Below are 71,635 nucleotides of genomic sequence, written 5' to 3' on the forward strand. Positions count from 1 at the left end.
AGGGAACAAAAAAGATGTTTCCAATTAGAGGTCCATTGCGTTGCTGTCAGCCATTCATCAGATAATGGAAAGATTTATTTTAAAAACTATGGCCTCGTTCTGCGACAAATTCTCGTTAATAGATAACTGTCAGTATGGGTTCCGGAAAAATGAAAAAATACATCACTCTTGCTCGAAGACGTAGCGGATTTTATTAATGAGAAGGTAGGCAAGAATCAAATTGTACTTGCCTTGTTTTTAGACTTGACTAAAGCGTTTGATACAATAGATCATGATATTTTACTAGATAAACTAGAAAGTCTGGGATTCAGAGGACCGTTCCTCAGATTTTTCAAAAATTACTTTACCAGCCGAACACAAAATGTAAGAATTAGCAATAGTAAGTGAAACCATTGCCCTCACATGTGGTGTACCCCAAGGATCGGCATTGGGTCCAATGCTATTTAATATATGCATGAATGAGCTCACTTCTTTGCCTATAATATCAGATAGATTTCAATATTCAGACGATACCACTTTAGTTCTAGCAAAAAAAAATTATGGTACTGCGGCGTCCGCTTTACGAGAGGACATCAAACAAATATTGAGCTGGTCTGTAAAGAACTTAATTTTTGTTAATGAAAATGAGACTAGTTTGTGCTTCAGTACCCATCAAAAGTGTATTGACCTCACAGAACCCATCTTTTTACATTCAGCGGAATGCAGGAATTGTTGCTTTTCACCACTAGCATACGCAACAGCAACTCAATACCTAGAAATTTACTTTGACGAACATTTATCCTGGAGTTTGCATACAGATAACCTAACAAAGAAGCTGAGGATGATTTCATCTTACCTATACAAACTTCGTAGTCACGCGGACATCGTATTAAGGAAAACAGTTTACCAAATGTTAGGTGAATCAAAATTGAGGTATAGAATAACGATCTACGTATTCTGTTATAACGCCAAAAAGCACAAAAATCGATAACATGATGAAAAGAATGGTAAAGAATTCACTTACGGAACCCGGATCGAGCACATACCATTAGAAGAGCAGCTTACCGAACTTAATTGCGATAGGTAAAATGAGGAACTATACAATTATCACGTCGAACTACTCCACAACTGATTACGAGACAAAGTCAACCAGACCAAAACAGCTTAGGAAGACCGAGAAATATAATATTCCGAGAGTATATACGAATTATGGAACACGATCAAAAAACTTGTATGTTCCAATTCTCTTTAATCAACTTCCTGGTAATTTGCAGGAAATCCAGTCGTAACATACAGTAAAAAAAAGAAAAACAAAAGAAATTTTGAAATGGTGTCAAAGCAGGTCGGTTTGAATTGGGAAGTGTGCCCTTATATTTTATCCACGATCTCGCCTTGTCACTCATGTCAAGCAGTTTTTGTCGCTTCTTTGCTTATTACTGATTCATGGCCGCTGCTTGTGTTGGTTTTTGTTGTAACGACTTTGCTGTTGAACATTTAGTTTCAAATATTTTCTTATTGCTTTTACGTTTCATTATCGGCTTAGTAAATGACTGATTCACGAGCAATGTCTACGGTATCTTTGTTACATATCTATATCTTTTTCATGATTATTTTTGTTCGGATAGAAATTTTCCGTGTTGAGCGTTACTTGTTGTTTTTGGTTTTCTACCTACTGCTGCATGCGGTATTTCTTAGTTTTACGCGGGATGAATGCACCGAATACAATTGCACGACGCAAAGTTCAATCCTGAAGGTGTTGATAATTGTTAGGCCACAGCATGACACACCACGGGTTCTTGCAATTTAATTTTTGTTTTATTCTTGTTGTTTCTCTTTTCTTTTTCTGTAGCAAAGCAATTGTGTGTGTGTGGGGGGGGGGGGGGGGGGAGCGCTTGTACAATTGGACTGCCCGTTCTCACACACAAGCACATATGCATAAGTGAGACGGTTTTGGAAAGTATATTGGAAGAAAACCTGAAATAAAACAATTCTATTCTATTCTAAGTGTTCTTGTACTTTCACTTTACGTCCAGCCGCAGCGGCGACAGTCCGGTACGGAGCCAACGAAGCGGCGGCGGCAAAAAAATGCGTGCTCGCGCGCTAGAAAATCATTCACTGCGCGTGACTGCTTAAGTCGGTGCTATAGCAAACGCACAAAGGCAATGAGCCTCTGTTGTGACGACGCACTTTTGGCGCTGCATGATTGAATGGATTCATCGGACCGTCGGCCGCGGTGGTGTTAATAAAGTGGGTGACCGCAAGCGGGGACGACATGGTCATTCCGTTGTCCGCCGCTAGCGTCCCCCTCACGGTCGGCGGTGTAACTCTTTTCGGCGAGAACGACAAACGCGAAATCCCAATGTAGCGGACTGTCCGACGCGACGGGCTTGTCCAGAGAACTCCAGCGTTTCGTCTGGAGCCCCGCTCCGCTCAATGCATCCTCCACCATGGCTTTGGTCAAGCTGACCTTGGGAAACTTGATGCCCGCGACGGTGTACTCCCGAGATCCGACAACGCCGCAAAATATCAGGTGCCCTCCGTCGCGAATCAGACCCGAGACGTTCCGAGTGACTCTCCGAAAGGTTTCTTCGTCGCGACTTGCGGCCGCCAGGCAGAGGCTCGACAAGACTACGTCGAAAAGTTGATCGTGCTCTTCGGGGAGGACGTTCTGGTCCAGGACGTTGCACGGGATGACCTTCTTGACGGCCGCGCGTGTCCTTTCTTCGATGTCTTTGGCTCCACTTTTCGCGTCCCTGCGTGGTCAGTTTCTCGGGTTAGAAAAACAATATTGTATGAACTCAAAATTTTACGAAAACGAAGGAGGGGCATAGAAGACAACACGCTTGACTATCCACAAAATGCTGGTTCACAGAGATGCTTTTTACTACGATCGACTACAGCTTAGCTCCGAGCACAGAACAAGGCTGGGGACGGTTCACCGCTTGTAAAAGAGGGTACGTACGCATCACGAAGTAGTTCGCAAAAGTAAAAATTTAGAAATACTTTGTGTGCAAACATTGCGCAATTTTTATGCTAAGAACTAATTATCAATAAAATAAATGAAATAAATGGCGTTCCACGTTCTTCACATTGTACTAATAAATATGCTTCAACGAAAAACGCCTACCTGGCAACACTGATGTGACTGCTACCGTTTTTCCCCCGTTTTTAGCGTGGGATTTTCTGTTCTCAGCGGCCGAATCGTGGGCTTCAAGACTAACGCTTTTCTCGTTAAGTTGCTGGACATCCTTTAGTTTTCTATTTTTCTAAATTCCACCGACAAGGCAATATAAGCAGAAAGGCACGTTTGGGAGTCAGACGCGAGATCGGGATGAATGTGTACTTTACTTCGTCAGGAATCTCAAACCACGTCGTACCGCGAAGTTGTTCAACGAACATCGGAGCTAACAGGCGCTGGGAAATCGACGAAACGTTGTTTCGCCGACGACGGAAAACGCTCTCCGATGAAAAAACATGTCAAAATCGGGAGTCAAGGCGGCGGTTAGAGGCAAAACCACGCGGTGTCGATGCGGCGCCGAGAAAATGCGTACTCCAGTGCGACCGTGTCGGCCAGCATGGCCGACACGGTCGCACTGTCTCTTGTCGGCCAGCATGGCCGACAAGAAACACCTCTCGCCCCTCTGCTCGCAACTGGCAAAGTTCGTCTTCGCAAAAGACGGTCCCGGCCGGCTGCTACGCCTGCGAATAAGCAGGAGAAATGACACCAGCGGCGACGACGACACCGTCGATGAACGCGGCCGGCAACCGCATGAACGACTTAAGAAATATCGCCTGCTGGCAACACCGTAACAACTGGGTTGACGGGATCAAGCAATGATAAGCCTGCACATTTTGCCTTTGACCTCACTCTTGCCTTCGGGCAAGAGTGAGGTGCAAAGGTAAAATAAAGACGGTTCTATAAATCAATCAGGGACGCGGTATGCGTTTGTTGGTGTTATGCGTTTGCGGAGAGAGCGCGCTGCTGTGTTCGAAATCGGAGTTGACCCAGTGAGCTCATTCAGCCCACTTTTTCCGTGGGCTCCGGTCGGCACCGCGGCAGAAAGGAAGACACGTCTGGGCACCGAATGTTACCAACTTCCGTGTTCCAAACCCGGCCTTCCTCTGCCGGCAGTGCGACAGCCCTTCGGGAAGCCCAGCATCCACCGCACCGAACCGGAGTCTTATTCTAGGACACGCAACGGCATTTTTAGTTATGCAGCAGTCGAAATGTCTCTCTTCGACTTCTCTGCTCCTCTGTGCAGATTTCGAGCGGAGTGATATACGAAGTGCGGGCGAAGTGGCGTCCTATCGCCGGCGTTTGATTAAGAGGAAAAGAAAAACAAGATAGCTTCATAAGGTCCCTTTATCTGGAGGGGCCGCGAGATGGGAGTTTGGATAGGCGTTGTGTTGTGTCAACTTTGTTGACCTTGCGTAGTCAAGGAGCGTGTCCATGACCTGCTTTCTGTGTTGTAGTTCTTGACTGTAGGTTCCCCAATTTTTATTGCCGTAGGGGTGGCAAATCTCGTGAGTTTCAAAGGGGCCCTGCAGTCATATTTAAGCGTCTACCTTTTTTTTTTGTGGTTTCCACAACTCTTGAGGTTCGGGCAAGCCAGCGGGCACGGAGAGAATAACTAAATATCAGTGCGTTATTTTAACCGGACGACGCGGAAACCTCCTCTACCTACGGGGGCGACCCACGGTGCCGAAAGTGCGCGATATGTGACGCCTTTGGTCCTGGGCTTACTACTGGTCAGAGCCGCTAATAGCTTCTTTTTAGTCGAAATAAAAAATATAAGTGGCGCGAACCATTTCAATTATTTATGAAAGTAGTTTTTGTTTAGTATTTTAGATCACAAAAGAAACAAATGCAGTCTACAAAGTACGGAAACAAGAAATGACCCGTCGACATACCCGCCACCAAGCGGAGGAAAAGGCGGGGCATACTAGAAAGGGGTAGTGGGATCAGGCACCGACGAGCGGCAAGCGTAGAAAGGTCCCGGATGTACGCGGCTGCGGTGCGGTCGAGGATCCGACCGGTTCCGAGCGTTGCGAAGGCCTTCGGAGCAGGTTGGCTTGCGCTTTGGCGGTATGGCAGCGCGAAGTGGCTCCCGTTCTGAAGTGAGGCCAGATTCACGAAACGATCTTACGCCAAAAATGTGCGTAAGACAAAACTTAAGGACAAATCCGTATTCACGAAACGAAATTTTCGTAAGTTTTGCGCAGGTTACGACGAAATCCTACGACAGCTCCGAAGCTGTCTTACGCACTTCTTACGATCAAATCAGCATGGCCGACAGCGTCGCTCAGTTGGTCGCGACAACCAACGGATGTTTATTTTTCTACGTGCGCTTCTCACGCGTCCCGACTTCAAGCAGCAAGAAACAAGTAAAACGTACTTGAAACAGACCACGACGAACGAACAAGAACGCTGGATCCACAGACACCCGGGAAAAACTCCAAGGGCCACGAGTACGGACTCCGACCGATCGGCAGATAGGCCTAGCAGGCACTCCGACTCGGCGCAGCGATGATCTGACGGTCCTTGGCGAAGACCGTCTGCCCACGACCGGCTGGCGTGCTGAATGGAATATGCCCGCGCGACCCTTGTGAACCCTTCCCGTATTATAGTTTGATCGCTGACATCTCTTCCTCTTGCCATCCCCTTGTTTTCCGAGGCAACGGTGACGAACGCTATCGTCGAAAAGGGGCTCTCATCGATTCTATCTCTGTTTTGTGTGATATCAAGCTCAAATAAACGCCGTATGGATTACCTTCGCAACATGGTATGTACACTTTGTTATTAGTATTCCATTTTATTCTGACACGACTGCACCTCACTGTCGATCGCTGTAACAGTTCGTGGGTCGCAATGCCGGTCCAACCTTTCTTCGCCGGTTGTCACGTCAGCATCGAGTTGCAATTGTAAAGGATCGGTCCCGAAGCGGTTATCAATTCGCGGTCCAACAGAGCAAATCCAGCACTTCGATCAAACGCGCGCGTCCGCTCCGTAGTGTGAACAGGCATTTACGTGGCTCTTGCTGACACTGTCGTAGTTCAAACGTATCTTTTTTAACGTCGGCTCGCTCCTGCATCTCCGAGGCCGCAAAAAACGCCGCGGCAATTTGTTCCCATCCACGTCGCTCTGCAAACGACTGCGGGCCGTCTTTTACCAACGATGACAGTTGTGTTGACTCGGTAGCGATCGAGTTTGTAGCAGTGGTTACGCATCCCGGCCTCGGCATTCGGGCAAGTTTAAATCGTGTTAGCGTCGACATATCACTGCACGGATACGAACCCCAGACAAGCGGTGGCAGAAAGGCCGCCTCTGTTTGTTATGAAAAATCCACGTGCTCCGAACGGCTCCGAACAAATGCCGAGCTCTCCGATTGGTTGTTCGTGCTGCCGAGGACGCCGTCGCCATAGCAACAGCACCGGTCAGTTTTAGTTTTTCCGTACGACAACGTTGCTTTCCTCCTCTCACTTAAGAACGCGTTCGTGAATACTGATTTCTCCTCTTCTTACGATGTTCTTAACTTACGAACTTCTTAGCTAAGTTGTCGTAAACTAAGAAGCTCTTCGTGAATCTGGCCTCTGGTCTTTACCCCTTGTTTGCTGTCGTTTGTGGCCAATGAAGTGTCATGCCGAATTAGTGTTCAATCACGCAGAAAATGCAATGCGAGCCGCCCTGGCTGCCTGCTTTATACAGCCTATTCAGAACATGCTTTAGTGGCGCCCTCTCGAGCCGTCGACACGGAGTGCGGCAGCCGTGATCGCTCGCTGAGCTCACTACTTCTTTTCTACTTCACGGCCACTCAAGCGACAAAGGACGTCATGAAGGAGGTTTTTTTTTTTGCTTGTTTTTGTAATTTTAATTGCCCTATAACTTAAAGAACAAAGCGAAATTCGATAAAAAAAAAGTTTCATTAAGTTACTACGTTCAGTGCGCTCAGGTTCGGTGCAAGTTCAAAACAAGTAAAAAAGTCCTTGCAGGGCCCCTTCGTTCTTTAGCTTGTGGCCACGCGACCCCAGATGCGATGTCTACAAGTGACCGGGGGCTCGATTTTGATGGCTAGCGACAAGCCGAGCCGTATATTGGGAGAGTTTGGCCAGTGGGTGTGGCGACGAAGGCGCCGGAGAGGAGAAAAGTAAATGAAAGGGAGGAGAGCACCGAAGGAGCGAGAAAGGAAGAAGGGAGCAGAGAAGAAACGACCGCCATTCTTTAGCAACGCTGTCGGAGACTGGTCGGAGAAGAGCACTGCTGAGGCTACGCGTCGTCTGCTACGGGCCGACTTCTTTTTCGCCTGAATAAAAGTTTGTGGCCATACGCCGAAAATTTTTAATTTATTAGCTTCTTAACCCACCGAGGAATAAAATAATGTCATTTTCTTGCCAGAGCCGGCTATATAAAAGGCAATAATCGAGATTTAGGTGCCGACCCCGCGCATTCCGCCGGGAGAATGATCGAAGATGGCGGCCCTCCCCACTCAGCTGGGAGCAGCCGGGAGTTCACGCGCATGCGCTCATGCCTCTCGCTCTGCGCCGCGTGCTGATTGGCTCACTCGGGAGGAGCGCGTTACGGCGGCGAGATCATAGACTGACCAAACTCTCCCCATATACGGCTCTGGCGACAAGGTAACACTGGTGCCATCTACCGGGCTACGCTGGAACACTTCACATCGGCGTACTTTTTACGCATGATTATTTCACAAGGAGCTCAAAATCATTCTGACAGTATTATAAGAAACCATTTATCATAGATAGCGCCTAGTTTCGCTCATGCAAATGCTGCAAAACCCCTGATCTAGTGAGACGCAAATCAAAAGGTTTTCAGGCCTATCTGAGCGATGGCGCCACCTGCCAGAATGTTTTGTCGTCGTAAGCCGCCCATCAAATGCTGTCGTAGCGCGGTCATACACAGTCAAACGCAGAGGTTTGAGCCAGCCTTAACTATACTCGGAAACAACGTTCTGTCGCATTTCAGAAGAGGGAGAAGGGGGACGAGGACTTCACCTGCGTAGCTTCGATCAGCTCTCAAGTGCGCCTTTGATTGCATCGCCACGGAAACTTTGTAACCGAGTATAATGTAATGCGGGGCATAAAACACCCGCTCCAGATAAAACTTTTTAGCAGCAGATTTTCCTCGAAATCGCTTCAATACATCAATAGATACGGTTTAAAGGCCGACGTACCCCCTCGGATTTCTGCATGGATGATAATCTTCTTAGCACTCCCCTCTCCTGAGCTGCGAGGGGAGCTAAGTTGGGCGAGGCAATAAGTGGAGAGGATATGGGAAAGGAGGAGGCGGCCAAAAGTGGAAAGCGCGAAGTGTACGTCGATCTTTAAAAAGTAATCCAAATAACATGTCGAAACTATTTTTTTTCGAAAGTTCTTGACTTTTTTTTTAATTTGGCCCTTAGCACGTTTTGTACCCAAGAGACTCAGCTGGCAACACAAAGAAATATTGACAGATGCTGATATTTGGGTTGCACACCTCGTTCCCAGCGGGTTACGTGTTTGATAGTGTGAAATAAATAGTATAGAACTCTAGCGGAACTAAAAATACAAGAAAAACATGGGGGACATAAAAGCCAAACCGGATTTGACTTAAAATTAACTGTTGGGCTAGTTGGTTAAACATCTTAATTACAAAAGCGCAAAGGACAAGGTCAGGACAAAGATGAACAGGACAAGCTGCGGCGTCAAATCCTTGATTTGACGCCGCAACTTTACGCTACGGAGAAGAAATTTAGCCGGAGCGGTGCCGCTGCTAGCCCGTTGTCTTTAGCTTGTATCACACCCTAGTAATAAACGACCGCACGCCTGTACGATGCCCATTAAGATCTAAACGGGCAGGAACGGGAATTGAAGCCAGGGTCCTCCCTGCTTTCTGTGGCGCAAGCTTTGGTTTCACGTGCTCTAAGCTGTGGAGACTTGAAACATTTGGTCATCGATCGCCCCCTTTCCAGCAAGCAAAGCCATCAAAAGCAGCGAGCGGCACGTTAACGGTTAATTTCCAGTTCCGTGAAAGATCCTTCTTACTTGTACCCTTCCAATATGGCCAATGGTTCGCTCATGAAGGACCAGTTTATGGCATCATCTGCTTTCTGGATCCACTTCTCTACCTCCTGTCGACTTCTGGGAAGCAGGTCACTTAAAACAATGCTTCGGATCTTCCGTGTCGCCGGGAAGACGTTGGCGACAGTGGGTCCACATCCAATATCCAGAAGTGTGCGCCAGGAGTCAGACACCGCTGTAGAAAGAGGAAGGTATTTCACCTAACGAGGAATGGGCTGCATGCCCGTAATGATTTTAAGTCACAGTACCCATTGTCAGCCTGCGAACTGTTATCGGATGATGGATGATCGTGCTGGAGTCGGGACAACTTAAACAATTCTCCCTGCTGATCTCATCCTGACAGTGACTAGAGTGTTAAAATGAGCCGGAAACGTCGGCAACTCCTAGTATGGGGCTTAGGATTTCACCAAATGAAGCTTTTACTTTAGAAGATTTTCGTAAAACATTAGTACTTTAGAGATCTCTATCAGCGGGCGCCGACACAGAAGACCGATTCGCCCGAGAATCGTGCTTGTGGCGCCATCCGTGATGTGTGAGGATCAACACAGAGGTTCGGGCGAGTTGGTTGCTCATGATGTACAGGGGGAACAGCGCACCCGCAGAACAGTCATTCAAATCAACATAAACACAAAAGAAAGAAACACTTACTCAGCGCTGACTGACAACTCTCTATATTTACACTCTTTCTTCTTCTATTTGTGCTATATGCAAGGGCCAGGGAGAATAACTGGTCTTTTTTTTTTTCTTTTCTTTCGATATGATGCTAAATAGTGAACTAAATTGAAATTAATGTAAAGCTAGGTAGTCTAAATCTTTTTGTGACAAGGTTAAAGACGGAGTACTAACGCATGTGCCGTTATGTTTCGCAATGTTCTCTACCTCGATAATTTCTCTTGTGAGTTTGTTATGATGCTTGCCAAGCACGCCGCAGTTACTCAGCTGCACTGAGCACCCACAGTCACGGCAGTGAATCCCTAGATGACCGGAGCTTTTGTTGGTGAATGTGTTGTTATGCTCTCGAAGGCGATCGTTCAGACACCTTCCGGTTTGACCTATGTACAGCTTTCCACAAGAGAGCGGAAAGGGGTAGACCACCTTTTCTGCACAAGGGACAAAGGTGTTCTTGTGCTTCTTTTTGCAGCCAACTGCTGTTATTGGTGGAGTATTTACCTTCTTGCATAAGCTGTGAAGTTTGTTAGGAGCTGAGAAGATGACTTCCAAATTTACTCGGTTAGCTATTTTCTTCAGTCCGTGAGAAAAATTATGAATATATGGCACAATGATGGGCTTCTTTGTTTTGTCTCTTTGCTTTTGTTGTGTGCATAGGTCTTGCCTGCTTTCGTTGATGAGCTTTTCGGCCACTGATGTTAATAACGAGTTTGGGTATCCTGCGCGCTTTAGTCTTGAGTCTTGCCCGTCAAAGCTCGCTGGAATGGAATGCAGGCAGGATTTTTTGAGTGAGTTTTTGAGGCATAACCGCACGATGCTTCTTTTAACGAGTTTTGAATGGGCCGAATTGAATGGTAAGAGCGGTTTTTTCCCCCTGGGCTCATACGACCAGCATAAATGGTAGGGTAACATGAAGAGTCTGAGATCTAGGAATCTTAAAGAGCGCTCGTTTGGAAGTTCATGGGTAATTTCCAAAGGACTCATGCAGATTTTAAAACTGTCAAGGACGTCAGCAACCATGCTGGTGAAGTTGCGATCGTCTGAAGCTAGAACAATTAAATAATCGTAGACGTACCGGAACACTCTTATAACTTTGGAGCTGTCTAATGATTCTTTTTATCTTCCTGTCGTTGTGCGCTAGATAGAGATCGCTAAAGATAGGGGCAATGCAGGACCCGATGCAGACACCTCTCTTCTGTAGGTATGGTTGGTAATCCCAGGTAGCAAAGGTCGACCTGAGGTAGATGTTAATCAAGGTCAAAAACTTGCTTTCGGATAAGCCCGACTCATTTTGAAAGGCAATAGCACCGGAGGTGTCTATGCTGTCCTCTATGTACCTTAGGAGGCGGTCGTGGGGCAAGGAATAGTACAGATCCTTAATGTCGATGGAGAACACCTTTAGGTCTTGGTCACGATGCTCTTCTAAAAAGTTGAAAACTTCAGAGGAGCTGCGGATCAGGTATGGATCATCAATGTTAAGTAGGTTTAGCCGTGTTTGCAGAAATAAGGCAACAGACTTTTGCCATGTCCCCCTTTCAGAAACGATAACCCGGAGGGATAACCCCGACGTTCTGGTCATCTTAGCAAGAAGTTATGGGTATTGTCTACGAGTGCACATGCTGCCTCCGGAGGTCAAGGCCTTATTCGGAAACTTCACACCATCCGTAGGCAGAGGTCGGCATTTCAGGTCGCCCTCACTCACCCTCACCCTCACAGCCACACTCACCTCAGCCCCTCACTCACCCTCACCCTCACAGCTACACTCACCTTCAGCCCCTCACTCACCCTCACCCTCACAGTCACACTCACCTTCAGCCCTTCACTCACCCTCACCCTCACAGCTACACTCACCTTCAGCCCCTCACTCACCCTCACCCTCACAGTCACACTCACCTTCAGCCCTTCACTCACCCTCACTGAACCTCACGGCCCTCACGTACTCACCGCCCTCACGGCCCTCACGCCCCTCATCGCCCTCACGGCCCTCACGCCCCTCACTCACTCATGGCCCTCACTCCACTCACCGACCTCACGCGACTCACGGCCCTCACAGCCCTCACCGCCCTCACCGCCCTCACGGCCCTCACGGCCCTCACGGCCCTCACGCACTCATAGCCCTCACGCCACTCCCCGCCCTCACGGCCCTCACCGCCCTCACGGCCCTCACGCCACTCACCACCTTCACGCCACTCACCGCCCTCACGCCACTCACCGCCCTCACGCCCCTCACCGCGCTTGCGGCCCTCACACCCCTCACGCCCCTCACGCACTCATGGCCCTCACGCCACTCAGGCCAGCTTCAGATGGGGCGATTTGGCCCAGAAACTTTACGTCGCAACACCAGCAACACGGGCCGCCCGCGATCGCACGCAGCAATCAATTGCTGCAATTTGCCATCGTCATATAAAATTTTATTTTCACTATTCAGAAACAATTACCCGTTATAAACGTGTTCTTATGCATTTAAACCTCGTTAAGAATGCTGATGCACCTTTCTGAAACAGTTTATTTCCAAAAAACGATCGATTTCAAACCACAACCAAGTTTTTCGGTGTCATCATCACCGGCACGAGGTATCACGTGAAAATTTTGCTTCCCTGATTGGATGCAGCCGCTTCAAACGTATTCGAATTGCTCCGAGTTGCTTGCTTATTTCGAGCCGGACCCGATCTCAGCAATTCGTGTCGATCTAGGGAAAGCTGGAGAACAACCCGCCATTAACACCAAAATTGCTGAGAAAGATGCTCGATCTGAAGGGGGCCTCACGCACTCACCGCCCTCATGGCCCTCATTGCCCTCACGGCCCTCACGGCCCTCACCGCCCTCACCGCCCTCACGGCCCTCACCGCCCTCACGGCCCTCATAGCCCTCACGCCACTCACCGCCCTCACGGCCCTCACCGCCCTCATGGCCCTCACGGCCCACACCGCCCTCACGGCCCTCACCGCCCTCACAGCCCTCATGGCCCTCACTCACCCTCACACTCATGAATTTTCCTGGTTCAGAAACTCACTCACCCTCACCTCGCCTGTGAGGATGAGGGTGAGTGAGGGTGAGTGAGGGCCCTCATGAGTGAGGTTTGCCGAGGTATGTCCGTAGGTCATGGAAAGCGAATTTGCAAAATCCTTCAAGCCGAGTGGCATCGTCAAACACGGCACTACCGGAACTACCTATTTGTGAAGCTGCGAACAAACCCGACAAATACCTTCAGCAGAAGGGCCAGGCGAGAAATCGCCTCCCTCACAGAGAGAACGACCGACCATCTGTGGAAACTCACTTTGTGGCATCTCCGTAAGAACAGACCAAGGGAAGAACAGGCGTTGAATAACCCCGTATGCACAATAGGAGACATCCACATACCAAACGCAGTACAGCAAGTTCTCAGTCTGTGCCCTAAGTTTGCGGTGGAACCTAAGAAGACGGCACCGGAGTTACTTTCCCTTGTGAGGGAAGTCTCGAGACGAGCTCCGGAGACCGAAATGGATCGCTGCACCTCTGAAGGTGTAGACATGCTTATGCGGTACAAACCACCATCTACTCCTCTGCCCATCAAGAGAGTAGAAACGTACCTGAAAGAGAATTCATTATATCTTCTGCCCACTGACAAAGAAGGAGGTTTTGTCCTCATGCATTCGGACACGTTTGGAGAAAAAGCATTAACAGCAGTCGAATCCGTTTTCAGCAAGCACTCTGAGATCTCCCAGGCAAAAGTTAAAAGGGAAGCAAAACAATTTTGTCACTTGAACGATTTAAAACAACTCTGCTCCTACATCGATCGCAGTAAAAATCTAAGTCTAGAATTATTTTTCAGCGCCAAAACTCACAAAGCGGATTGCCCCCTCCGGGTTATCGTTTCTGAAAGGGGGACATGGCAAAAGTCTGCTGCCTTATTTCTGCAAACACGGCTAAACCTACTTAACATTGATGATCCATACCTGATCCGCAGCTCCTCCGAAGTTTTCAACTTTTTGGAAGAGCGTCGTGACCAAGACCTAAAGGTGTTCTCCATCGACATTAAGGATCTGTACTATTCCTTGCCCCACGACCGCCTCCTAAGGTACATAGAGGACAGCATAGACACCTTCGGTGCTATTGCCTTTCAAAATGAGTCGGGCTTATCCGAAAGCAAGTTTTTGACCTTGATTAACATCTACCTCAGGTCGACCTTTGCTACCTGGGATTACCAACCATACCTACAGAAGAGAGGTGTCTGCATCGGGTCCTGCATTGCCCCTATCCTTAGCGATCTCTATCTAGCACACAACGACAGGAAGATAAAAGAATCATTAGACTGCTCCAAAGTTATAAGAGTGTTCCGGTACGTCGACGATTATTTAATTGTTCTAGCTTCAGACGATCGCAACTTCACCAGCATGGTTGCTGACGTCCTCGACAGTTTTAAAATCTGCATGAGTCCTTTGGAAATTACCCATGAACTTCCAAACGAGCGCTCTTTAAGATTCCTAGATCTCAGACTCTTCATGTTACCTTACCATTTATGCTGGTCGTATGAGCCCAGGGGGAAAAAAACCGCTCTTACCATTCAATTCGGCCCATTCAAAACTCGTTAAAAGAAGCATCGTGCGGTTATGCCTCAAAAACTCACTCAAAAAATCCTGCCTGCATTCCATTCCAGCGAGCTTTGACGGGCAAGACTCAAGACTAAAGCGCGCAGGATACCCAAACTCGTTATTAACATCAGTGGCCGAAAAGCTCATCAACGAAAGTAGGCAAGACCTATGCACGCAACAAAAGCAAAGAGACAAAACAAAGAAGCCCATCATTGTGCCATATATTCATAATTTTTCTCACGGACTGAAGAAAATAGCTAACCGAGTAAACTTGGAAGTCATCTTCTCAGTTCCTAACAAACTTCACAGCTTATGCAAGAAGGTAAATACTCCACCAATAACAACAGTTGGCTGCAAAAAGAAGCACAAGAACACCTTTGTCCCTTGTGCAGAAAAGGTGCTCTACTCCTTTCCCCTCTCTTGTGGAAAGCTGTACATAGGTCAAACCGGAAGGTGTCTGAACGATCGCCTTCGAGAGCATAACAACACATTCACCAACAAAAGCTCCGGTCATCTAGGGATTCACTGCCGTGACTGTGGGTGCTCAGTGCAGCTGAGTAACTGCGGCGTGCTTGGCAAGCATCATAACAAACTCACAAGAGAAATTATCGAGGTAGAGAACATTGCGAAACATAACGGCACATGCGTTAGTACTCCGTCTTTAACCTTGTCACAAAAAGATTTAGACTACCTAGCTTTACATTAATTTCAATTTAGTTCACTATTTAGCATCATATCAAAAGAAAAGAAAAAAAAGACCAGTTATTCTCCCTGGCCCTTGCATATAGCACAAATAGAAGAAGAAAAAGTGTAAATATAGAGAGTTGTCAGTCAGCGCTGAGTAAGTGTTTCTTTCTTTTGTGTTGATTTGAATGACTGTTCTGCGGGTGCGCTGTTCCCCCTGTACATCGTGAGGATCAAGTGCGTGATGGAAATCATACAGCGATTTAATGATAACAGTTTCCGATTTTGCGCAAAAATCAATGCCACAGCTGGCTTTTTTTTATGTCTATACGTACGATGTGCTATCGAAAGGTTCCGGGACTGATTTCGTAACCTAACCATTTGGGGCTTCAGCTCACGCTGTGAAGGACAGTGAAGCTATGGTTTCACATGAAACGATTGCTCACTGCACTGTAGACCCTTTTTACGGAAAATGCCACCAGGTGGTGCTCCAGTCTTTGACGCTCCAGAGAACTTCCGGTTTATAAAAAGAATGAACAAAGACCACCTCAACACCGCTGCTTGAAATGTAGATGATACGTTTAACCACCTATTCTCCAGGTGAACGCTAAAAGAAAAAGGAGTGCGAGATCTGTTAAAATGGTTCGAGTATTCTTGCAAACCAACATGGCCCCTCTGAGATGTAATATTGTACAACCGAAGGCACTCGTTAAATCTCCAAATCTGTTGCCCGCGTAGCATTTATGCTTTCTAGCACCGGTGACATAAGCAAGCTCAACAGGCTTGCAAAAACGGTGCGACCGGAAGTCGCTTGTGACCCCCCCTTTCCCTTCCCCGTCCTAAATTTTTACACATGCAGAATTCAAGAGGGAGATCGGGACATGTGAACCCCCCCCCCCCCCCTCCTCCCCCCCAGCTCACGGCTGCCGCACTCCGTGTCGACGGCTCGAGAGGGCTAAAGCATGCTCTGGATAGGCTGTATGAAGCGGGCAGCCAGGGCGGCTCGCATTGCATTTGCTGCGCGATTAAACACTAATTCGGCATGACACATCATTGGCCACAAACAACAGCAAGCACGGGGGAAAGATCAGTTCAGAACGGGAGCCACTTCGCGCTGCCATACCGCCAAATACCAAGCCAAACCTGGTCCGAAGGGCCTTCGGAACGTTCGGAACTAGTCGGATCCTCGACCGCAGCCAACATTACTAGAACCCTCGGTTAGGAAACTCACCGTCGAAACCTGGGCCGCTGGCGTCCACCGAGACCGAGCTAAATACGACAACAGCGCCATTCTTTATCTTTTGTCTGTACTGTGGTCCCCTTCAGCTTTCAGAAAGCGTGTTTTTGCGTAAAAACCAGCGGGAAAAAACCTCTTTTTGTAGTAATTTTTATGGGAGTTTGGTACAAAATGAGGGGCGCGTGATGTTTTCTATGACCTTTAGTTTGAAAGGTTTTGCAGTACAATTAATATTGCTTTTATACAATTATGCCTCAGCGGTGATTTCAGGTAGCGCGTCCCGACTTAGGTGCATATTAACTTCGGTAGTCATTCGCGGCGCGTCCGCTTGAGTGACGGGTGTGGCACCCCTGAAATCCATTCCACCGTATCTGTTTCGGCACCAAAATGGCCGACTAAAGCCAAAATAGAAGTCACGTCCACTTCTTCGAGAGGCCGCTGCGGGAGAAATGGCGGTGTTGTGATGCCATTAACTCGATTCTCGAGTTCGGATTGGTGCCACTTTTTCAGAGCAGTCTCTATGGCAGTTTCCAAACTGAGGGGTTTAGTAACGTTGACCGCAGCGCAGCCGCGTACATCCGGGACCTTTCTACGCTCGCCGCTCGTCGGTACCTGATTCCACTACACCTTCCTAGTATGCGCCGCCTTTTCCACCGCTTGGTGGCGGGTATGTCGACTGGTCATTTGAGGCTGGCTTTGGGGGCACATTGCAAAAGGCCAAACCAGGGAGTCCAAGGAGACATGGTATGGGCGTCATTTGAGAGCAGGGAAGCGGTGAGCAAGATAGAATTTGAGGATCGGTTGAGGCAAATGGGTGGGGAGCAATGGGCACGAAAGGTTTTCAGCTATTTATACATGAGAAGTATAGACACAAAGTGGAGACAGCGCACTAGGAAATTAAAAGGAAAGTTTTTAGGCTATAGTGGAGTAACAGAAGAGCAGGTCTCGGTTAAGAAGAAAGTTAAGGCCACAGAAGGATATCGGTGGCTAGAGGGAATGCAGACAAAGACGGCTTTTGAAAGCTATAGATTAAACAAAACAGTTATTGCCAAAGAAAACATTTGTGACAATTCTAGGGAAAGCTCATTGTTGTTTGAGGCGAGGACGGGTGTTCTGCGAACCAGAACATACAGAGCGAAGTACCAGGAAATGGATACAGTGTGCACTGCTTGTGGAGAGGAGGACAAGACGGCTGAGCACTTGATACTCTACTGTAAAGGGCTTCACCCTATGCCTACCGAAGACAACATACATTTAATAAAGTCATTGGGTTTTAGAGACGGCGAAGGGAGAGTGGATTTTAAGACAGTAGAGATTACCAAGCTAATATTAAGTGAATGGTGGCAGAAATTGCGAGATGAAACTAGGTATTTTCTTATTAATTGATGGCAAGGGGGTTTTGTAGCCTCACTTTCTTTGCAGTGCGGAGTGAATATAGTTTTCACATTTAAATATTCTAAGCTTAAACGATGAAACAAAATGGCTAGGTGGCGTAAGCTACCGCCCAATCCAAAGGGCTCAGCCGGATTTCACTTATCCATTTCTTGTTTCCATGCTTTCCAACTGCATTTGTTTCTTCTCTGAACTAAAATACTGAACAAAAGCTACGTTTCTAAATAATTGAAACGGTTCGCGTCACTTATATTTTGTATTCCGACTAAAAAAGAAGCTGTTAGCGGCTCTGACCAGCAGTCAGCCCGAAATGTGCCGAGAGCGCACATTTCGCGCTCTTTCGGTACGCGGGTCGCCCCCGTAGGCGGAGGAGGTTTCCGCGTCGCCATGCTAACATATGATATGACGCACAGATATTTAGTTACTGTCTCCGTGCCCACTGGCTTGCCCGAACCCCTATGGACGTGGAAACCGCAAAAAAGGTAGACGCTTAAATATGATTGCAGGGCCACCTGAGTGTAAAAGATGAGAAGGTAAGAATGACCTTGCCGAGTCAATCTCGCCCTAGCTCTCGAATATTCTAGGCCGAATACTCGAGGTGCCAAGGGCACTGGATAAGGAGCCCATCGCGGCCTCGTTGGCTCCCTCTTGCTCCAGCCAGCTGCGACGCCGCGACATTCTTTCTCCTCTATCAGCTGTTATGCTCTACGCCACTGCCCCGTAGCTAGCTATGACGTTAGTTGTTGTGTGCGTGTGTGAGTGTGGTCTTTTCTTCTTCAATCATCATTTATTTCAGTTAGTTTTATTCATTTTATTATTTAATTTTCATTTCTGGGCGGGACAATGACGGCCTAATCGGCAAGGCTAAGTCCGCCCAAATATTTTAATAAAACGTCACCCCTCTTTCTCTATGACGTGAGTATTTCCTCTTTAGAAAGTCCTCTCTTCCTCTCCCTCTCGCCGCGACGTGCTCTGCTGCTGTTTCGACGCTCTATTTTTTTTTTTTTTTTGCTTTCTGGCACAAGTGTGCCGATTAAACCTCTCTTATTTTCAATGTACGCTCGTCACGAGCCTTTTGCATTTGCGGCAATATCTCTACACGTATACTCACGAGAATTGAAAATGGAATGAAGCTCTCTCTGGAAAAACGAGTGGACGCCGGTAAGCGTTCTCATGGCCACCGGATATTCCCTGGGCTCGAAGTCCTGAAGATACTGTTCTCTGAGTTTCTCGCTGCTCATGATGCTTTTTTGTTTGTCCCGTCAAAATAACGTCGAGAGGTCAACCACTCTGTTTTAACCTGAAAAGAGAAACGGATCGGTTTAATGGTAGACCCCTTTAAAAACACCATCAGGCAACGTTAGCGATCACGATTTCTTGGGCACGAGGCGTTTTATTGGATCCGAGTTCTCGCCGATATATGACGCAGCCCTCGTGTCCAATACATGTTTCGAGGGGTGTAGCACGATCGCCCCGCGTACAGAATCTTTCTCGCCAAAGCCCTGCGTCATTAGCCCCCCGTTTCAAGAACCCCACCTTCAGTTACCCCGTCCCGTATCGCCCGCATGCCAAAAGCCCCGTCCCCACTGTTCCCATCCCACCCTCTTCGCGCTTCGACCAGCATTGTTCCACGTCCTAACCTAATTAATAGTTTTAGGCTATACAAGGGGTCTTTTAAGAGAAAGGAACAAAAAATTAAGGTTAACACAAAGCGGTGGAAAACTCACGGCGAATTCCACTTGTCGTTTTGGAGCGGCACTATGTTTTAGGGCGATCGGGATGGAGACGGACGTGTTCCAAGCGTCGTTCTGGATCAGCTCCAACTACAGGTCTCGACCCGGTCACAGTCCGAGTTTCGCGGCGTTGACATCAGCGTCGCCACCATCGGTGACGATGGGAATAGCATCGCCACCGGCAGCAGCGCTTCGGTGGTGGAAGCTGTCATTAACTCAAAAAATACAATTGTAAAACTTTCTGTGCTAACAATAATTTCAACAAAACGTATTCACAGCGTCATGAATATAAAATGTAATTTATTGTATATATGGATTTCTATTTGTTTCTCCTTCGGTCTGGAACCAAAACCATAAACCGACCGGGCGGAGGTTGCATGAGCAGTCCACTCGCTCGACTCGCCGGTGCCCCGGGTGTCGACCCCCCCTTGGCGCCACTGCTCCCGTCTCCCAAATTTGTAACTTTGTAACGGTTGTGTCACTGTGCGGTTGCTCGTTGCGCGTGGTTTTGTTTACCCGAGTGTCGTGCGAGCATGGTTCCGGTCTTCGGCGTTCCGTGCGCCTGGCGAATTCGATGGATATTCTTGGTGCAAACTTTCCCACTGTTGAGGGATGCATTCGACGTGGCCTTGTCCAAACGGTGCACGAACAGCGCAAAAGCCGAGACCTAATTTTTTTTTTTTCAGCTAAAGATAGATTTGAGTTTGTACTTCCCGTACTCAGCTTTATTTGCTGAGCGAATTTACTATTGAACGTTTATTGCCCATAGCTGTTAGTTTACGGGTAGACCGTACAAGAGGAAAGCTTGTTCTCGCAGTAAAAACAAATGCTTTCTAATATTCTCCATGAAGGAAATCCCCGAACGACTACGGTTTTAACGGTATACACTTAGCCCCACTTAGATTTAGGCACAACTGCATATTTAAAGAGTAAAGATAGAGTTTAATCTTGAAAAAGGTCTCGGGCGGCCCTCAGACATACGGTGAATAGTAAAAGACAGCATTCGGCTCCCTATATTTTAATTTGAAGTCTTATTTATTTCTGTTCCCGGGTGCGACAACGGCATTCTTCGTCATTAATTTTCTAAAGATAGATGTTTGTTTTGTGTCCTGACTATTTAAATAAGTTTACAACTAATATCATGACCACATTGGCATTACAGATGCTGGGACATGGAACGAGCATTTGAGCGTTTTCTCACGGAGGAAGCTTGCTTCGGCCACTTCGTGGTTCCCAACCAGTCATACAGTCCGTATTGAGTGCCAACATTTCCGAAGCTTTATTCCAGCACCTTTCCATCTTGCTTGTGTGAGGAGCTTTGAATTTGTAAAAATGAAGCTAATAATTGTTGGACGCTACCTGAAGTGGAATATTTCTTAAATAAATGAACAACTTGTTTATTAAAAAAAAAAAAAAAACAGCTGATCCAACTTGCCATGTTGAATGCGTAATTTTGTGAGCCATTGTGTACATTTGTAGGTATATGTTAGTGGTAATTGTGATATTTCACAGAGAGGCAAGTAGCCCATTCCCAAGAAGGTTTGCGGCACCGCATGCAATAATGAAGTGAAGAAATCGTGCTCAGATGACAGATGTGCTGCCGATCTATAAATAGAGTTTGCGGGCGAGGGCAACGAATTGATTTTGTCAATGTTCTATTTTGGCGCTTATGCAAGTGCGGTTCTGTACTTATTTTGTTTGTGCATGACCAATGTGCGATAAATGTGCCTCGAAATATTTCGGTCGCAGATCTCGATTCCTTTCTATACTCCGTTCCACCTTCAGTCTGAGCGCAGTGGACGCCACAGGCCATCCCAGCCGATCCAGCGCCGGGAGAAAATCGCGTGACGTGCCGGTTGGGCAGAGGGACTCAGGGAGCTCAAGGTCACATGACACTCTCACCACACTGGATTGGCTGGGATTACTCCTAGCGTCCGCTGCGCTCGGACTGAAGGTGAAACTGAGTATAGACGGCTGGACGTCTCCAACAGAAGAACAACGAACACACGATTACGCACTATACAGCTGAAAGCGCAATCGCACATCGTAGGCATAAACTACGTTAGAAACTTTTAGCGAGCTGTTACCGTGGTCAGCGTGCCGCACTATCGGAGCCTTTGAAGCATGCTTTTTAAACACGCGCCCGGTGTGATACCGTGACCCCGGGGCGAGCGCTTAAAAGCATGTTTCAAAGGCTCCGATAGTCTGGCACGCGGAACACGGTAGAGGTTTGCTAAAACTCCCTAGTATTACACTACCAGGGCCGGGCGTGCTGCTCAGGAGCCTCGCTCCAGCACCACACCTGAGCGATGGTACGAAAACACCCTACAAAAATAGAAGGGCGCCATGTTAGATTAGTTATGTCATGGCATAGAAACGGCTTCAAAGTAAGCTACTACTTTACAAATGTGTTATAAAAAAAGCCGTTTTGAAATGTTAGCCAGGTGTTTTATTCAGTGACCCCGTAAGTAACCACGTCAGAACATGGCGTCTGGGTCCAAACAAAATGTCGCTAGGGACGTTACTACGGACTAATAAATGGAGACTCCACATGAGGCTAGGGTTTTGCTTACAAATAAGTAAATAATTTGTTTGTAAGCAACGTGACGTCTTGATATCTAATCATGATGTTTTTGTCGTCTCTGTGTCGCACTGCAACGATGAAAGCCATTTCTGAAGTATTACACTTCACTTTGCTTTGGTAGCAGACGACACGATAGATTTGCTAGCCTCTGTTGCAGCGGGCGTCTTCATTGAATTGCGTCGGCAAACGAGCGACAAAAAAAAGTGTGTCGTGATGGCCATAGAGGCCTCCGCAATGTGCGTTTTTTTTGTTCTTTTTTTTTACTGTGATGAACTCAGCTTAGTTCAGAGGGGTGAAAATGCCATAAAATCAAACCACGTCATGCAGATCAGTTACGACGACGTAGTGCAGGCCAGCAGGAGAAACATCGTACGCCGTCGAGGTAAGTCGTTTATTATGATTATTATTATAGTGGCTTGTATGTACTAAATACTAAATTAAGAAGCTAGTCCAATCAGAAGAATATATGAAGAGCACAATGAAAAAAACATCACCAAAGGTAGATATATACGAATAAACAAAATAACCGGATAGCGCATGGACACAGGCATACTTCTCAACACTGTTTTTCCATAGCAGTGTAAGACTACTGCAAGTTTTAGCTGGAGTTTACTCTCACTACTACTCGCATGCAACTGCTTTATCAATATTATAGTAATAATATATAAATATAGCACCATATTCTAGGACATTATGACCGAACAGAATATGGGTTCTACGTGCTGTCGGTTGGTTCGCCCTTTTTTACATGAAGGCAATTGTGTCCGCCAGTGCTACATGTACTCACCTTATGTTTTTTATCCAGTTCTTTTGTGCTTTGGGGTCTTGCGGAAATCTGAAGAAACTGCAAGAATTTTTCTCCACGCGATTGTTACAACCGGGTACCAAGCACCCTCCCGTAGCGCGAGTCCGCAAAGAAAATTTGGGATCTCAACCGATCGCCTGAAGTGCTTTGCTCACGGGTGGAATGCGACCTTTTAGCAGACGATAATCTCGATCGACGCCCCGACTTTCAGTAAACCATATTTTGCAACGCGCCCCACTATGAAATCTTAGAGGTGTCTGAAACTCATTATATTTCAAACAAATGCAATATCAGAATATCGTCTTTGTTCACACGATTCAAACGACGGCGCCGGCTTGACCTGCCGGCGTGTGGCAGACGGCATACTTCTTGCATTCGTCGTCTGCTGCAGGCATCTTGAGGACCGGAAGTTGCAGCCGTAACTATTTTAGAAACAAGCGAATACCCGCACATTTCTGTCGAAACGTATATGTCGTTCAAGCTTTCTTTATCTGTAATTTTTACAACTTTAAATCCTACTCCTGATTTTTGAACGGTCGGGTTTTCGTAGCGAAACCTAGCCACATACTTGAAATATATATTTTTGTTGAAGCTTTTTGGTTTTCTACAAAATTCTGACTTTACATAAACTTCTGATATGTCTGTCAATACTTTCCATGCACTGTTGCTAAATTTTTTTAAAAGAAAAGAAAAATTAAAGTAGTTACATAATTATGCAAAATGTTTTTTGCATAATTTTTTAAAAGAATTTTTTTTTTAGGTTGTATTGCAAAACGTTGACTGTAATCTGACCGCTGATATGTAAATATAATGGCACAGACTACTATACTGAATATTTTTAAAAGAGAAAAAATTCTTCTTAATGTTGACTTTGCTCGAACTGCTGTTCTGTAATTACATTGCAGTCACTGTTACTGTCCACTTTTAAAAGTTAAAAATCTTGTTCATTGTTCTCGATGATGACGGGTTCCGTCATCATCGAGCAAATGAAACCCAGTTTTTTGAGCTGCCTAAATAAACTACGCTATCGCAGAAAGCTAGAAAAACTCGGTGAGGTTGTGAGCGGTAAAGATAAGCTGCGACAGTTCCAACACACGCCGTTACCTGGATCCCCAAAAGGTACAAACGAAAAATAAAATTTTTCAAAAAGTCGACAATCACCTCACCTAAGCCTACCGGTTAATTTTGGATAATGCGAGGATAAATTTATTGAACTGTTTAGGTTGCAATGTTTAGGTGTTACGAAAAGCGTCTTTTCTGGTCTGCGACCGCGCCCAGTCTGTGCATTCCAGGCGTCCCGTCCTTGTCCGTGGCTCGCCGCTCGGCTCTCCCCACCCGGTGTGTCCGTATGCACCCGCCGTTGTTTCAGCTCAATAAGCCGTGTTCGCTCACAAGTTGCGAACACGCACATTATAGACCAACACGCGTCCCTGACGTCACGCAGCTGCGGTGGCGCTGTCGACGGCACTGCGCATGCGCAGACGCTTCAGTTCATTCGAATTCGGTTTCTGCGCATGCGCAGTGCCCGCACCTGGTGTGGGCAAACGCGGGCTTGTTTGCTAACAGCGTGTCGGTCTATACACGGCACCTACAATGTTCATCAAACCGTAATCTGAGATTGCCGGCATTCGTTGCCTTTATTGCGGTAAAAATAATGGCCACTAATTAGAAGGGGAATACTATTTTCTTTCGTGTTAAAAAAGGTTTATTTTTTTTATTCACACAATTGTTACATTCACGCCCACAATTTCAAATTTCGGTTTGATGAAGATCAGGTTTAGGCGAGCGTCGGCTCATAAAGAGTTCGAGGAACTTTGTTTTCCTCTCGTACCTTTTGAAGTTGATCACGGTAACGTCGTCTGCTCAACCTTTGGTATATTATTAACGCCGCTTAGTGTCACATTTTCACGGAGTTTTAGCTTGCTGCGATGGGTAGCTTACTCATGCGGATTGAAAAACCGGGTTTTATTTTCTCGATCGAATCATATATCCATGACCTGTCCTATATACTTACCCACAAAGATCAGAAGGCAGATTCACGAAGAGCATCGTAAGAAGAGGAGAAATCGGGATTCCCAGAGCTCTGCCCAGGGCCGGGCCAACCCGCAAGTCCGGGCCCGGGCCCTGGCAGGGCTGGGGCAACGGTGCTACACACTTATTGAAACGTTGAGAAGAAAACGCTAACGCATTGATCGTTCAGATCTGAACAGAAAAGCCGAAGTACGATCTCGCTACGGCGTCACTAAAAGAAATCTTAGAAATAAGAAAAACCGTCTTGGACTAAGAAAGCTTCCTAGAAGATACTCTTCAGGCACCGTACTTCGGATTGCCATAGTCAGTTGAAAAGATGACGGGAGGCGCTTCGTATACCAAGAATAATCTACCGCCACTTAAAGAAAAAACAAACAAACAAAACATACAATTTTATTGTTTGGGAGAGTTAACTATTCTTTTTTAAGTTAAAATTTTTGTTTGATTTTTGGTTTCTTCGTTTGTACATGCGCGATATGAGAAGACTTAAAGAGTGAAAAGACGAGTCAAGAGGATGGAGAACTTCAAAGGTGACCGGGTGATCGCTCGACTATAGGTTGATTTATTTGACTGCTAATCAGACCGGGCATTCTGGGGGGAAAAAACAAACAGCGCGAAACTTGAGACACAATCGAAAGCGATATTTTCTTTTTCTTGAAACGAAAAAGTAGGTTGTCACGCTTAAAGAAGAAAGGAAACTTACGTTGTTTGTATTTTAACGTTCGAAGTTTGTGTGGATTCTCAGTTGCGAAGCATGGGATAGAGGCAGGGTTCAAAAGCAATTCCATGTGTGCGCGTCAGAGGAGGAGGGACGAGGAATGCTTATGCTGTCGGAGTGCAGTGCATGCTATGAGCTCATGTGGCCAATCAAATAACACCGAACGTGCAACGCCATGACTTTCATCTTTCTTTGAGCACATCCTTCGAGGCTGGTAGACCGTGACAGTGCGCTTTTAGCCTGTGTGTGTATATTTTGCGTGTCTTTCAGCTTTTGACTGCGCTCTGACTCAAATATAGGAAGGTCGTCTGCTATCTTGGGCCGATCCAGGTGACGCTGCCGTCGACGCGCGGGTGTGAAAAAGCAAAACACAAAGATAAAAGGTGTGCGCGTCAGAGGAGGAGGGAGAAGATGGCGCTACCTTTTTTATTCAGGAGCATTAGGGAGGACATGGTCAATCGGTTGTCCGCCGCCAGCGTCCCCTTCAGGATTGGTGGTTTAAGACTTTTCGGCGAGGACGACAAACGCGAAATCCCAATGTTTCGGACTGTCCGACAAGACGGGCTTGTCGACAGAACTCCAGCGTGTCACCTGAAGCCCCGCTCCGCTCAATGCGTCCTCCACCATGGCTTTGGTCAAGCTGAGCTCGGGAAATTTGATGCCCGCGACGGTGTACTCGGTCGATCCGGCAATGCCGCAAAATATCAGGTGCCCTCCGTCGCGAATCAGACGCGAGACGTTCCGCATGACTCTTCGAAAGGTTTCTTCGTCGCGACTTGCGGTCGCGAAGCAGAGGCTCGACAAAACTACGTCGAAACGTTCATCGTGCTCTTCGGGGAGGACGCTCGGGTCCAGGACGTTGCACGGGATGACCTTCTTGATGGCCGCGCGTGTCCTTTCTTCGATGTCTTCGGCTCCACTTTTCGCGTCCCTGCGTGGTCAGTTTCTCGGGTTAGAAAAACAATCTTGTATGAACTCGAAATTCTACGAAAACGAAGGAGGGGCATAGAAAACAACATGCTCGCCTATCCACAAAATGCTGGTTCACAGAGATGCGTTTGACTGATCAACTACGACCGCTTAATACTATACTTCGTTTCTGCTTGGCTCCGAGCGCAGCCGAAGCCCGGGGACGGTTCACCACTTATAAAAGAGCGTACGTACGCATCACAAAGTAGTTCGCAAAAGTAAAATTTTAGAAATACTTTGTGTGCAAACATTGCGCAATTTTTATGCTTTGTCCTATTAAGAACTAATTACCAAAAATAAATGAAATAAATGACGCTCAACGTTCTTTATAATATAGTAATGATTATGCTTCGACGAAAAACGCCTACCTTCTGGCTACACTGATCCGACTGCTACACGTCTTTCCGAGATTGTTTTTTTTTCGTGTGATTATGTGGGCTTCAAGCTCGACGCTTTCCTCGCCAAGTTGCTGGACATCCTTCACACTCCTGCAACCGAGTACGACCGAGAGAGACGAGATCTGGTGAAACCTCTTAAAGTTTCTTAGGACGAGGGAACACACTGGCATTCTGGCACCATCTATACGGTGACCCGGGAACTGTATCTCACAAGAGCGAAGGTTTTGTGGGATTTCCGAGGTCAATTGTGCGTAATACCTATAAGAAAGGCTCGTTTATAAAGTTGGCAAAAGTTTTTTTGAGCCAAAAAAGAAAGGATAATGCGCGAGAGAAATAGAAAATATCCGGACCGCCAAGTTTACACGGATACCCAATAGATGGCGCCAGTGTGTCCTCTCGTTGTAAGAGGTTTCAAGGCACCCAGTTCTAAGAGGTCACAAGAGTGTGAACCTGCCTTCAGATGGTCCACTGTTTCGAATACAACGTTGTGCGCTGCAAAAAAAGGCTGCCATTTTGACCTCTGCAATGTTCACGGGTTCGTTGTCAGCGCAGACTTTATGGAAAAGCTTAGTTACCGAAGCGGTATCATTGACGGCTTTTGCAGCTGCTTGATGCTTAGCCGTTCTGCTGTGCTTGTAAACGTAACATTTCCCGCACTTGATGATCGCCCCGCAGGCTTTGCACTTGGCTTCAGTAGTGGTGCGCTCCTCTAGCCATCCCTTGAATTCTGGCAAGCTGAACCAATCGGAGCGAAATGACTTGACGTAACTTTTCCTTCTTGATCTTGTCCGTTTTGGATCGGACTGTCCGGCGCTGTTATCCAATTCCATGGTCAGCACTCGTGAAATCCAGAACACCTGACCAGGAAGCAACGATCAACGAAAGTGTTTGCCTTTGCCGGCGTACCACCCATAGTGGCCGTTACTCGAACAGAACACCACCATAGCCAGCCACAGTGGGGTGTGCTTTGCCTCGACCACGTCAACATGAACGGAAGTTTACCACAAGAATTTATTTTCTCAATATTTCTTCCTTTTAAACGTTTTTTTCCAAATTCCCTCCCCAATTATTGAAATTTCCTGCAATCTCGAGATCCCCTTTTCCCTTTTTGCCTAAATCTAGGCCGAAAATTCCCTAAAAAAATCTCTGCATGCTACATTATTGGTTTTATTCCAGGACGCGAAACGGCATTTTTAATTATGTAGCAGATGATGCCGTCGATGGTCCTGTAGCAGACGAAATGTCGCTTTTCGACTTCTCTACACCTCTGCGTATATTCCGCGAGGAGTGATATACGAAGTGTGGACGAAGTCGCGTCCTATGGCCGGCGTTTGATTGAGAGGAAAGGAAATAGAAGATAGCTTCACGGCCCCCTTATCTGGAGGGGACGGGAAATGGGAGGTTGGATGGGGCGTTGTGTTGTGTCCGCCTTGTTGACCTGGCGTAGTCGAGGAGCGAGTCTATGACCTGCTTTCTTTGTTATAGTTCTTGTCTGGAGAGTCTTTATTGTCATAGGAGTCGACAACCTTGTGTGAGTTCGAAGGCGGTTTCTTGTCGTTCTGTGCTTTTGGCCACGCGATTCCAGATGCGGTGTCTACAGGTGGCCCGGGGCTCGATTGGGACGGTTAACGACGAGATAACACACTGGTGCCATCTATCGGGTAATGCTGGAACACTTCACATCTGCGTGCATTTTACGTATGCTTATTTCCCAAGGAGTTCAAAATAATTCTGACAGCGTTATAAGAAATCAATTCCTATAGATAGTGCATAGCTTTGCTCATGCAAATGCTGCGAAAACCTCGATCTAGGCAGACGAAAATCGAAAGGTTTTCAGGGCTATCTGAGAGATGGCGCCACCTGCCAGTGTAGTTTGTCGTCGCAAAGTCGCATCACATGCGGTCGTAGCGCGGTCAAACACAGTCAAACGCAAAGGTGTGAACCAGCTTTTACTATACTCGGAAGCGACGTTCTGTAACATTCTCGAAGACAGGGAGAGTTCGCCTGCGTAGCTTTGATCATCTCTCAAGCGCGCCTTTGCCTGCATCGCCACGGAAACTTTGTAACCGAGTATAATGCAGTGCGGGGCATAAAACAGCCGGCAAATACCTCTTTGCGCTGTCATTAAAGGGGAGCTCCAGATAAAATTTTATAGCAGCTGATTTGCTTCGAAATCCCTTTAATACACCAATAGAAACGGCTTAAAGGCCGACGTACCCCCTAGGATTTCTGCATGGATGATAATCTTCTTAGCGCTCCCCCCTCGTGAGTGCGAGGGGAGCTAAGTTGGGCAAGGCAATAAGTGGAGAGGATACGGGAAAGGAGGAGGCGGCCAAAAGTGGAAAGCGCGAAGTGTACGTCCATCTCTAAAAAGTAATCCAAAAAATTTGTCTAAACTAAAACTTTCCGAAAGAAAGAACTTGACTTTTTAAACGCTGCTATTTGGGTTGTACGGCTCGTTCCCAGCGGATTACGTGTTTGATGGTGTGAAATGAATACTATGAAAGCTGCCTCTACCGGAACTAAAAATGCAGTAAAAACACGGGGGACATAAAAGCCAAACCGAATTTGACGCGACAGGTTTACGCTGTGAATAAGAAATTTAGCAAGTGCAGTACCACCGCTAGCCTGGTGTCGTTAGTATGCATCACACCCTATAGTGATACACGGCCGCACCCCTGTACGATGCCCATTCACATCTAAACGGATAGGAGTGGGAATTAAGGCCAGGGTCATCCCTGGGTTCTGCGGGCGCAAGCTTTCATTTCACGTGATCTAAGCTATGGTGAGTTAACACACTTGGTTACCGATCGCACCCTAACACACTTAATTACCGATCGCACCTTCCCCCCCCCCCCCCCCCCCCCCTTTTTTTTCCAGTAAGCAACGCCATCAAAAACAGCGAGCGGCATGTGAAAACCCTTTGTTGTATAGTGGCCAGTGCAGTGGACAAAGTTAAATATTTGTTTTAAATAAATTGCCAGGCGACATAATACCCGTACGCATGGTGTCCACTTCAGTGGACATATGTGTGTGCGATTGCTACTCATAGATGGCGCCACAATTCTACTGGTGTGGACGTATTCAGCATCCAAGATACCAGCTTCCAGAATTTCCAGGTAAAGCACGAGCATCCTGGCAAAAGCGTCGTAAACTGTTGCAAAATCTTAGTACTCCCCTGTTAAGCGTTTTCATGCCTTCGAGTAAGTCTTGAGGTGTAATCTTTATAAATATGAGTGTCAAATAAGTCTTCATTCTTCAGTAGGTGATCTATTTGTGGCTTGTCCACTCTGGTGGACATCATGAGCAGCAGCATTATGGGGCCATGAGCTATGCACAAATTGTATTTGGCCAGCCGCGCTTTAAATATACTGGAATGACCCAATTTTCTGTTGCAATGAATAATGCGCCATAATTCCACATATTCCGAGAAAAAAAACTATATTTTGTAATTTTTGTTTTAAAGAAAAATGATCTGCTACCAAATCACCTTAGAGAGAAGCAGCCATCGATACTTCATAAGATATTCCCCTGACTCAGAAATCAGTGTCGTACTTGAAGACGGACTGCCGTCAGGAAGTGATGATGATCTTTTAGAGAGCGGGGATGATGACATCGATTATCCCATAGAGGATGATCAATTCAGGTGTGATGATTGCTGGGAACATGCCAGCCAAAGTGATGACAGTGATGAAGAGGATCGCGACACGGGACCCCAGTCTCCACCACCGAAAAAGAAAAACGATAAGTTTTTTTTTTTTTTTGAAAGTTATGATTATGTATCAAAAGCCCCTATGCATGCTGTCTGCTGTAGTGGACATTCTGTAATTAATGAACTACATTTTTGAAAGCAAAGAAAAAAATCCTGGATCTCAACTCAATACCAATAGTTGCAAAAACGCAAAATTGTATGATTTGCATGGACACTTTCAAAGTATGCAACCATTAAAGGGTTAGCGGCTAATATACGGTTCTATGAAAGCTCCTTCTTACATGCACCCTTCCAAGATGGCCAATGGTTCGCTTATGAAGGACCAGTTCATGGCGTCATCTGCTTTCTGGATCCACTTCTCTACCTCCTGTCGACTTCTGGGAAGCAGGTCACTTAAAACAATGCTTCGGATCTTTCTTGACGCCGGGAAGACGTTGCCGACATTGGGTCCACACCCAATATCCAGAAGTGTTCGCCAGGAGTCAGACACCGCTGTAGAAAGAGGAAGGAGTTGGCATTAAATTGCATTTTATTTCGGTAATTAGTAGTTTACTTCAATTAGCTTTTTCGAGGAACTTGTACTCAAATAACGAATTACTTTAATTTTAGTGCTAGGTTTGCTTATTAGCGATCCTGCAAAAAAGAGATAAGATCCTGAAAGATGAGCTAATATTTGCAAAGACGGGGAAGCATGTACCTTAGGCAGTGGGGTGGGGGAGGTGGACTGGAAGGTCCAAAGCCCACTAAAGTTTTCACAACCCCCCCCCCCCCCTCCAACAACTCTGCTTCAAGGAGCGGGAAGCAGACAGACACTTCGCAAGTGAGGCCGAGTAACTGCGGGATGAAGGCTGGTTCACATAGACCCGTTTTCTTACGTTACGTTACGCTGCGAAAGCTTATGTCCAAGTCGCCGGGAAATCTGTGCTTCGTATTAGGCGTGGTTACCTATTCCAGGAGGTAGCCTGGCACGCGACATTCTAAACGCGAAGGGTTCGGTGACAACGAGCTGGGACGGTGAGTTACCGTGGCAACCAAGGACACAAAGCTCGCCGTAACGTAACGTAAGGAATTCAGCTCGGTTCAACTTTTCACACAGCACCGTTTTCTTACGTTACGTCGAAGTCACTGAGACATTCGTGTCACGAATGTCGCGTGCCAGGCGATCTCCTTGAATTGGTAGCCACGCTTGATATGAAGCACAGATATTCCAGTGGCTTGTACGTAAGCTATACGTAACGTAACGTAAGGAACCGAGGCTGTGTGAACCAGCCTTTAGAGCCGAAGACTGGCGCTTCGTTGTGTCCTGAAGCTAAAGGAGTCTTGACACATTCGAAGAAAGGGCTTGTCCTCGCTTTCCCCCAACGTAGCAACTCTTGTCCGCTACAGGAGGTGTACATACTGCATCCTCAATCAAAGGAGGCAACAGAACGCAGCACCCCCCCCCCCCCCCCCCCCCCCCCCCCACTGAAGCTCACCTGGTGCTCCGGTAGGGCCACACAAAGGGCAACACAAAGGGCAACACAAAGGTGACCGCTTTGCGTTGTCTTTCCTCCTTAAATTCGGGCTATGTAGGGCTTCCAAGATTCGAAAACCGTTCGAGAGACCTTAGTAATTGCTCCACCGTTTTGACATAAAAAAATTATAAACAAGCGGTGTCGGAAACTATATTAAGTACATGGTACTTAATGTACTACTTTAAGTAGGTTTATAAAACAAAACTTGTACTTTACTTGAAGAAAATTCTTTGAGCATGTTCTTGTACTGTACACCCCCCGACCTCAAAATACATTCACCAAATTTGAAAAAAAAAAAAAAAAAAAAAGTGGCATGTCGTCATGTGAAAATGCGCTATCGCCTTTCGAGACCATTTCTCCGACTGGAGTATAGGTGGTATTCACGGAGCCTGCAGGTTCGATTTTGCCAGGGAGCGCCACCGTCGATCCGCCATCTTCGAGGTCTCGGGACGCGGTCGTCCGCTGCTAGTGTGTGCTAATTTCATATCGTTGAAGCTTCGTAGAACAGAAGAGAGAGGAAAAGTTGGTCTCGGGGCCGGGCCGTTTTCTTTGTTGCCGCCAAGTACCGTGTAAAGGCTGAACCGCATGGAAGCAATTTGACGAGCGACGGGACGAGACGAGCGACAGCGACGGGACGAGACGAGCGACAGCGACGGGACGAGACGAGCGACAGCGACGAGACAAGCGACGACGACCCGCTTCGCTATCGCTCGGTCACTCGCCCGACGTGGCAAACCGCATGAAAGCGACGGGAGCAAGCGACCAAGGCGATAAGCGACCCTTTCTAGAAATCCAAAAACCGAGCGACGCGACGACCGACCGCGAGAACTCTCCGTCGCTCGTCGCCGACTCCCGTCGCTGTCGCCATCGCTCGCTAAATCGCTTACATGCGGTTCACCCTTCACTGTCACTCGTCGCATAGCTCGGTTTTGGGATTTCTAGAAAACTTAGCGCTCATCGCCTTGGTCGTGTGCTCCCGTCGCTTTCACGCGGTTTGCCTCGTCGCGCGAATGACCCAGCGGCAGCGAAGCGGGTCGCCGTCGCTTGTCTTCCCGCTCGCCAAATCGCTAACATGCGGTTTTTAAATCGCTTGGGCTAATGAAAAATGCGCCGCATTTTTCATAAGCTGCGCACTCTGTGAGCCGCACGGTATGTTTCTGCACAGGAACGAACACAGAAGGCACGACGTATGTACGACACAGCGGCGATGGAGCAACACGGTTACACGGCCGTAGTACAGAAAATCCGCTAGAGAAAAACAATAAAGAAACTAGCAAAACAAAACAAAGAGTAATCACACCGTGCTACAAAAGCATCAAAGTAGAAAAATTAGTTCTTGCAAGAGCTACCGCCGTCGGCACGGCGGGCAACACGGAGCGCTTCATGGAGCCGAGGGAGCAACGCGGCCGCGGTAAACGAGTCCGATAGCGACAAAAACGAACTAAAACACACAAAAAATACTCCCACGGCGCTTCAAAAGCACCAAAGTATAAGAATAACCCCTAGTTTCGATCAAAAAGACCTTTTAAAGTTGTAAAATACTGCTAAACCACGCTCAAAAGGTCCGGCCAGATGGCATTCGCGATAGCAAGAGACCTCGAAGATGGCGACCGTGGTGGGCGATGCCAGCGAACCTAGCGAGTGACGTCAAGTGAATGTCACCTATTAGCCCCGAGAGCGAACACAAGCGTCGCTGCGGTCGCCGCGCCCTGATTGGGTGAGGCGTACCGTGACGTCAGGGGAAGGACTCCGCTCCGCGATTTTGCATCGGCTCGCTTCCCACAGCACCGGTTTCCTGGTTTGGCGTTGTGTGCCGCAAGCTCTTCGAGGAGCTGGACTTCGTTTACCCGGCATACGAGACGTTGAGTTTGGCCGATATTGACGTGCTTCTGTACATTTTATATGCCTACTTGTCCCCTTTACCTTTAATATGGGGTTACAAATCCCGAAAGCTATCGGCGGAGGCAATTCCGCCGATGAACCTCCCAGCCCGTCCACACGACACAAGGCAATTTTGGGAAGGATCGGTGGAGCGGTGGCGCAACTGTTTCAGACGCTGGAATTCTGTCCCTTGCATGTTCATGATTTAGGACGATATTACATCCCGCTTTCAAGGCATTTGAAGTGGCATTTATATCATGGGCCTTTGGGTGGTCGGCAAATTAGCTCGGGACTCCGACTTTGCGCTGCCGCTCTGCATACGGTGGTTCGCAGATGTTTTAAAGGCCCTGTGTTTGATTATCTTTGAAGTGCTCATGAAACAGGGTTGTTTTACATAAATGTAGCTTCTTCGTAAATTAATTATATAGTTTATACACGTATGCAGGCACATTTTTTAGAAGATGCACAATTACCGGAAATTAGTTTGTAGGGTAGCAGCAAAAACGGCCGAACTGCCCCAGTTGCCTGTATGATATGTATTGAACTGCCCAAAATATGCACAGCAATAAAGCCGTAATTTGGAATGTTTAAACTTTTTCCTGACATTTTTATTCCAGCCTTGGGTATTCGGAAAATACACCGTTTAGTCTGAATTGTCATTTCCAATTAAAAGAGACACTGCAGCAGGTCTTAAAAAGCTTCCTCAGCCTCCAAACTCCCTACAGCTGGACTCTCTGACAACAGAGGAAAACAGGAGTAAAAGCAATCATTCAAACGTCTGTCCAGTGGTAGTTGCAGCACTAGTAGCACAAAAATGTGGAACCCATGTAGGGCGACAGTCTGCATGAGAAGAGGTTCTGGTATTTTAGCTTCAGGACGATTCGATTTAAGTAAAATCTCAATTTTAGGGCTTAACGGACTAATAACGAGCTAGACACGTTCGCTTACGTTTGTTATACATTACTTGAGGGTTGATATAAACGAGTCCACGGATATCACCCGTGTAGTCCATTGAAGTACTATCGGAATCCAGCAAAGGTCGAATGCGAGCAATGTATATAATAAATATTCCTTATTTTTTTTTACTTTGCCCCCGCACTTGGACTGCCTTACTTGTGGTTCTCTCCCCATGGCCCAGACTGTATTTAGCATGTTGCCCGAGCAGCATGCAGCTTTTCTGCTTCGGCGATCTTGTTTAAAAACGGAAATACAAAACAAAAAATAGTATACATAACCTGCCAATTCATTCAGACCATCAGCAGCATTGATTGTGCGAGATGTAAATCCATAGTGATGCTCCTGCGATTGTGGCCATATTTCTTTATTTTCATATACCAGCTGCGATTCATGCGTTGCCTGCCCTGTCAACCATGCTTAAAATGTTGGTTGAAGTTTCGCATGTAGCTAGAGGCCATACCTCAATAAAGGCACAAAAAAAATGTACACTTCTAACGAAAAACACGCCAAAAAAAAAAAATAAATAGAAACGAGCGCGCCGACAGCTGGCGTCGTCACAGCCTCCACAGGGCAAGCGGGGCGAGCCGGGGAAAAGGTCTCTCCTCGCCGTGACGTCACCCCGGTTTGCCGTAAGGGGGCGCCACGCGAACTTCTCGGGGCTAATAGTGGCGGCTATAAGACCGACACAAATAAGTGCCTTATAAATGTGTTGTTTTACACAGCTCGTCAGCGAGAGTACAGCTACTCTGTGGCGACCGGACTTTGTCCAATATTTGCGACCATTTCCGTGAAAAACTCAGGGGGAAGGGAGTGGGGGGGCTTCCAGGGGGTGGGGGGGAAAAGGGTGTGAGGAGGTCAACATAGCAGATGTTTTAGAACCTCCCCCCGCCCCTTCCTTTCACCGCCCTAAATTTCTACAAGAGATGTGCGAGAACATCTGGATCCCCTCCGCCCTTCCGAATCCGCCACTGCCTTCGATTACCACTCAAGAAACGCGTAGTTTGAATTTGACTGCGGCGCGCGCATTACCTTGCGGCCCAACCATTTTGCGCTACAAAAACTCCGACCTTTTAGTTTTTGCAAGTCGTATGACCCTCACCACTGGTTATTCTCCTTCCGAGGTATTGCAGTGATTGGCTCTCCTCTCTGCTTCGCCGGAAAGGAGTTGCTTAAGATTTATTGGAGTGCAGAAGCTCTGGTGGAATTGTAAAATTTGCGTTGTTTTTCATTACAGTTTAAATGAATCTGGATCTTTGGCGTCAATCGGATTTTGGGGATGAAGTTAAATATTGCCGCGTGCATGACCGAGGAGGAGGCACTACAGGTAAAAAAAAATGTTTTGGAGGAAAAGAAAGTTTGGGGAGGAGGAAGTATAGGAAATGCTAGAAAAGAAAGAAGGAAACCTCCTCCTCCACTCTTCAGCGTTTCGTCTGCTTCCTCCCTCCCCAGCCTTGCTTTCCCTCAAAAGTTTTTCAAGAGATAAAAAAAGGCCAGAATGACCGTGCCGAGTCAGTTTTGCCCTCGGTATCTCGAATATTCTAGGCCAAATATTTGAGATACTGAGGGAAATAGATAAGCTTCTTATCTATTGCCCTCAGTATCTCAAATATTTGTCCCAGAATATTCGAGATACCGAGGCCATCGCGGCACTGTTGATTCCTTCTTGCTCCAGCCACCTGTCCCACCGCTGACGCCGCCACGTTCTCTGCTCCTGTTTCGACGCTTATATATTTTTTTTTCGTTTCTGGCACAAGTGTGCCGATTAAACCACTCTTATTTTCAGTGTACGCTCGTCACGAGCCTTTTTTCGTTTGCGGCGATATCTTTACACGTATACTCACGAGAATTGAAAATGGAGTGAAGCTCCCTCTGGAAAAACGGGTGGACGCCGGTAAGCGCTCTCATGGCCCCCGGATATTCCCTGGGCTCGAAGTCCCGAAGATACTGTTCCCTGATTTTCTCGCTGCTCATGTCGCTTGTTTATGTGTCCCGTCAAAATAGCGTCGAGAGATGAACCTCTCTGTTTTAACCTGAAAAGAGAAACGGATCGGTTTAATGGTAGGCCCCTTTAAAAACTCCATCAGGCAACGACCACCATTTCTTGGGCACGAGGCGTTTTATTAGATCCGAGTTCTCGCCGATATATGACGCAGCCCTCGTGTCCAATACATGTTTCGAGGGATGTAGCACGATTGCCCTGCGTACAGAATCTTTCTCGCAAAAGCCCCGCGTCATTAGCCCCACGTTTCGAAAACCCCGCCTTCAGTTACCCTATTCCCCGCATGCCAAAAGCCCCCACTGTCCCCATCCCACCCTCTTCGCGCTTCGACCAGCATTGTTCCACATCCCAACCTAATTAATAGTTTTAGGGTATACAAAGGGTCTTTTAAGTGAGAGGAACAACAAATTAAGGTTAGGACGAAGCGCCGGAAAACTCACAGCGAATGGACCTTTTTCCAGTAAGCGTCTGCGCACGCGCACACCCTTTTTCCTTGACCTTGACCGCCCTTTCGCCATTTTTGGGGGGGCACTGTTTTCTTGCGACACTAATCTGTTCCTATGGGAGAAGGCGAGTCCGGTTGCCCTCCATTTGTAGTAGGCGGCGAAACCGTCAGGAGGCACTCCTTACTGGAAAAAGGTCCATTCCACTTGGTCGTTTTAGCCAGCAACAGCCAGGCAGCGCCGGCAGAGCGAGAGCATGCGGTCATACCCAGTCTCGTTGCAACTTGGCAAAAAAGGAATGATAAGCCCCATATTGCGTGCCGACGGCTTCGAAATGCGGGACGGATGCAAGCACAACGCAAGCACACATTGCAGCATGACGCAGCGAAAACCCGATACCTCTTGGGAGTAGAGGCCCGCTCCGGTGATACGCAGTCACGTCCCCATTGACGTGTCTGCGTATGACAACGATGGAGTTGAGAGGCTGAAGATACAGAATATTACGGTTGAGAGAGCTAGTAAATACAAGTATCTAGGATGAATCTCTTAGTAAAAAGCAAACGCTCATGCCGTAATTATTTGAAAGCCAATAAATCAAGCCGCTTCAATGCGATTCCAAGCCCTATGTTTTCTTCCCCGCACGGCCCGTCGTAGCCAGTATTTTTAATATAGTGTTTCTTTTCTATTTGAGCTGTTCGCGCACGGCTGCAATTGTCGCCTTCAATTGATCTCTGGAGAGCGGATATTCACTCAGCGGGAAGTGATGCTTCACGGGCAGAGAAATCGCTTTTCGATCAACTTGAATGCATTAAGAGCCGACTCGCGGCAGGTGTTAAAGGGGTACTCCACAGGTTTTTTCATTGTCTCCGATTTGCTCGAAATGTCGCTAAACTCACCAACAAACATCACTAATATAGTATCCCAAATAGTAGGTCAAAATATCGTTTTTTCGCAAAGTTATTGCATTTGCAGTTTCGGTCCTCACCGTGCTTTTTTTTTTTTTTTTTTTTTTTCAAGCTGAAAGTTTCTACTGGCAACAACGAAAGAGTGACGTCATTGGAAGTGCAGGGGTTCACTCTTTGGACTGTAGAATTTGTTCCCAACTGATTCGAAGCAGTTTCATGGTGTCAAATGAATGCCTTGGAAGCTCGCTCCAGTCCCCGCACTCCAGCACGCAACAAATGACTATACTTCATTTCACCTTAGGTCCGAGCGCGGCTGATGTTACGAGCCGAAGGGCGAATGAAACAACGCAAAAAGCGCAGCGTCATGGCGTGCTCTCTGCGCTTGACTAGCCGGCGGAGGAGAACGCACAGAGAAGCGGCGAATACCGGCTGGTCCTATCAACTGCAGAGAGCACGCCATGACGTTGTGCCTCTTTCGCTGTTTGGTTGGCCCTTCGGCTCATAACATCGGCCGCGCTCGGACTGAAGCTGAAACAAAGTATAGCATATTATATTTTAAAAACTGCTTGCTCGACTGGCAAGCCTCGTCACGGCACTGAAAAGTGCGGGTATATTTGAATGTTGGTTTTTGCATTATATTTATTTGTCGATTTCAGAATAACTAATATGAATTTCGCGATACTAAATAGCATACCGGAAAGCGCAAAGGCCGGGGAGTCAGAACATATAGTTAGTTGAGGTAGCTAAAAAAACCTGTGGAGCTACGCCATGGCGAGCTCGAAAACTTCTCGCGCTCATCCCAGCGCGCCACTTGGAGGGAAGTTTCTTCGGGAACCGTATTGTATATTTGAACAACAAAATAAAGGATAGCTTTTTTATGTTTTCGATTTTACCTACTATTTTTACTTAATGCTAAAATTCCAAACTATAAATATACGTATTTTCCGCGATATTTTCATATTGTTCAGTCTTTTCCCCAGAGCGCACTCGCTCTCGGGGAGGAGACAACCGACAGTCACATTGGCCACTGTACGATAGGAGCTACGGTTCAGACCAGCGATACAACATGACTATCCGCACGTCGATCGATTAGGCCTAATCCCTCAAGTGGTCTTAAACTTTTTAATGTAAAGCTGAATGTCAACCTTCGACACCCCGCCCCCTCCAATCACGGCCCGACCCCCGACCAGCGGCATCAATGCCCGACACTTTTACGTCATCTCGTGTTGTTGTTACACCACTGATACGCGAACACACGGTCATATCGGCGACAACTTCAGTCCGACGCAACTCCGACGCAAACACGCTTCATGCTTCGAGGCGTGTCCGCAAGTAATTCTGTCGTTGTGTCTGCAGCGAGAGACTGTGTCTCTTTGCATGATGTGTGAGCAGTGTGGCGGCGGTTTCATGGCACGGAAGAGTTCCATGTCATAGAAGTCTATAGCGTAGAAGTCCATAGAAAGGTCCGTGGCACAGAAGTGCATTTCGACACATAAGCTGCACCTACCGTGAGCGCTTTCTTCTACCCCCTTCTCTGTGTCACTGCCAGATGTCGTTTTAACTGACGATTTCCACCCGACATCGGCGCAATGCAGAGAAACACCTGCGGGAACCGTCTTTCGAGTGCAACCCGTCCTCGTTTGTCTCCCCTGTATCGTGCCATCTGTCCCGCAGCTTCATCCGGTTTTGCGGTGCCTGACGTCACGTGACTTGTTTTCTATGGTGTGACTACAGTGTCTGGAACGTGTTTGCGACGGGCCTTTACTCAATCCTAAAAAGAGCGATTTTTTTTTGCCTACAATGTGCGAAGAAGTGATGGCAGTAACATGCTTGCGCACCTCCCCGGATCCTCACAAATGGCCAGATTTCTGGGACATGGCGGCCTAGTTTCAGGTTCTCACGCCACGTGGCGTATCAACCTTGAAGGTGATAAAGTTCCTGGAGAAGAGCTTCCAACAAGTAGCGACATTCTCTGAAGCGCCGACTGCGTGACGGCGCAGCTTCTAGGAAGCGAATGGCGGCGCAGTCTGCTGTGCGCCACAGCAGACGACTGAACTTAATGACGCCATTTTGTTGTAGTGGAATGTGCTTTGGCATTTGTATTGGTTCTGGTTGGTTGTAGTTACTTGTAAGAAGAAGTGTCAAGGGACTTTAGAAGGAGATGAGGCCTTTAAAGCGAGATTCTCGCGTTAAAGGCATTATCTTCTTACCGCTCTTACGCATCGTTCCGGCCTCCCATCCTTTCACAGCTTGAACTCGGCCGCCACCGTTTGCGACGATATGCTGCATCATTCTTCAGAAGTAAAGGAGCGAGAGAGGCGGGGGGGGGGGGGGGGTAGTCACTGTTCACTTATCGCGAACGATCCTAGGGTGATCTTTGAGGCATTTTTCTTCTAGCGGTCTCATCAAGCTACATTTACAATTCTAAAAGTGTGAATTTCCTACCTTATTTACACCTCTGAGGTGTATTTAATTTTCGTTGGTCATATTTTCGATATACGTATATTTTTCACTGTTTATTTTGCCTGGCTGTATTTTTTTTCTTGTACGTATTTTTGTTACGTGAACTGCGTATGCGTAATTAATCACGTTTGATGTTGAGTATATGCAGTTTCATTTCTGGAAAACGTTTATATAAGACAGCATCAATACAAAAATAAGTATATACAAGTATATAATAACAACGAGACTGGTAGGTATTTCTAGCTACCTACACGGATTATGTAAGCAACACTTTCAGGCCTTTTAGAAGACACACTTTTTAAAGTGATTTTACGGGAATTTAAGATTAAAAATATCAGAGCACAGAAAATAAGCGAAAGAAAATATTGCATGGTTATCCCCCTGATTTGAGCACTAAAATGACTGCCGTGTGACCACCAAGTACTGTAGTCTTGGGTATCTGAGAACTATCCACCACAAAATGTAACCGTAACTACAAAGAAAAAGAAATAAAGAAGAGTTGCAGTTGTGTTTTTGAAGACAGCAAACTCATGTCTTTTCGCGTCTAAATATTTCCCCAAGTAAACTTTTCTTCGGCTGTACACATCTGGTCGGCACTGTTACGGAATACATATACAGTTGGAAGCAGTGTTGTCTGTAACAAGTCACAAGTAACGGCGTAATCTGTAAACAGTTACTTTTTCCGGTAACGTTGTGACGTACTCTTTATTCTTCTAAAAACAGTAACGGGTAACGTACTTACGATACTTATTTGAAGTAATCTGTAAGGTAGTTACGTTGCTCGTTATATGTTCTTCACAAGACTTAAACAAATCACACTTTCATTTTTTTTCATGCCTCTAGCTACCAAGCCTCCAAATATTGGAGTTTTTTTTTGCATTTTTCTTTTGAGTATTTACGTGAAAGTGTAAGAAAGATATGGTATATACTTTTTCTCGATAGACAATGTGTTTCTTTAAACATGGTGCTTATGCGTGCCTCTAACGTCAAAAGAATAAAACCTGCTATATTATAATTTCATCGAATAACGCAAAAGTAACGGGCATTACTTTTTAACGGTAACGGTAACGCGTTTCATTTGTTTTGATGTAACGGAGGTCTCCGTGTCTTTTTTTCGTAACTTGTCTTTCAAGTTCTGTGGATTTTTTCTTTAGCTCTTTTAACTCCCTTTCCTGCACGGTAACCTTCTCCAGAAGTTTACGATAGTCCTTGCCCATTATTGCTAAAGAATGTTTTATTCCTTCTACTGTTTTTTCGTGGTTAGTCAACTTCACCATTATTCCGTCATGTTTTCTTGACTGCTCCTCCATTGACTCCTCGAAATTATTCATTCGATCTAGAACTTGTGTCAATTTGGTACTCATGCCCAAAATATGCTTCATCAAGAGTGCTACATTTGGTTCTCCCGAGCTTTCGCTTGTGCTACGTTGACCAATATCCTGAGAGTACGTGGCCGAAGGTGCTGCCTGCTGACATTTGAGGGATTTGCAAGTTACGCCAAGCCAGATGCTCAGGTTTTCGCTAGACCATGTTTTAAGTACAGTCTTTGTTACCCCCACGCATTTCCCTAATATCTTCCTGCACTCAGCACACTTCAAACTTTGGCTATCCTGTCTGGAATCGACATCAAACAGGTAACGCAATGAACCGTCGACATTTCGGGTAATGAGACAGTCCAGCGAGGCGTGAAACAAATGAAAGCGAAACAAATCAAGCAAATTCTTACCTAGAAAGTGCAGAAGAATCGGCGTTAACCGTGTAGTTAGCACACCGTTGGTTTGCGCCACACCGTCGTCTGCTGCTGGCTTTTGAAGACCAGTCCGGAAAAGACAGCAACAAAAGAATCGTTACATGCTCCAATCAGGCACCTAGCAGCTTATCAACGAGGACTGTCCGATAGAGCGATAATAGCTTCACCGTGCGAGGAACAGACTTCCGTAACCCCTTGAAGCTCGCTAACCTATATCGATGAGGAGCGCAAAAAGCGGGTGTCGCCTTGCCTCGGTCGTTCTTGTCACCGGTGACGAGCAACTTATCAAGCTTTTGATGCCACGTAATGCCTGCGTCGTCCGGCGGTAATCATGCAGCGCTCATCCCGGGTACTCGAAAATGCAGAAGAATCGGCGTTAAACGCGTCGTGCGCCACACCAAATGTGCTTGATTTTAAGCCATATAAGTTGCACGCTGCAGGTTCCTGCCGGAGGCGCACTCCCCCAAAAACTCGTAGGTATGCCCTTTTGGAACGTGATTCTTTCGAAGCAGTCATACTCAGCATCTCTTATCCCAACAATCAGATATAATGTGAGGCGAGAGAAGAAGAAATAAAAATAATATGCCTCAGTCCGCTCCCGCCGTTAGGCACCGCAGACTTAAAACCATTAGAAAATAAAATGAATTGGATGCTTGGATCAAGTGGGAATTTTTGGAAACAGCCACTTGGTAAGTTAATGGAAATGAAGAAAACCGGGAAACGGGTCAGCCAGTGGAACGGCCTGGGAAAAACGCCAGTGACTACTAAAACTCCCTTCCAGTGCTCGACTTACCTATCCGACTCCGTCCAATCCGATGTCCGAACACACAATACGACGGTCGGAGGCGAGGGCTTTCAACGCTCTCCGGTGCTACGAAAACCCTCGCCCCCCAAGGTCACTCCGGCAGTCCGCAAGTCGGATTGGAAGGTTTCGTCGTACATGTGTTCCGCGCTTTAGTCGCGAACGTGCTTCACAGCGGGTACGACGGTCACTGTATGGCAACCATGAACTGCACAGCCCCGCCGCAGGGATCGGTTTGATATCTCTCAGATTCAGCGCAGAGGATGCCCCAAAGCGAGGGCCCCTCCCACCCTGGGAATACTCGAGAGGCACCATGGTTTGCGCTTTCGGAATGTGATTCTTTCGAAGTAGCCACATTCAGCGCCTCTCATCCTAACAATCAGGGCGAACCGCGCAAAGTTCCAGAGGAATCATGTAGATGGCGCTACCTGTCGAAAGCCCGATCAAGCAAGCATCTGGCGTCGCAAGCCTGCCCAAGTTACTTACACGTGAATGACGGTGCAGATTCTTCCTGGCACGGGTCAGCCGAAATGATAAGCTAAATTTTCACGTGAACTCGTTCACGCTTATATCTGGCGTAAAGGATATGAGAAGAAAATGCAAAATGCTCATTTAGCCGAGGTGCATCGCTTTGGTCAAAAACAGAAGTTTGTGCGCACGCTTCATTTCCTTACGTGAAATTCGTTTTCATGCTACGTTTACTGAAATTTCCTACGCGTGGCGAATGGAGAGGAGTTAACTACCAATTGTAGCGAGCAGGAAGCTTCGTAGGATGGGCTTATCTAACCTTTTCTATGTTGGAACACAAAATAGTCAGAGACAACCGGAGCTCCCAAAGTGTCACCGAAGGTAAAATGCTCGTGCTGGAGTCGGAGCTTTTAGCTCGTTCTCATGCCTCATTCACGCTGGCGGTTGAACCGCGATCGTAAAGCGATTGCGAACGCGGTCGTCTAAAGTAAAGATTCAGTGCAGTTTCACGCGTAGTTGTCAATGAAAAGGAGCCGATCCGCTTCGCGGTGGCGATTTGAACGTCAGTGTGAATGCAGCCTCAAAGTGGAGCTCCGGCGAAATGTTCGTGATCGCTGATTTGCCTGAAAATTGGTTCGACACATCAGCAGACACGCAGCAACTTAAATTATAGATCCGAACGACATCACGAAGTTAAGGAGTTTTCACAATTGGTCCTAGACCTTATTTTTATTTTATTTTTTACAGAAAGGTCCTACTGGCAGCATTGAAAACGTGACGACAAATGTGATCTGGGCAGTACAACATGAAGTAAAGGTAATGGTGCAGGTTAGTTGGTGAACGATATTATATACTTACAAAACCGAGACAAGGGAACAAATAAAGATAAAAGAAAAAAAGGGGATAACACAGCGACGTTTCAAAACCCAGATGCAAGATTTATGTACGCAACAGCTCTATTTAAACGAGCCTGATAACACATTCCAACTTCGGAAACACACCTGTCAACCCCATAAACACTGTCTAAACTCGTCCAAGGAGGGTATGCTGATACGATTGCCCGCGCTTGTCATGCCAAGTGTTTCTTTTACTGCCCTCTCGAATGGATCCTTTTCTTTGCTTAGCACTTTTGTTTGTGCCCATTTTCTATAACAAATCTTGCATTCTTTCAGGTGCCCGCGCGTTCTGACTTTGCCGAACAAGCCCCGACAGCTCTTTTGTGTTCAACAACCTGCTCCTGACGGGAAGGGCAACTCCGCTTCTTTTTCAGTAGTGCAAAATTATACAGTTCTCTTTGTTATCATCTACAAAGCCCACATGGCAAATATTACGACGGGATTCCGCCTAGAAGTTCATTAAAATTGCTGTCAAAGTTTGACAAGCACGAATCCGCTGATTTTGGATGAGACGTGCGGACTCTGCCCGGATGCATTTCCGCTTCCTCCAAATTCCTTCTCCCGGCACGTCCGCGACGTCATCAAGCATGCAAAATTTTTTTTTTCTTTTTTTTTCTTCTTTTTTTTTTAATTTTTTTTTTTTTTTTTTTTTTTTCCGGGGAGAGCACGGGTGGCGCCAGCGCCGTGAGGGTTGATCACTGATAGACCCATTGCCTTGTTGAGCGCGGTGTGTGTTCAGTGCGTATTGACGTGCTATGGCACGTGCTTTGCAGACGACGCGACGATGACTGCGAAGCGCATGTCCGCGTGATAAATCACGTGACCCCTTGTATATCACGTGGGTGTACATGCTTAGTGATGCCGAAGATACACTGTTGTCCGGCTTTGTCACCGTTTCGGTTTCGGTTTGCGATCATGGCTGGAGTAAAATTGCACGAAAAATATTTTTTTTTTTTTTTTGCGAAACAAAGGATTGTGGACTCTTTTTGAGTGCTTCTCAAAGTAAAATCGGCCAATATCTCGAAATTTTCGAAATTGCGCAGAGCTGCCCTTTAAAAGGATATTCTTGATGTTGTGAAATAAATACCGGCGTAGCATTCATTCCATCACGAACACAATGCGCGACATAGTGTTTTTTTAGACCCCACTTGAACACTCGGGGAGATATGAATGTTGTTTTTGGCATCGCCTTCGATTGTCGATTTCTGAATTTCTATTCGGAACTTATCGACAATGAATATTTATGCTAGAAGGAGTATTCGCGATTCAAGCAAAGCGGACAGCACCTAGCGGAAAAGCACTAACTGGACAGAACTGATCATTTGGCGATTTCTGCTCGCCGCTTGTTGCTTCCGCGATTAAATGTTGTCGGCGGTTGTCGGCGATGGAACAGTTGCCTCGGTGACTCCGTCGTTACTGTCGTATCAGCGTGTTGCGCAGGTCACTCTGAACGCAGCCTACGCAAAAGCGTGAAGCAGACATTAGCCGTTCATCAACGTTCATCAGAACTGAAAAGGGACAGCAGGTGGTGCTTCAGTCGCTTCCCCGAAGAAGGTCAAGCCGATGGAAGCGCGCTGATGCGAACACGTCCTCGCAGCTATGAAACCTATGGAGAATAAAAAATCGAGGCAACCCATTTCGAGTCCAATGCTTGCCTGCGCACACCCGAGGGCTGTGCGTTCAGCTGGCACATGGAACGGCACGACTTGTTTTCGACCGCCATATTTGTCCGATAGTGACAACCCGCAAAGGTCGTTGGAGCCGCGAACACGTGTCGGGTACCGAGCTCTGGTTGGAATGATTGTTGGCTTAGCGTACTTTGTTGACAATTAGGCTATAGCTGACTTTGTTCCTACTCACTGCTTGAACGCTTCCGAACGCCAAACACCGGCGTCCGTCATTCGAAAGCAAGACACTGCGCGAGGAGCAGGCGACCTTCTTGTTCGCTCTGATTGGAGGGAAAAGTGCGTAGAGACAATGGCAGCTAGCCTCAGCGTCTCTCCACTAATCCACCCAATCAGAGCTCGGCGATATGACGTCACCGCGCGCTCTCAGCTACTCCTCTCCCCCTTGTTTCTTGTGCCTGAGTAAAGAAGAACTAATGGCAGCGACCTTTAAGTCATTGCATGAAATGCAGTATTAAGAAGAGATTGATTGAGTTGCTTCGATAGATAAGAAACAGTCGTTCCTAGAGTAAGGGCCATATATATTCGTATCAACTTTGGTGAAAATGAATTTTCTTCTGTCACGTGTGTATGGAGGTGGGTGGGGGAAGGGAGGCAACTGGGGAGGGGAGAGGGCACTGTAGGACGGGAAGGGTAGGTTAAGAGAAGGAGGTGAGGCTACCTTAGAGGAGATGGAGGCAGAGGGAGGGAGAGGTGGGGCATTGAAAGTACATGGAGAAGGAGGGATGAGGAGAATATCATAGGAGGGTGTAAGAAAGAGAGTCAAGAGAGGAGAGGGATGGGGAGAGGGAAATGGCGTGTCACGTGCCGTGTAATTCAATGCTAAATTTCGCGGAGAAACTAAATTGCCGTATATATCACGTAACATCTGGTTACGTGACCACGATATTCCCCGCCGTATTTAGCGGGGAAACTGGATTGGTGTTTAGGCCACACGACGTCAATTTCCCGCTACATATAGCGGGGAAACTGAATTGATGTATCAAATCAAATCAAACCAGATCAAGTTTATTTGTTGTCACATTTTACATGACAACAGGGACTCGGACAAAAAGCTGCTAAAGAGCAGCTTGACGAAGGTTCCAGCCCCCGTGCAGTTCGCGACAGTTTCAAACACAATTTAACAACTAAAATTTGGACTACAACTACACAGTGTACAGAGACGAGTACAAAACAATGCAAAAGCCTGATTTATACAATACTAGATTGGTTGTAAGCATATAGACGAAAAATGCACCGGCCAGTGAAAAAAAAACTCGACTAATTAATGCAATGATTCAATCGTACATGAAATAATACATCGATTCATAACGAAAAATATCAGCAGTATTTAAAAATCGCATAGAAAAGTCAGTCCTTTTAATTCCCTATGTGTTAGTGATTCCAAATGTCGACCCTTTCTGTACAAACTATTTAACATGGTGGACAATCTGAAATGAAGCGTCGATTTAGGTAATTTGTACGCGTTGGGCGAATCATCCAGGGCTCATTTTGTCTTAGGTTGCGTAGAATGATGCGATGTTTTAGGTTGGCTAGTTTAATAAAATGAACATTAATGTGCTGAAGAGTCCTGTGATACGTTGACAGAAGCTTGTAAGCCTACATTTGCTCGACGGTTTTTACATTTAGGGGTTTAAAGGGTGATTTAGTGGGATGAAGAAACGGAGTTTCTGAAATTGCACGTACTGCCTCCTTTTGTAATAGATGCAACTTATTCAAATTACTTTTTGTTGTGGTGCACCATATCAGGTTACAGTAATTTTAGTGATAACAAATTAATGTATTATATATAGCTAATTTAATTCGAGTAGAAAGTAAACTTTTAAATTTTGTAAGTAGGCCTACATTTTTAGATATTTTTCCTTGCACATAGTCTATGTGTGCGTTCCGGCTCATATCAAAAGAAAACAATGCACCCAGAGTTTTAATACAATCTACTAACTCAATTTCTTCATTGTTTATTGTAAGATGAGGTAGGATATCTATTTTCTTATTTTTGGGCCTAAACAAAATAGCTTTGGTCTTTTTACAGTTTAATTTTAGTTTGTTGTTAAGCGTCTAGGCGGCGATTTGTTGTAGCACTTCATGCACTGTAGCAATAGAAGCACAAAGATTTTTATGGGAGAAAAAAATACTTATATCGTCAGCGAAAATTACCAGCTTTACATCACCGCTTTTGGCCACATGCACAATGTCGTTTATGTATAATATAAATAGCAATGGGCCTAAAATGCTACCCTGGGGAACACCCGATTTGATGGAGAGCCTATCCGGATGAAAATTCGGGAAAGACACGCATTGGTTTCTATTTATTAAGTATGATTTTATGAGATCGAGTGCTACACCTCTTATTCCAAAAAATGGTAATTTGGCAAGTAAATTATCATGATCGATGGAATCAAAGGCTTTTGAGTAATCAAGAAAGACGCCTAATGTCATTTTTCTTTCGTCAAAAGCTTTCACAATTTGTTCTTTCTGGTTTAATAAAGTCAATTCGGTAAATCGATGTTCACGAAAACCGAATTCCGCATCGGAAATTAAAGCATACTTGTCAAGATGCGTTATGAGTCTTTTGTGTATTAGTTTTTCAAGTGATTTAGAAAAGACAGGAAGGATTGAGATGGGCCTATAGTTATTTACGTCAAGCCTATCACGACCTTTATGTACAACACTAATTTTGATACCTTCATTCGTAGGGTAGAATAGCCTGTTTCTAATGCGAGGCTATATATGCATGTTAAATATGGTGCAATAATATCAATGACGTATTTTATAGGTTTTACCTGCGTGTTATCGGCGTCGATGCTTTTGCTATTTTTAAGGTTTATGACGGTCGAGGAAACTTCTGACTCATCCGCGGAGAATAAAAACATTGATTCCGTGTACGATACTGACGTGAACTCTGGAGCTTTGTTTACGCAGGACGATGACACACCAGAAGTACCAACGTTTACAAAGAAATTATTGAAAGCATTTGCCATGTTCACTTTCGTTACTTTAACGGTGTTTATTCTTATTTCATGGGGCACGTTTCGAAATGGCGTATGATTCAGTACTGATCGTATCCTCTTCCACATAACGTCTGGTTTCTTAGTTTCTAACGGATCGAAAAGTTTATTGTACTAGTCACGCTTAGCATTTCTTAGTAGACTTGTGAGTTTGTGGCGGTATTTGTTAAAGGCTTCAAGCTTGCCAATCTCTTTTGTTCCTAAACAATTTTGATATAAATTAGTCTTAACCCGTATCATTGAGAGTAGCTTTGGCGTGACCCAAGGCCACGTGACTTCTTATATGCTTTGAGGTTGACAGAAGGAAAATGTCTATTATAAATTGCACTAAATGTATTGAGGAATAAATTATATGAGGAATTTGCTGATTTTGTTGAATAAATATGTTCCGAAGATGTCTTTTCAATTTCTTCTCAAAAACTACGCAATTGATCAGGGGTGATAGACTGAACTTTAACCACTGGAACAGGGTCACTGCGGTTTTTCTGGGAGTGCTCACTGTACAAGCAAAAATAAGTGGGAAGATGATCACTGATATCAGTAGAAAGAAGACCTGATGATACCATCGATTCTTCATAGTTCGTGATGAACAAATCAAGCATAAACGATGACATATTTGTTATTCTTGTAGAATGTGTGATAACATTTGACAACCCATTTGAAGCAATAAGGTTTGAGAAAGAGATTTTTTGGCCAGAGTTCGAAACCATATCAATGTTGAAGTCACCACCCATATTTAACTTGTAATTGTTATCATTGAATTAATTGAACAATGTCTCCACAAAATTAAAAAAAACGGTATGACTGGAGAATTGGGTGGCCTATATACAACGGAGAGCAGCGCATTTTTGAAACGTAGAGTTACAGCCTCATAAAAATCATTAATTTCTCAGAACGATTCTAATATCTCATAATTTCTTTCGTTTTTTTATCAACATACCAACACCGCCGCCTAGCCTATCATTTCTATTTAGGTTGAAATGAGAATATCGCGGAAGCAGAAAGTAATCAGCACTACAACTGTACCACGTTTCAGTTAGCATGACGACGTCAATATTGACGTATATTTCACGTTACGGCACTTTCTCCACTTGGTTTGTATGTCACGCAGCCCTAGGGTGTTTTCGCAGACTGTTTTCCCACCTCCGCTACGCTCTCCAGAACGAACACTCCGTTATTGCGCATGCGCGGTTGCCAGCTTTACTTGCAGAGTCCCGGATCTCAAAGCGGGTTGTGGGGAACTTTGAGGGACAACGAAAACGATCTACAAAAACTCCCGATTCTGTCACGTGACATCAATTTTTCCGCTAAATTGAGCGGAAGTCCACGCCCGACCGGACGAACGCAACAATTTTAAAATTAGGAATTCCTCGAAAAACATTATAATGATTCAAAAATCGCATCTGTTCCCCGCCACCACGAGCTTCCACTTCACGGCACTGTTAAACCTCGCTCGCACCGCAAATACACCATGAGAAAGACTTTCTGCAGCCATGCTCGAAGCACGCATATCTATGAAGGAAACATGCTTCGGCCATGCCTGGGATGTGTCCGCAAATATTCTGTCTTCATGTCCGCAAAAAAACTCCGCGTCCTCTTTGTACGATGTATGAGCGCCGCGACAATTCGGCTTTCAGAGTTTTTCTGCCACAAGGACAAACTGGAAATCCCAATGGTTGGGAATGTCCGAGCCAGCGGGCATGTCGAGCGAGCGCCAGCGGTTCACCTGGAGCCCCGATCTGCTCAGTGCATCCTCCAACGCGGCTTTGGTGAGACTGAGCATGGGAAATTTCACTCCCGCGACAGCGTAGGCGCTGGATCCCGTAAAGTCGCACAGTATCAGGTGCCCTCCCTTCCGAACGAGACCCGACACGTTCCGAACGACCCTCCGGAAGGTTTCTTGGTCGCGACTCGCGATCGTGAGGCAAAGGCTCGAAGTGACCACGTCGAAAGCTTGCTTGTGTTCTTCGGGGAGGACATTAGGGTCCAGGACGTCGCATGGAACCACTTTCTTGACGGCAGCGCGTGTCCTATCTTCGATGTCCTTGGCTCCCTCTTTTGCATCCCTGCATTAGGTCGGTTCCGCGAATTAGAAAAGTAATCGCCCATGAATTTGACTAATTTAAGGGCTGTCAAAAACAGGACACAGAAAATGCCGTGCACGGTATTTGCTCTACCGGAAGTGCAGTTTTTCCCTCTAACTCATTTCGCTTCCAAATGTTTTTTTTTTTTTTTTTTTTTGGGGGGGGGGGGGGGGTAAATTTGCTTTCTGCTTCCGTCCTTTGACAGAGGCTTGGATCGTGCTCTTCATATCGACGCTACACGAGCTAGATTGCAGCCGCCATTGCTCGGTTTTATCCAGCGTAATCTAAAAAGGTCTACACAAAAAATAAAAGAACTTGCATACCTTACCTACGTTCGACCTCTTATAGATTATGCTTGCACTGTGTGCGATCCTGCTCAGCAAAATCACATAGACTCTTTAGAGAGGATCCAAAATCGTGCGGCACGCTTCGTCCTGGGGCTGTACGACCGCTTTTCGAGCGTCACGGACATGAAGAATACATTAGGCTGGGATTTGCTGAAATTCAGGCGGAAAAATTTGCGCTTAAAATTTCTATATAGCATTTATAATAAACACACTGGTATTAATGGTTTTCATTACCTTCTACCCCCTTACTATATTTCTCAACGTAAAGATCATATCCACAAAATACGCGAATATTCCACCAGGACGGAACTGTGCAAACATTCTTTCTTTGTTAGGTCCATTAGGGATTGGAACAATTTAAGTGTTGAAACTGTTTGTGCCGCAAATGCAGAAATGTTTTTTTCTATGTTGTTCGCCCCCTGCAATAATGCCTCAACGGCGCTGCAGGAGCTACCTGAATAAGGAATAAAGAATAAAGACCTGTTGCCTTACCGAGATACAGACCCAATGAAACGGTCGTCGACGAGCATCCACAAAGGCGAATGCACGGGAAAAAGACGCATTAGAATCTAAATATGGCGATAGCTTGCCTTGCTATGGTAATGATGAAGCGAAGTAGACGGAATAAGAGAAAGCAAACAGTGAAGGTCAGTTATGGCGGCGCGCATTGTACAGCTGCTGCAAAACGTCTATAGGTTCGTACAGTCACTCGCACGGCTGTTGTCAAGGTCTCCGCCGTTGTCAGCCCCAAACCTCCCGAAAACAAAAAAAGGGGAGGAGTCGACACCGAGGAGGCGAGGAGGAATGCAGTGTTGTTTACGTGGTTAACGTCCTCACTCAAAAGGGAAACGCGAGAGCCGCAACGTTCACATTGTCTTGTATTTTCCTAAAAGCGCGCGCGCTTTTTTTTTTTCTTTTTTTTTTTTTGTACACAGGTTTTATTGTTTTTTTTTTTTCGGACAGCTCATTTCACATATACGTTTGACTGGGCCGAGTGTGCCGAGTATGTCGGGATCTCTTGTAACCTCGTTGGCACACGTGCGCCACCTGTCAGGCAGACCTGCAACTCTTCCAACTGGTGTACAACGAGACTGAAGGTTTTGTATTGTTTGCGCGATTAAATTGACGAGCTATTGATGAGAAATTGTCACTTATAACGTTGTCAGATTTATTTCCCGCAAACGGTTTAAAAATTATGCGCAAGGAATTATATATATATATATATATATATATATATATATATATATATATATATATATATATATATATATATATGCACTCAATTAACATAAATACCACATTGTACAGATGAAAATTTCGGGCCCGAAATGGTTAAATGCATGCATGTTCACCTAGTTATTATAAACAACCTATATTATGGATTTTATTTTTTTTTTTTTGGGGGGGGGGGGGGGGGGAGGGGGCGGGAACGTAGGAGATTTTATTACCGAGACATCATTGCAAAGTGTACAGCTGGTCAAAACAAAAACAAAAACAAAAAAATAAATACAGCCGACTAATAGTTGTGTGCTGCCATTTATGCACTACATCGCACATTTGTTCCTTATAAAATATATCGTAAATGCGTAATCACGTATGTCACGGTCTTTTGCAGCCGTTCTCTTTGCCTATAGCGGCAAGCCTGTTAACAAGGCAAGCACGTTTTGTTCATTTTCTATCTTTTGGAAATTCTCCCTAATGCTATTTTCACGCAAAACTATCCAACTTAAAGATAAGAATCAAATATGCTAATGTGGTTCGTACCTTGAGAGTGAATAAACACCTAAATAAATAAATGCATACATAAAATAAACGAATAAAAACAAATTCAAAGCGCCTCTATAATAGGCACCTTTTAGGAGGATGTGCCATCTATAGAAGCTGCTGCTCCAATAATACGAGTCCGCTATTGTTGAGCATGTACTCTGAGCATGCACTCTGAACACAAAAGACTGTCTTCAGGCACTCTAGCGACTTCAGACGCTCGTGCTGCATCAGCGTTTGGCGAGGGCTCGGATTGAACCACACGCTTGGCGCTGAATGGATGGATGGATGGATGCTAACGGCTGCACCCTTTAATTACACCGGGCGGTAGCTTGCGCCATCTAGCCGAAAAATTCAACAAAAAAATGGCGACAATGTTGCTTGAAGAGGTTTTGAGAAAGGTCCATTGAGGGATTAAAGGTACAGCCAATGTACAGCGACAAACGTCAACAAAACCAGCGCGCACGCACGTCAACGGCTGATGTGTACAGATGAAGACCCTTTCTCACTTGTATCCTTCCAGGATGGCCAGTGGTTCGCTCATGAAAGACCAGTCCATGGCATCTGGCGCCTTGAGAATCCACTTCTCTACTTCCTCCCGGTTGCTGGGTACCAGGTCACCGAGAACAATGTTGTCGATCTTCCTTGTCGCCGGAAAGACGTTGGCAACAGTGGGTCCGCACCCAACATCTAGAAGCGTCCGCCAGGAGTCCGACACCGCTGTATAGGGAGCAGGGTTGTCATCATGGAAGTAATTGGTTACATTTCCGCAATAATCTTAAGTCCACTAAGATTTGATGATAGGCAAATTTAGGAAAATACAGTGATATCTCGTCATCAGAAATCCCATTAAGACGAAGACCAAGCTTACAGAGAACATTTGCGTGTACAATCTGGGTAAATACATGTATTTTTGTGTCGTGATTATGAACATCTCACATTATGGACGCTTTTTTGGGGGAAACGGGGGTTTCCATATTAGTGATGCATCACTGCATAGAGAAGTTTTAATGCGCTACCGCATTAAAAGTAATCACCAAGCAGTGCCTAGGGTGACCACCACCGAAGATTCCGGTTTGTTCTCCGTTTACTAAGTGAAAAAGAGGTGACATCAAAACTACCATAGTGTGGCGAACATTGTTCGTCCGGAACATTAACTTTGACAGTAAATTATGTTGATCAGAGCTAACTCTGAAGAATGACCGATGCTGTGTTCGCGCTAAGTGTGTCCAGCTTCGAAAGTTTGATGTGCATAAGCAGGTGCCTACTACGTTAAAATGTTTAAAAAATGTTATGCTACCAAATATGCGCAGATATTCGATGGTTTCCATAAGAGTACGAAAATTGCAACTATCATGCCATTCTAAAATTTCGTTTGTTGCCATTACAGCTCTTATGAATTTCGATATTTTGCGTCAACCGTATTTTGGGGGAACGTCGATATGCAACTGTACTTACGAGAGTTGAAAATGGAGTGAAGTTCCTTCTGGTAAAATGAGTGAGGGCCAGTAAGCACACTTATGACTCCTTGATATTCCTTTGGCTGAAATTTCCGAAGATACTGTCCTCTGATTTTATCGTCGTTCATGGTGCTTTCGGTTATGTGAAAGGAGGGTCGAGAGATCTATTTCCCGTTTCAAACTGAAAAGAAAGCTTGGTCGATGAAATAACTAATCCGGAATCTAAAGGCAAGGGACAAGCAAGTGGTCAGTTAACATCCCGTTTGATAGACGTGCTCCGCTGCGAAGTTCTACACAACCAACGCGTGACCAAAAAATGAAAGGAAAAGGATGAGTTTACATTGAGATGAGGAGAAACACAACGAACACGAATGGGCGCAGACTAACAACTGTTTATTCTTTTCTTTTTTCTCCTTTTCAATCCATGAGTTTCCCCATGCGTGAGTTTGGAAAAGAAAAGGAGAAAAAAAGAAAAGAATAAACAGTTGTTAGTCTGCGCCCATTCGTGTTCGTTGTGTTTCTCCTCATCTCAATGTAAACTCATCCTTTTCCTTTCATTTTTTGGTCACGCGTTTGTTTTGTAGAACTTCGCAGCGGAGCACGTCTATCAATGTACAACCAACTAGCCCAAAATCAAGTACAAGCTTTATTAATCCCGTTTGAAAATTTGTTTCTGAACGAACATATATAACGTCTTTTTTATAAATATATATATATATATTTCCTCCTTTGATGGCTTCGTTCAATTCTTTTTTATTTGTCTCCTAGTTTACCAAGATTTTGAAGTAATTTTGTTTAAATACATTAAGGCTGCTTGATTTTGAATAAGTGCGAATTGTATTATGATGTATCGCTGCATTACGGAGCCAGAATTCAAGCACGCTTCTCAGGAACACTTTATAAAGCGTTATTCATGGTTGTAGCTCAATCCATGTGATACCATGTGCATGACAACTGAATCTATGTGATAAAAGACTACAACCACAAAGCGCCGCTACAGCTCACCGCGCCACCTACGCTCATGAAATCTACTAAACTCTACCGAAACCGACCGTTTACAGGGAGGCTGTAGAGCGAGAAAGCCGAACTTCAGTTTCGGTTTCGTTGATTATGTTTATACGAAATACTAAGCTTTATAGAACTATATAAAAAGAAGAAGCATATTTCCAGGTCCGTAGAAAATAAAAAAACATCCTTTTCTAAAAAAAAAAAGGAGCTCCGGCGAAATTTTAATAGTTGCTAATTCGCCTGAAAATTAGCTCAACACAGTAATATACATATCTGGACTAGCAACCCAAGTTACAAGTCAGAATAATTATTCTTTCGCGATACATTGAAGTTTAAAATTCTGGCCTGAGCTGCTGAGAGGCTCTGCTGGTAAAATTGCGAACCTGACCACAGATGTTATATGGGGCAACATACGGGCACTGCAGCTTGTTCCCGACGATTACAAAAGAAAAAAAAGAAGAAAGGGAAAATGATGGCCTGAAATAAGTGCCAATTAAATTTACGCCAGCAAGAAAAAAAAAAAAGAGAAAGAAAAACGCGCAGGTTATTGTTCTTTTTTTAGGCTGCCCGCTCGACTTGCAAGTTATACATAATGTGGCGGCACTTCACTGCAGAGCACGGGAAAAAAAAATCGATGTTGGTTTTGGCATAAAGATGCATCTGACATTTTGTACATATCTATTTTGAAATTAGGGATAACGAATAAACTACCAGAAAGAGTAAGAGCCTGGGTGGTATTCCGAAAATGTGTTTAGTTTGGGTACCTAAGAAAAGGCCACACGCACACTAGCTTTTACACCTTACGAAAAACACGGTATCGCTGCATACATGTACGACAAAATTATCTGTGAATGCACCTGAAGTGTGTTGGAAGCGCGCTTGCCGTATACACACGTAGATTTCTAACACTTCTACAGAAAGATAAGTAATAAGCTTTAAGTCTTTAGTAGTAGGACAGGATGTAGCCACCTGCAGAGTATCAAAATTTCGCCTGCTGAGCAGCACGCATTAGAAGAGATTCGACTCACGAGGTATGAACGGTACCTACCCGTGCCCGCGGGGAATCTTCCACCTTCTGATCTGTGTTGCTGCCAGCTGTTCGAACCAACGTTAGATACCAAAACACCACAGAACCATTCGCGACGTTAAATATGGCATCATTGCTTCATCCCTTTTTTTTTTCTTTTTTTTTTTTTTACTGCTTGCATCCGGTGCTGAATGGGGTCAGTTGGCTCAGGAGGAAAAAAAAACGAGAAAAGGAAAAAAATTGTTAATTAACGATTTTCAAAAAGAATATATAAAAAAGGTCACGGCTTGCTTCAGCAAAATTATCACGTGACATTAGCGAGGGCGAGGGAGAGAGAAAGAGAAAGGGGTAGTGCAACCAACACCGCATGGCAGGAGCGCTTGGAGGCCTGACGTCGGAAGAAGTAGGCAATCTTAGTTTTTATCACTTGGCTTTTTTTTTTTTTTTTTTTGTAATAAACACGTAATATACGGGGTGTTTTGTTTTAAGTCGCATAGATTGGTTAGAAAAAAGAAATCCGTGAAAGGTACACTAATGCGGTCTGTGCAAACGAGTTATACTGCCAGGTGGAGGGGCTAATCGTCACAATTCGCCCAAAAATTAACAAAAATGTATTTTGACCGTTGAGAACAGTTGCGCGTCGGCTGCTCGACGGCGCCTGCGCCAGCGTTTTCGTTTGCGGCAGCGGGCAGTGGTGTTGACCTGTTGGTTATCGGTGTATATCGCCTACCAGTACGCCGATCAAACGGCACCTTGTATATTGGTCGACTCAGTGGTGCGCTCTAATTCCAGGTGGCAACAGCTCTGCCAACTTTCTTGGGTTTCTGAGTCACGAAAGGTAAAGGCAGGGGCTGCTATGCTTTCGGTTACACAGTTTCGGATTGCCGAAAACTTGAGGATGCATGTTTCATTACGATATAGTTATTGTAGAAGGTCAGAAGGGACAGGGCATTTATGTTTAGATGAGCGGTGTGTGTGTGTGGGGGGGGGGGGGGGGGGGGATCGGCGTTAACGCACTGCAACTCGGTAGCACGTGCGTGGAGCAACTGGCGCTGCAGAAGGAACCTGCGAGAGACTGTGGCGATCGAATCACTGTCGCTAATTATTGCAAAGTTAAATGTGTGATTGCAGATCTGTGAATGCTTGAATAGCTGTTTCGTGTAGATTTTATTACTTCGTTGTGCCATGAAGTGAACGGGTTTTTTTTTTCTGTATAAAAGCGTGCCCAATAAAAAGAAAACTTGCAAAAAAACTTTGGACTTGTGCTCAGACTGCCGATGTGCGCCCATCTTAAGCCGCGAAACACCAGCGGCTGGGAAAACTTTGCATTCATTGATTAACGATCTCATGAGAAGTGGCTGTCACTGAACATGAACTGTTGCCGAGCTGATCTCAATCGAGCGACGCAAAGTCAAGTGCGATCATTTCGGAAGCGTCGGACATTCGCAGAAAAAGGTAAACACTTTTTTTTTTTGTAAAAAGGATACTGCTGCATACATTTTTTTGTAGAAGAACGAGACGCCGGCAATCGGAGCAGTTAACTCTTCTTTCAACATAGCCGATATTACGATGCAAGTTTGTTCGGAGTTGGAGGTTGCTCCAAACTCCAAACGAACTTGCATCCTTTTGTTGCCGAAGGTGAGTGAGAGGGAGAGGGGAAACAACGATTCCCCCACCCTTCCCTATAATCTAGCGGTTGCCATGACGACGGCGCGTGTATGGTTTTGTTTATTTCTTATTGTTTTTGGAGAAACGCAACGCCCGTTAGGGGAGATTTGGCGCTGCCGTCTGCAATTGGAGTCCCAATGTGAGGTATAGGAAGATTCCGCCGGTTGGCAGCAGTAGTTATCGGGTGTGCTGTTGTATTCATGTTTGTTGTGCCGTGTATGTGTATTGCTCAATGTATATGTTCAGCTGATGGTAGTGGTATGTGTAACATGGTAGCGTAGGCACGAAACTGATATGCAACATATGAAACTGATATGAAATAATAAGTTGTGATATGAAAAATGTGTCCAATAAACATATCAGAAATAATTTCATATAATTTTTTTTTTAGTGGGGAGAACAGTACAGGAAACGAACTACGAGCTGAGTGACCTCTCAAAATGCCAACAAAGCGTCCACCAACGTTGAGTGCCTTTCTGAACGCAACCTACTTGAAGAATAGCCATGGCAGTAGTCGCACCTTGAAGAAGGTGCGACTACTCCTATGGCTATTATGTGGGTTCTCTTTGTTATTCATTACTCCTATCAGTATCCCAAGTTCGTTTATAATGAACTCCTCATACAGCGAATATGGACTGTAGTTAAGCGATGCGTCCAAAGCGCGCCGCAGGACGTGATATACAGCGATGTCACTATTGGCCAGGCGCTCAGACCCGTTTTTTGCCCCCAACGCACCTCTCTGTTTACCCAATACAAGACCTGTACACATGCCCACAGGCCTTGTAGGCATGTGTCCGTGACCACAGGCCGTGCCCACAGGCATTGTGGGCACGGTCATGTCATTTTCTTTAATAAAGCGTGGGCACAGTGTAATGTAAATATACTAACAATAAGCGAAGGGACGTTAAGTGCCGGATCTTTCCCGGAAGCAGTCGTCAGAGGATGCGAGCTTGACCCACTTGGGATTTTGTGCTGAGCTGGGCACCTTGCATGCTGAATTGTTCATGCAGTCCGAAATGGTAACAAAAGAGACCCTCCTCCCCCTCGCCGGAGAGCCCGAACTCTAGCCGAACGCTGGCGCCGCGTTCGGGTATGTCAGCCGAGCGCCGAGTCATTGTATTCGTTGTCACGTTCCGTGCAGTTCTAAAGTTTACCGCTTGGGGCACCACGATCTGATCTCCTCTCCAATAGCTAAAGCGGCCTCTTTCTTGTTGTCCCAGAAATGTTCTATGACTAGGGTTCTGTGTTTTCGGAATGTATTTTACGTGAAATACGGAGGGTGTTTTTCGGAGTTTATTTTTCGCTGAGGATTCGGGGTTTATCGGAGTTTATTTATGTCAGATACCCAACTCCTTGAAATTCCGAGTTTTTTTGTGTGTGTTTTTTTTTTTACGGCGTAAAATTAAAAATAATAATCAAAAAGCAAAATAAATAAGGTCCGGGTTCCATCACCCGTCCCGAAGGAACCTGGGCTTGCTAAAAGGCAAACCCCTTTTGTCTGTAGTTCTAGATTGCAAAGCAAACTGATGTGAAATCTCCTCAGGACCACTGACCCTGTGCTATTATAAAGTTTTGTTGTAAAACTCTGTCTTTTTTGCTGTTTATTTTGTCGCTATGACCTCGAAATTCTGAGTTTTTCAGATAAATTCAAATTGACGAAAAATATGCCAGCGAGTGTTTTTCGAATTTTTTTCGGATTTATTATTATCCGAAAACACGGAACCCTACTTAGAACATGTATCAGGAAAATTGCCACGCGCGTTGCCGAGCGAGCGCATGGTCAAATGGATTCTCCTTCCGGCAGCGACAGCAATCGGACGCAGAATCATGAGCTCCTCCGGAGCGGCAATAATGGCCCCCGCCGGCTGTGGTGGCTCGGCTTTTTTCCGGCTCCGAAAATTACAGGGTTGTTCTGCCCCAGCTGCCTTCAGGGGAGGCGATGAAGCGTGCCGTCGCGCTCCACGGCGACATAGCTTGTCGCCCATATCGCGTCGAGGACTTCCGTCAACCTCTCGGCGAAGCAGGCGTGCTCGGTGAGGTTGCCAAGACTGGGGCTTTCCAGATGTCCCATGTCTGGCTCCTCGACCTCAAGACCGACGCGGCCAAGACGAAGCTCCTTGAGGCGGGGCGACTCGCCGTCGAGGGCCGCACGTGCCTTGTCGTCCACCCTTTCCCGCAGGAGGTGCGGCTGAAGCTGCACTGGGTTACGTTGGACGTCACCAACGACGTCATCCACTGGGCCTTGTCCGAGTTCGGGGAAGACAAGGAGGTGGCGCACGAGCGTTGGAGGGTGCCGGGGTTTAAAGGCGCCGAGTCGGCGACCAGGATCGTGCGCCTTGTTCTGCGAGAGTGCGTCAGCCTCGACCTCCTGCTTCACCAGCTTCGGCTCGGCGGTGGTTCGGTGCTCGTGGTCGTGCCAGGGCGGGCCCCCCTCTGCCTCCGGTGCCGCATGACGGGCCATATACGCCGTGACTGCCGGGCCCCCGAGTGCACCGAGTGCCCGGCCTTTGGCCATGAGCGGGCCGACTGCGCCCGTTCGTATGCCCAGGCCGCAGGACGAGGTGCGCACGACGAAACCGACGACCACCTCATGGATGAGGAGGAGGCCGAGACAGAGGCAACCTCTGCGATGCCCCCGACGGAGAAGCCCAAGAAGGACGAGATGCCCGACACCGTAACCGAGGGGGCGAATGCCCCGTCGCAGGAGAAGCCTTCGGCCGAGTCTCTAGCCACTCCACTAGCAGGTGAGCACCAGACTGCGTCGTCACCCTGCAACGTCGAGGCAGGTGCAACTCCGGTTCCTGAGGATCCAGCCGGACAAAAGATGGACGTCGAGGTGGGTGTTGCGAAGCGCCCGCTCGAAGACGTCACTGGTGCCACTCAGAAGCGTCGGCTGCGCCAGTTCGAGAAGAAGTGGAGGGTGGTGGCAGGATGGACGGGAGCGGAAGGCCAGCAGCGGCCTTCGGCGCCGAAGGGACGTGACAAACTGTCACAATGAGCTGGTGTGTCAGCTGACCTTCTCAAGGGACAGCAGCATGTGAAGGTGAGCGCCGTACGTTTGGTCCGGTCCCACTAGCTCATGGTCTCCTTAGAAAGGTCTGTTCGTTTTGCGACCCTAAACGTGCGACGGCTCAACGAACGTAGGAGGCAGAGGCAACTGTATCGTCTGGTCGTCGACCAGGACCTAGATATCGTTGCGGTGCAAGAGACCAAAGTAGAGAGCGAGGACCGTACCAAATTTATGGTGCGTCCTTTCACGAGACTTTATAATGTATGTGTCAGCCACGTGGTAGGGACCTCTGCGGGGTGTTTGCTGCTCGTGCGCCAGAGTTTGGGCGCGACAGTTCAGGCTGTAACGACGTCTGATTCGGGACCCTTTGTTGTCTGTGATTTATTTTTTCCTTCTTTCGAATGGCGAATAATTTGCGTTTATGCTCCAACTAGGGTGGAAAAGCGGCTTTTTTTTTCGATTTTATACAACAATATTGTAACTGCGAGCGCCCGCTTATTTTGCTTGGGGACTTTAACTGCGTTTGTTCCTCGCGGGACAAAACAAGTATTACGCCGCATAGTGATGCGAGTACTGAAAGTCTTAGTATAAAGGGATTAGTGAGAACCGGGCCTAGACGACATCGGGGAATGTTTGAGGAAAGGGAGGGACGTATTGTTTACCCACTTCCAAGGGGCAAGCCACACCCGTTTGAATCGAGCGTATGTTTCGTTGTAGCTTTTGCCTTTTTGTTTCGAATACAGCGTGCGACCTGTTTCATTTAGCGACCATCGTATGGTATCTTGTTGTCTGCCGAGTGAAAAAGAAAATAGAAAATGTTTTAGCTGGGAGCTATGGAAGCTTAATTCCAAACTTTTAGGGGATGATATTTTTAGAGCCAGCGTTCAGGCTTTTTTAAAAGAAGTAGAAAACTGGAAAACTTCAGAGAATGGGGTGAAGTGGGGTCTGTTTAAGCAGGGAATTAAAATTTTAGCCTTGGAAAGGGCGAGTGCGATTAAAAACGACGAAAGACGTAATGAAACGTTACTGGGCAACACATTGCAAATTCTGATTAAAGAAGAGGGCAACACGCCGGGGTATTTCAAAGATGACATTTGTTCGTTGAAGGCCAAACTTGAGCTTATCGATAAAGAGCGATATCGCGGTGCGCTCGCCAGAGCGAGGGCAAGAAAGATGATAGCCGGGGAAACGCCTACGAAACGAGCTCTCGGCCTTGAAAAGCGTAACGCGCGTCGGAATGACATCGCCAAAATAGACTGGAGGGTCGGTCTCTAGCGATCAGTCTGATATAGAGCGTGCCTTTTACGAGTATTACAGCGCGCTTTTCGCGTACATCCCTGTTTCAGTGGAGCAATTTAAAATTGCATTTCTGTCTTTATGCCTCGTCTCGACGCCGAAACGAAGGAGTGGTTGGAAGCCCCCATTTCTGTGGAGGACGTTAAAATATCAATAGAGACTTTAAATCCGGGCAAGTCCCCGGGTCCCGACGGGCTGAGTGCAGCCTTCTATAAGGCGCTGAAGAATGAGATTGCCCCTGTTCTGTACAGTCTGTTATCGAAGCTTACGAACTTAACGTTCTCCCGCCATCTTTTTTGACGTCACATACTGTGCTTGTTCATAGAACAGAGGACGCCGCTAAATTACGTCAGGTTACATCGCACCGACCCATTAGCCTTACAAACGTCGATTATATATAATATTTATGAAAATATTCGCTAGAAGGCTGCAATTCGTCATAACAGAACTGGTCGGACCCCACCAAACGTGTGGGATAAAGGGGAGAACCATTGTCATAAACATTCAAAAAGGCCGTGGCGTGCTGCAGTGCTGCGATGTAATGAATAGGGGCGTAGCAATGCTTCAAATCGATCTTAAAAAAGCTTTTGAGCGGGTGCCCCATGATGTTCTTTTAGCTGTTTTAGATCGCGTGAGGGTCGGCTCCGTTATACGCGAAGGCGTGCGGATGGCTTATAACGGGTGTACGGCTATAGTCTCACAGTTAATAAGTCGGTAGGAAGCCGTATCAAAGTGCAACGTTCTGACCGCCAAGGATGTCTCCTTTCCCCTCTTCTTTTTTGTATTTACATAGAGTCATTTTCTCTAAACATTATCAGGAACAATGCCATCTGTGGGTTCAAACTTAATTCATCCGAGGTGCGCATATTAGCCTACGCGGACGACATTGCTACCTTTTGTGTAAAACAAGAAAGCATAGTTGAAGTAGTGAGCACGGTCAAATGTTTTTGTTTTGTTTCCGGTAGCGCCGTGAATTGGAGTAAATGCTTGGGTCTTTGGCATGGCGATTGGCCTTCAACCCCTAACGGTTTTTGAAAATGTAAAGTGGTCTTAACCACTCCTGGTATTTGGGTGTTCCACTCGAGAACTACCGGGACAGCGAGCCTTACTGGCGTGCATGGAGTCGCTGAGCTCCGGGAGAAGGCGGAGAAGCTCAGAGGTGGGGATTTTTCATTTTTCGCCCGTGCAACAGTTGGCAAGTTTTTTTTTTTTTTTTTTTTTTAATAGCGAACTGCGGTACGTGCTACAAGTTTTACCCTGTTCAAGGGTTAATGTTCAGAAACTGCACAGCCTTTTGCCGTTTTTATTTGGGGCACGACATGGGAACGTACAAGCCGTATGAACCTGTTCCGGCGCGTACGCGACGGCGGACTAGGACTGTCACATTTGTTTTTGCGGCAGATTGTTAATCGTTTCCTTTTCTTTCGCGACGTCAGTGAGCCCTTTTTACACACCGTTTACACACCGGGCCGTTTGCTTGGTCAGACTGAGTAGTACCCTATTATAGGTTATTGTTTCTACGTCAAGTGAGTCAGGCGGTGTTCATGGTAACCATAACGATGTTGCTGGTTCATGTCGATTTTTGGCAGCGCGTTTTTCTTTTGAATACTTAAGCGAAGTGTCGCGTAAAAGGTTTATTGGGATTTTTGTGATGTTGTATTTCAAATTCCTTTGTATAGAGCTGTGTATTGTGCAGGCCCAGGCCAAGAAGTCTTAAAACGTGTTAAGAGAATGATAGTTCCGCCGGCTGTAAAGACAATCTTTTTTCCTTTTTTTAATTGCACACCGACACGTTAACTGTAAGGACGTGGAGGTAGGCGAAAGGAACCTTTGTCCCGTGGGGTGACCATTGTTCGCTCTGTAAAAACCTGAAACAGCCGAGCTCGTCTTTGTGGAGTGCTGGGACGGCGTCTTCCTATGGGACGTCCTCCAACGCACTCTGAAGAAAGACTTTCCGTTAGACGTACACGGCATCAGGTATCTTTCCATAGAAAATGAGGACGGGGTGCCCTTATTGAGCCTGCACAGTATGTGGAGGGGTCAGATGGCTACGCCCCATGCCGATATGCGGAGGGCAAGTTCGTCTGCTTCTTGCGCAGGGGGTAGCGGGGACGTCAGAACGCCGAGTCCTGATTGGCTGATCGCGCCCCCCTATCTGAGCGTCGTCTGCTCCTTTGCAACGTCGTCTGCTCGCAACGTCGTCTGCGTCTGTCTTAGCTTTCCTTCGACTTTCGGAAGTGCAGAGGACAGATTCGCGAAACGATCTTACGCCAAAAATGTGCGTTAGACAAAACTTAAGAACAAATTAGTGTTCGCGAAACGAAATTTTCCTAAGTTTTGCGCAGGTTACGGCGAAATCCTACGACAGCTCAACTCAGCATGGCCGACAGCGTCGCGGTCGCGACGACCCACGGACGTTTATTTTTCTACGTGAGCTTCTGACGCGTCCTGACTTCAAGCAGCAAGAAAAAAGTAAAAATTACTTGAAACAGAGCACGATGAACAAGAACGCTGGATCCACAAACACCGGGGAAAAGCTCCAACGGCCCCGATTCGACCGAACGCGACCAAACGAGCTGGGCAGTTAGGCCTAGCGGGCACTCCGCGACTCGGCGACCGTCTGCCCACGACCGGCTGACGTGCTGAATGGAATATGCCCGCGCGACCCTTGTGAACCCTTCCCGTGTTATACTTTGATCGCCGACCTCAATTTTAAATTAAAAGGTCAATTTCTTCCTCTTGTTATCTCCTTGTTTCCCGAGGCAACGGTCACTCGCCGGTGAAAAAGCGGTGAATCTCCGACAGACGTAGGAAAGATAAAGCAGCCATCGCTTTGACTAGCAGACGTAAAGCAGACGACGTTAACTGCGCCAACCCGCCGGCGCCGTTAAAGAGTGAGGGGTCTCGCCGCACACGAATGGAGGGAAAAAGTATTTGGGAGGGAACTTGCGGACACTAACACGCTTCACCTCTCGGTTCTAAGCAAACAAACCTCGGCGCCCCGGGACACCTCGCCAGTGAGTCCTTTGACTTCCCTCCTTGATGCGCGTCTGCTAGTTGTTAGACAAAAACAACGTACCGCTCGAGTTATTTCGTCTGCCCTCCTTTAAAGGCGAAGTCGAGTTCGCTCCGAAAGTCGCAGGAAAGGTAAGACAGACGCAGACGATGTTGCGAGCAGACGACGTTGCAAAGGAGCAGACGACGCTGAGATAGGGGGTCGCGATCAGCCAATCAGGGCTCGGCGTTCTGACGTCACCACTACTTCCTTTCTCCTGCGCAGAAGACGAAAATGAGCCCACTTGCGAGGCGTATTGACGCGCGCGAGGCGGGGCACCGATTCCGCGAAAGTATTGCTTCTTTGGTTGAAACGCATAAAGCACAAGTATGCGTGCCAAACTGGATTCCACTCGCCTTGTCCTGGGCGGTCTGGACATTTCATTAGTCACTGTTTTTTTGTGCGTTTTTTTGTGCATTTTTTTGCATTGTCACTCTCCTGTATATATGGTCATCTACACAACGGCAATAAAAAAGAAAAAAAGCGCATGGCCGAATGGTTACCGCGCGTGGCTCTCTTGCGGAGGCTCCGGGTTCGATTCCAGGGAGCGGACTCGTCCTTTATTTATTCTTTCAACATGACATTCTCGTAAGTTCGAGAACCTTGTCGTCTGATCGAGTTCCGAATGTTCTACGCGCCGAACGTTCTACGCCGAATGTTCCAGAAACCCACGCGGGTACAAAAGGTGCTCCGAGTGGCGGTTCGGAGTATCACCCAGCGCTCGATCCTGCTGTTTCGCCGACATCGACGCCTGCGACGCTAGCCTTCCTCTATTGTTTGGCGCACAAATTCGCTCCCTTATCGCTCATTCACACTGGAAGCGGATCCGCGCTCGTTAGGGGTATTCACACGAGGGAGAAATCCCGGGGATTTCTCCCCGGCACGCGCATTCCACGACGAAAACGTCAGGCTTTGCGATGTGCCAAAGCCTCGCGTTTTCATCTCGTCATGCGCGCGTGCCGGGGAGAAATCCCCGGGATTTCTCCCTCGTGTGAATACCCCTTAAAGCGGTTGCGAACGCGGTTGTATATAGATCCAGTGCAATTGCACGCGTACTTGATGTCATCGAATGCGCGTGACATTGCACTGGATCTTTATACAACCGCGTTCGCAACCGCGTTGCGAACGCGGATCCGCTTCTAGTGTGAATGAGCGGTTAAACGTTTAGTTTCTTCCGTTATTCGCTGCCTTATTATTTTTAATTCCTGACAATATCCTGATTTTTATGCGTGCTAATAAATCATTCTGGTAAATTAGGTTTGCCCAGCTGTATAATTGTCGTTGTCACTGACGTCGATACAAATTACGCAATGCGGAAGTATCTTCAAAAGTAATTAAATTACATATTTCTAGGTATTTGTACTCTACATAAGATACTTTACACTGAAAGGAACTTGAGTAGTATTTGAAATACTTTACGAGGCAGGTATTTAGTAACTTAGCCTAAACACTTTTATCGAGTATTTTGTCCAACACTGCGCTAGACACGCCACACCAGGCGTGTCAGGGATGCTCCCCTCTTCAGTCTGACTTCTACGCCTCCGCACATCGACGCGGGGACTGCGCATGCGCATAAGGATTAATGAGAGAAATGGATAGATGGACGCGGCTTGAGCCGGGGCGTCGTGTCATGTAGCATATCAGCCCTCGTGGGGCATGCCAGTTCTACTCCTTTTCATAAACCTTTCGCTAGCCTGTAGTGCATCAGACTCGAGATCATCTGGTGGGCTTGTTGGTTGAACATTCGCTGCGTGTAAGCGCTGGCAAGTGCTCTGCTTTGATTAGCCCTCAAGAAAATCTTAAACTGCTTAGGGTATGGAGAAGTCGCCAGCTGTACGAGACACAAGACATTCTGTCCTGAGGCGATGCCTGCGTCAGCGCGCTTGAGCCGCCCCAAAACTGTATTACCTTCGATGCTTGACGATTCCTGGCCCACTCTAACATTTTAGTTGAATTTGTTCTCAAACTCCCTCGTTCCTTTTTTTTCTTTTACAAAATCTTTGTTTACAGCCTTCTGTTACTTCGACGTTAAAAAAAAATGATTGTAGCGCGCTACTTAAAGCTAAGTAACGTAAGTGGTTTATTTTTTATTGATGTAAATGGGATTATATTATGGTATGGGATGTATTTTGAGGGTCTTTCTTCTTCGTTTGTCGGTAGCAACTTGGTAGCAACCTTAGCTTCTTTTTTGTCTTCCCCTTTTTGTATCATTAAACGTAAGTTGCCAGCAAGTGCGGAGCATCTATAGGTCTGGTGAGCCTAGCGCAAAATAGAGCAACACCTACTTGCCGCCGCCGCCGCCGAAGCGCACCAGCCGTCGACGGTTGCGCTGGCTAGATATACGCCGAGGCGCCGGACACTAGAGGCTCCTTCACGTACTTGCAACCGAGTAGCACCGGCTGAGACGAAACCGGTTTTGAAGCCCCTTGTGACGGCTTAGGACCGGGTGCGCTGCAGCGCGTCTGGTCCTACGCCGTCGCAAGAGGCTTCAAAACCGGTTTCGTCTCAGCCGGTGCCACTCGGCTGCAAGTGTGTGAATGGACCCTAAAGTGCCGGCTCTTCGCCAACCTCGCGAAACCATGGCGCGCGCACGAGCTGCGCCACGTTACGTGGGACTATATCGAGCCTTTAACTGCGTCCAGCAGTGTCCAGCGTCTCGGCTGTCATGCCTCCGTTCATTTGTAAGTCACGGCAAGAACCAAGCGTTTTTTTTTTGTATTTTTTCTGAACAAGATGTACTGTGGGGAAGATGACATCGGGTCGACGAAAATGCCAATTTTCGTTTTTATTTAATTTTTATTTTTATGATAAAATTTTTATTTAATGAGCGGTGTTCGATGCTTCTTCGCTCCATTGAGTAGCTCTGCTGAACAACTCGTGGGCCTCGTGGAACTTCAAGGGTAAATCAAATTCAACTCGTACGACCCATATTATTTTCTTTTTCTCGATTTGCGGCAAAAATCACGGAGTAATATAGCGTATGGCAGGATGTTCTAAGTTCAAAATTTACGACCGGATTTCCTCCGGTATTTTTGTTAGACCAGCTGCATTTCAGTAACAAAACATAATGGTTTATAAAATAAAGGGATACGTCCGGTTGAAAGGGCTCGACGCTCGTTGTTTTTAGCAGGAGCAATTATGTCGAGCTGGAAAGGCTCGTTATTCGAAGCGCGCTCTCAAATATAGCTTTAAGGTAGCGGTCCCACGGCGGCCATGACATATATCTTTCCGCCCGTTTTCGAAAAGCGATTGGGTCGTGTTCAAGCTTGCTAAAATTATGTGTTATATATCATCTTGTAGTGTACAACATTATCTTTCCTCTGGTGTAGGATTTGTTTTCCTAATGCAAAAAAGCTAATTCAGTGGGCACCCGCGAATATCGGCCTTTTTGGCACAAAACATGGTTTCGTAGGACAGTGGTGCAGGGTGCACTATTGGAGCAATTTCTTTAAAATTTTAGAATGTCATAGAAGAAGGGTGCGTTCATTGCCAACCGAGGCCCTTTTTTCGTGTTTTATGTTATTTTGACAGATATTTACTTTAGAAAAACTGACTTTGCGGACGCAAATTCAGTCGCAAATTTTTGGGCGCCTACTCGGTCATTTTATCTAAAACGTCGTACAGGTGTCTACAATTATAGTCGAAAGAGCTACGCTAAATTTCATTGTAATATGACCTAACGTTGTTCAAAATGCTCACGTAAAAATTTACAAAAACAGTTAATTTTGGCAAACTTCATTTAGTAGTACAGTTTTACAGCGCTTAGGGGTTGGCACAATTGAATACAATTGTAGGCCCGTAAAGAAAAACCTATCCTGCTTTGTCAACCGAGGCCCTTTTTCTAAATTTCCCCTTTGATTTTCCATAAAAAAAGTTTGAATACAGGCGAAATCACAAATCCATTGATAGTCAAAAGCGAGTATTTTGACCCCTTTTGTCAGACATTTAGGCCGATATTTTTAGTATGAAATAGAGTTTACTGTTCCTTGTCCTGATTATTAGCCCATATTTTCGCTAATCGTGCCTAATTATTAAAGAAATCATATGAAATACAAAGAATATAAATTGGATGTCGATTTGGTTGCGCCCTCTATGTGGTGGTGGCTAAAATGTGACTACGCGAGGTTCAGGAAACTGCCAAAGATGGCTTTCATTCCAGCTGTGGTTGCCAGCTTCGGAAAATAGTTGTACACTTGGTTTCTTGTAAAATAACGTGCTAGAAAACTTGGTCGAAACTCGTGTGGTCCTTTATAACACGGTACTTTCTGCTAATGTAACTTTTAGGAAGATTTTCAATCGCTTTTCATATTATCAAACGATTTTGTTTTTATGCCAGGCTCGACCCAGGGGGGTAAAGGTGGGTGAGGGGGAGTGGCAAATCCCGTGCGCCGACATCCTGGGTCCCGAGTGAAAGATCGCGAAAGAGAGCGACAGAACACGACAGAAAGAAACCAATGTTGCCAGCTGAAGGACGACAGTCGCAATGGTAATCGCGAAGACGGAAAACTCTCAGCAATATAAACAGGGATAATTTAACGTTGTAAACTAAATTCTGAGCTATTCTAACGCTTATAAAAAGCAGTATACTCATTACGCGGCATGAACTTCTCTTCTGTCGAAATCTCAGAAATCTGGTGGTTGCGCGGTTTCGTATTCCTGGGACGCGGCCACCCGCGAAGTCGGTTATCTGGTTTAGTTTAGTGCAGACGGGAGGCCGTACATCTGCGCGATATGCAAAAAGAAAGCTCTGAAAGGTACGCGAATATCTTTCCACCGGCAAGTTCGTGGATTGTTGAGTTCATGTAACTGCTCTGATGATATAATTATATTCGTGAGATCGTAGGCCGTTGATAACCATGTGTGGGACCCCGAGGGTTTGCCTGCATACTTCGCCGCTTGCGGCAGGCATGGGAAAATAACGGACCTTTTCTTCTAGAGTTAGTATGTATGATCTTTATGGCTCCACCAGCTCACACTTTGCTGAATACAATCGTTCACGCAATCGATATCGAAGTTTCAAATCACCAAAATGCTAAAATCGTCAGTTCCGCGTCGATACGCAGAGTGACGCACGTGCTTCTGGTGCGTCTCCACGTACGTGTGGACTGCGTGGTTTTTCGGTTGCTGCGAGTTTTCGCGTATTTATTGTGCACTACTTACCTTCGTCTGCGCATGCCTCTCATCCTTGTAACTATCCCTGCTATTTGTGCCTAGCATGAAGTTTGTGTCTTTCTTTTCGTTTGCTGACTAAGCTCGTGTCGATGTCCTTCCTATACTGGCTGCTGTTCGTGTTTGCGTATCGTGCGTGTCGCTTTGATTACTCTTTAGGTCGCCTGTTTATGGGGCGGAGCAAGCGGTGGGCGTCGCGCGAGGGGTGGGTCGTGATTGGGGAAACGGCATAGCAGCCGACACCGACTTTGGCGCGTTTCATCTGCGCACGCGCGCACTGTCGTTGATGTCGCTACTTCGCGCCGTGATGATGCGCTGATCTAGAGGGCGGTCGGCGCTCGCGTGATATATTGTTGAAAATTCTCGAGCGTGTTACGTGTCGAAAGCCATAATAGAAGTAAAGTGGATATTTGGCCGGC

The 71,635-nt window shown here is 46.3% G+C and overlaps 2 protein-coding genes across 3 annotated transcripts; both read right to left on the reverse strand.

Moving 5' to 3' along the window:
* Positions 1–2,189: 2,189 nt before the first annotated feature.
* On the reverse strand, positions 2,190–42,651 carry LOC8039136 (nicotinamide N-methyltransferase). Of its 2 annotated transcripts, none has more exons than XM_040502538.2 (4): positions 42,446–42,549; positions 36,751–36,939; positions 30,839–31,049; positions 2,190–2,732 (listed from the first exon to the last, which is right to left on the reverse strand). In XM_040502538.2, exons 2-4 carry the CDS (start codon positions 36,878–36,880, stop codon positions 2,219–2,221), a joined length of 855 nt encoding a protein of 284 aa, XP_040358472.2. In that variant the 5' UTR covers positions 36,881–36,939; positions 42,446–42,549; the 3' UTR covers positions 2,190–2,218. The 2 variants fall into 2 exon arrangements, with proteins under 2 accessions (XP_040358472.2, XP_029840590.3); XM_029984730.4 differs by lacking the exon at positions 2,190–2,732 and adding an exon at positions 25,856–26,409 and having other exon boundaries at positions 42,446–42,651.
* An 8,310-nt stretch (positions 42,652–50,961) lies between these two features.
* On the reverse strand, positions 50,962–55,111 carry LOC115332990 (nicotinamide N-methyltransferase-like). The gene is made up of 3 exons (XM_029995499.2): positions 54,982–55,111; positions 54,033–54,243; positions 50,962–51,394 (listed from the first exon to the last, which is right to left on the reverse strand). Exons 1-3 carry the CDS (start codon positions 55,109–55,111, stop codon positions 50,962–50,964), a joined length of 774 nt encoding a protein of 257 aa, XP_029851359.2.
* Between the last annotated feature and the right edge of the window lie 16,524 nt (positions 55,112–71,635).

The sequence above is a fragment of the Ixodes scapularis genome, unplaced genomic scaffold (genome assembly GCF_016920785.2).
Source record: "Ixodes scapularis isolate PalLabHiFi unplaced genomic scaffold, ASM1692078v2 PGA_scaffold4__175_contigs__length_147842914, whole genome shotgun sequence".
NCBI lineage: Eukaryota > Metazoa > Arthropoda > Arachnida > Ixodida > Ixodidae > Ixodes > Ixodes scapularis.

Excerpts from the sequence above, each read along its gene's own strand:
- LOC8039136 (XM_040502538.2), bottom strand. The coding sequence starts at position 36,880 with ATGAGCAGCGAGAAAATCAGGGAACAGTATCTTCGGGACTTCGAGCCC. Across the intron at positions 31,050-36,750 it reads TCACTCCATTTTCAATTCTC|CGGTGTCTGACTCCTGGCGA; the intron begins GTGAGTATACGT and ends CTCTTTCTACAG. Across the intron at positions 2,733-30,838 it reads GCCATCTTGGAAGGGTGCAT|GGACGCGAAAAGTGGAGCCA; the intron begins GTAAGAAGGAGC and ends CTGACCACGCAG.
- LOC115332990 (XM_029995499.2), bottom strand. The coding sequence starts at position 55,111 with ATGAACGACGATAAAATCAGAGGACAGTATCTTCGGAAATTTCAGCCA. Across the intron at positions 54,244-54,981 it reads TCACTCCATTTTCAACTCTC|CGGTGTCGGACTCCTGGCGG; the intron begins GTAAGTACAGTT and ends CTCCCTATACAG. Across the intron at positions 51,395-54,032 it reads GCCATCCTGGAAGGATACAA|GGATGCAAAAGAGGGAGCCA; the intron begins GTGAGAAAGGGT and ends GACCTAATGCAG.